The 71448-nt window shown below is 47.4% G+C and overlaps 1 protein-coding gene across 1 annotated transcript; it reads right to left on the bottom strand.

Moving 5' to 3' along the window:
* Positions 1-47227: 47227 nt before the first annotated feature.
* On the bottom strand, positions 47228-58590 carry C17H8orf48 (chromosome 17 C8orf48 homolog). The gene is made up of 7 exons (XM_054388868.1): positions 58371-58590; positions 58262-58272; positions 57903-57910; positions 55204-55271; positions 51463-51695; positions 48870-49022; positions 47228-47326 (listed from the first exon to the last, which is right to left on the bottom strand). The coding sequence occupies exons 1-7, from the start codon at positions 58588-58590 to the stop codon at positions 47228-47230; spliced, it is 792 nt and encodes a 263-aa protein (XP_054244843.1).
* Between the last annotated feature and the right edge of the window lie 12858 nt (positions 58591-71448).

The following is a 71448-nucleotide window of genomic DNA, read 5'->3' as shown; positions in this document are numbered from 1 at the left end:
TTAGGCACAAAGAAATGTTTGCCTGTCCCCACTGTAAACCCAGTGAACTCCTAAGTGGTTCATCTGGCAGTCGTGATGTTGTGTTCCAGCTGATTGCTGAGGAGGGATCTGTGCTCCAGGCCACCCAGCTCCAGAGAGAGCCCTGCAGGCACATTCTGAATGACAGGGCTGGTGGCCCCAGGTCTCCAGAACGCTGAGTGCCTGTTTGCTTTTAATGATGAATAATTTGTTCAGGGAAGGAAGAGAAAGTTGAGAAGCCTCATTCTGGAGGAACTCTCTGCAGCTCTTGGTAGCTGGTGAAACACCTTGGGTTTGGAAAGCAGGCTGCCCCATGCACAGAAGATATCTGTCAGATGTAGTTAGCCCTTTGCAAGATGCTTGATGTGCTCAGGTCCAGGGCTGCTCTCGGCAAGACAGGGAGAATTATGCAGCCTTAAACACAGTGTCTCTTATACTCCAGGTATTTTGTGTCATTTTAGGTCATAAAGAGCTGCTCAGTGAACATAAAGACTCCGCAGGTAGCTAAGATTTGAGATGCTTTTCCCTTGCTCTTACACACCTTAGACATCCAAATGATTTTGCCAGGACTGGGGCTGGTATGTAAGCTGCTGGGGTTTGAAACAAGACTCTTACACGTGAGAAGAAGAGAGGAGAGGGGATCTTGTGTGCCACTACAGAATCACAGAATTGTTTTAATTGGAAAAGACCTCCAAGTCCAACCTTCAACCCAACACCACCATGGCCATTAAACCATGTCCCAAAGTGCCATGGCCACAAATTTCTTGAACACCTCCAGGGATGACTCCACCACCTCCCCGGGCAGCCTGTTCCAATGCCTGACCACTCTTGCAGGAAAGAAATGTTTCCCAATATCCAACCTAACCCTCCCCTGACACAATTTCAGGCCATTTCCTCTCATTATATCACTTGATAAGAGGGAGAAGAGACCGACCCCCATCTCACTCCAGCCTCCTTTCAGGGAGTTGTAGAGAGCCAGAAGGTCTCCCCTCGGCCTCCTTTTCTTCAGACTCAACAATTCCAGTTCTTTCAGCTGCTCTGCTCTCCAGATCCTTCACCTGCATAGGAAGCTGCCTGCTGCCTTGGGCACTTCCATTATTTTCCCTCTCTTCTGCCCCATCCTAGTCTGAGGTAGAGCAGAGCTGATTCTGGTCAGGATGTGATTTCTCAGCTCAGGCTCTGCTCAGTGAGGCACTTTCTGAAGCTCAGGGCATGTTTGCACAGCCAGGGGCTGCTTCTAGCAGGGAGAAGCTGATGGGGAGAGTTCCTGCCAAGGGCTGGGCTGCAGAAAAGCTCTGACTTGGCCTTGACACATGAACAACATCTGATTTCCCAGGGAAAACTAAGTAGGCAACAAATTTCCAGATCATTTCAAGCCTATTAATACAGTTCTGAAGCACACAGCTTTCCCTCAAACCCATAATTGTGATTTGGAAGTCTCTTACTGTGTCTTGCACATCAGTGAGTCACTCTGTGTTTTCCTCCTGCCTAAAAAGCAATCTAACTGTTCAGGACTGTGAAAGGCAAATCAACTTTTGATCTCAGTAGAAAACCACCTGGGTTAAGCACTTTTTTTACACTCACAAGAATAAGTCCTTGAGTGGTCACTGCTGGGGAAGGGGAAAGGTGCCTGGATCCAGGCAGTGAAGACAGTCACACAAACACATCAGGTGGAGCAGTAAATGTGCCCTGCTGCAGCTAAGTTAAACTCTTCCTACATGAGATGAAAGAAATCTGCCCTTGGAGAATAAACACAGAATGGCTGTGAGGTACTGAGGGGAGGGAACAGCAGCTGTACACCAAACACAGGAAATCATTTGAGAAAGGAGATGGAGAAGGCTAAAGCAAGGGTATGGAGAAAGGGCAGGAGTGCTCAGGCAAGCTTGATGCAGCCAGTCTTTGGATGGAGCTCTGCTCATTTTCTTTGCTAAATCTCTTAAATCTCCACATTTCCCCTCCTATCCCCCTGCCATGGGGTCATCACTATGGAAGTTCTGGCTGCAAGGGAAAAGGGATGTCAACAAGATGACAGGAGAAGGACCTGGGATAATATTTAGCACTGTGGCTCTGCATAAAGCTAACAAAGATCTTCTAAAGCCCAGAAGAAAAACAGCCCTGAATGAAATACAGGCTTGGCTGCCTTTCATCCAGTGATCTCAAACCACTTTTCATATATACATCAATACATTCAGCCTCATGAGACCTCTCTAAAGTCAGGCAAGTCAAACTAGGAAGAAAGCAGCAGCCACAAGCCTTGACACTCACCCTGTGCTGTAATCAGCAGGAGTGTCCCTTTCCCCAGCCTCAGGAACACTAATGGAGCATCTGGAAACCTGGAAAGTGGCAATGCATTCCTCTCAGCAGGGAGAACCGCATGTCTGCAGAGAGAGAATCGTGTTCTGTGCTGTTCAGAATCCAAACAGCAGCCAGGCTAAAGCTGGCAGGCAGCAGCTTCCCTTGGAGCTGTAATTAATATTATTTGAGACCCAGGGAGTGCCAGGTGCCTCCTCTCAGCAACCATCTGTGAAGAAGCAGGATACTAGTGCTATTAGGAACCTTTCCCACAAACCAGAAAATAGTGGAGAAGAAACCAGGGAATCTTAAGGAGCACCAGCCTGATGCTAGTGTGTCTGTGTAACAGTCGTCCAACAATCAAATCTGACCTTTTGGCATCTGCCACCATTTGACTTTCTTTCTCAGAGGGCAGAGAACTGCTGTTTGCAAGGCTGAGAGAATGTGGTGAATGTTCTGCTGCCACCACACAAATATCAGCAGAAGATCTCCCATTGGGAATTTGGGGATGCATCATTACTGGCTAAAATTGCCAGTAGGATTTCTCATCAGGCCAAGAGCACTTCCTCTGCTCTTGCAGCTACATAGGAAGCTGCCTGTTGCCTTGGACACTTCCATTGTTTTCCCTCTCTTCTGCCTTGTCCTAGTGTGAGCTAGCCCAGCACTGATTCTGGTCAGGATGGAACTTCCCAGCTCAGGATCTGCTCAGTGAGGCACTTTCTTAAGTTCAGGACAGGTTTACACAGGCAGGGGCTGCTTCTAGCAGGGAGAAGCTGATGAGCAGAGTTCCTGCCAAGGGCTGTGTTCCTGAATCCAGTTCCAGAATCCAGCTCCTGAATCCAGTTCCCATCTGCCACTGAGTCTAGTCTGGGACTTGCCCAGTGCCTGCCTCCAGTATCAGTGGTGCCAATGGTGACATCATTGCCAGCAGGGGTTGGGTTCCATCTTGGTTTGTATCTGTCTCTATTTCATGGGATTATTCTTTTTTCCATCCCAACTGGTTTAGTTTCTTTCCCACCCCATCAGTTTGTCTCCCTTCTTCCCTTTCTCTTCCCTTTAGGAAGGCAGAGGGGTTCATGAAGAGCCTCTGGGACTCGTTCAGTGGCTGGCCCAGCCTCAACCCTTTGCCATGCCTTAAACACATCTGTACATCCTTTCATAGCTGTCCCACTGGGAATCCTATCTCCTGGAAATTACCCAGTCTCTGCTGACAGTTTTACTGTGCTTAGCTGGTTCCAAACCACCTGCTGCAGCCTGAAGTGGTACCTATGTTAAAGAGACCAAACGTGCTTCAGACTGTAGAAGAAAGGGGAGGCTCAGGAGATCTTTTCAGATGGCTCACTAGATCTGCCCTTCTGTGTTGATTCTAAGGTCAGGTACTGCAGAGATCTGCACCCATGGGTGAAGCAGTGGGACTTGGCCACACCAGCAGAAAGCCTCTTTAATGACTGCAAAAGTGCTCTGCAGAGCCTGGCAGAACCAGAGAAGACGACACCTGTCTCGGGTAAAAGGGAACAGGTGAAAATGACACTGTTCTGCTCAGCTCATGCTGCCAAGCTGGGCTCCTGCTTCATGCTGCTTGAGTAAACAAGCTCTGTATGAAAGGCCCATTTTGATCCTACCCTGGTTTCCTCTACAACAAAGTGCTTGAGGAGGAACCAAAAAGCTTTTAACTTGCTTCTTGATGTGTCTGCACTGTTTGTGTCTTGCTGCTGCTAACATCTAAAGCAGTTCAGGGAGAGATTCTCCTGCCTCTGTTGCTTTCAGTTACACTCATTTGCTCTGTGGATACAAAGATGTAATCCTGCTAATGGCCAATTTGCAGCCAGGCTCACTGGAATTATTTACTTTACTTAGGACCTTTGGAACACCTTTCACAAGCTTAAACTTCTCTTCCTCTTCCCTTCCACAGAGGAGTAACTTGTTAATGTACAACTAAGAAAAATGCTTTTTATCTGGGATCAGGCTGAGAGGCTCTGGAGAGCACAGTATTGATCTTGTGAGCTATCAGCATTTGGAATTTCAACCAAGTCCAGTGAGCAGTGCTCAGCTCCTCTGGAGACCAGACCCTGTGATTAATGGGCAACAGCAACAACAAAACTCTGAACAAGAAGAACATTGTGCTCAGCTGTCCTGGGGATGGAAGACACAAGTTCTGCAAATTCCATGACTGGACTTGTCCCTCCCCACTCATTGGCCTTTTACCTTTCCCTTAGGTCTTTTGAGTCACAACTTGTTGAGCTTTGGCCTAAACTCCAAACCATTAAAGCTTCTTCTACTATTTCTCTGTGGTCTAGTAAAGTTCAGATGTAGCAAAATGAAGCAAAATTCCTCTGACTGCTGTGTAAAGAAGAAAAAAAATATTTTAAAAGTGTGTGATTTCCCTTTCTCTGTGAAGAGCTGGTAGTTCAGAGAACCACAGAATTCTTTCAGTTGGAAAAGACCTCTAAGATCATTGTGTCCAACCTGCAAACTAAGACCACCATGGCCATTAACCTTGTCCTGAAGTGCCATGTCCACAGGTTTCTGGAACACCTCCAGGGATGGTGACTCCACCACCTCCCTGGGCAGCCTGTTCCAGTACCTGACCACTCCTGCAGGAAATAAATGTTTCCTAATATCCAACCTAAACCTCCTCTTACACAATTTCAGGCCATTTCTCTTCTCCATCATCGCTCTAGACTCCTCTGGCCCTGTTCCAACAGGTCCATGTCCCTCCTGTGCTGAGGACTCCAGAGCTGACACCATCACTGCAGGTGGGGTCTCAGCAGAGCAGAGCAGAGGGGCAGAATCTTCTCCCTCCACCTGCTGCCCACACTGCAGGGAATCAGCCCAGGACAGGGGTGGGCCTGGGCAGGGAGTGCACAGTGCCAGCTCATGTCCAGCATTTCACCCACCAGCACCTCAAGCCCTCCACAGGGTTGCTCTCCAGCCCTTCATCCCCAGCCTGGATTGACACTGAGGTTTGTCCTGACCCAGCTGTAGGACCTTGCACTTGGTTTTGTTGACCTTTCTGAAGTCATCCTTCAGAGGGATATAGAACAAGTGATGCAACACCCCACCTAGACCACAATCTTTATTCTCCAGGAACACTTGGCCCTGTTGCTCCCAGCTCAATGGAGCAGTGTTTCTGGGTGCTAGACACTTCCTCACACACATTAAAAACTAGAAAACCAACGCTCCAAAATACCACTGTAGAGCATATGGCAGCCACATCCACTCCTGTCTGTCCTCCTGGGGTGTGTTGAAGGTGTTGCTTGGGGATTTTTAGCATTGAAATGGAGCTGCTGCAGGACAGGGGAAGGGTTTCATGCCCTGTAATCCCTGAAGATGAAAGCAGATACTCTGTTAACTCCTTAGGGACTGGATTGCAGGAGTACCCTGAGAGTAAGAGGAGTGGATGTGGTGATCCACAGGGAGACTTGCTTCCTGATTATCTGTGTCAGAAAATGCAGCCCACTCTTCGTGGCCCTGGGTTTTGGGAGTGATTCTGGGGTAAGCTGAAGACCAGAAGGTGCAGGAAAGCTCTTCCCATCACATCATAATGAAACCTCACCACTGGTCCACAGCCCTTTCTACATCCAGGCTCTGGGGAGCTCAGGAAAGAGAGGAGCTGAACACAAGCTGATGTGAATTTCTTCAACGTCAGCTAATGAGTAACAAAAAAATCCAGGGCTTCCTTCTCCTTTCACAAGGATTCTAATACACATCTAAAACAATACACATCCAACAGAATTCCTCTGAATTTACACAGCTAAAATAAGGAGAAAACCAAACTTCTGTCTATTGGGTACATTTATCTGATGTGTAATGACCCCAGGATATTAGTCAAAGGTTGAGGTTGGGCCACCCACTGAGTGCCAGAGGCTCTCCATAAACACCTCTGCCTTCCTAAAGGGAAGAGAAAGGGAAGAAGGGAGAGAAACTGATGGGGAAAGAAACCAAACCATCTGGGATGGAAAGAAGAATAATCCCATGAAATAGAGAAAGAGAGACACAAACCAAGATGGAACCCAACTCCTGCTGGCAATGATGTCACCATTGGCACCACTGATGCTGAGGGCAGGCACTGAGCAAGTCCCAAAGTGGATTCAGCAGCAGATGGCAACCAAAACTATCCCCATCAGCTTCTGCCTTCTAGAAGCAGCCCCTGGCTGTGCAAACCTGCCCTGAACTTCAGAAAGTGCCTCACTGAGCAGAGCCTGAGCTGGGAAGTTCCATCCTGACCAGAATCAGTGCTGGGCTAGCTCACATCAGGACAGTATCTGAGATCATTAGCTGCTCTGGGATTCTGAAGCATGTGTCAATAGCATGACATTGCTGAAGACATCATTCACCTTTTCAATTACACTCTTTCAGCAGGAGAGTGGCTGTGGGATATTTTGGGCCTTTTAGAGGCTATTCTGGAAAAGCACAGCCCAGATTTCAGAGGACAATGTCTGTCCCAGCCCTGATTGTGCAGCCTGCACGAGTTTGCAGTTGAAGCAAAGGAACCATCATTTTGCTGGTAATAGTTGGTGACCTCTCTGCTTCCCAACAGCTGCCTCACAAAAAGAAGCACGTGGTGAAATGGCATCTGCTGAAGCCTGGAATGCCAGCCCTCAGCCAGGAATGCCTCATTATCTGATCAGCAGTAATACATATTTTCCCCTCCCTGCTGCACCCTGGAAGAGCTTGGCTCAAGACGAGGGGCTCCAAGAGTTCAAGGGGAACCATTTTGGTGCTGCCAACAACCTGCCATTATTGGGGAGATGATTGCAGGATCCTGGCGCCAGGAAGCAAGGGCAGCAGAAGTGCTGCTCCTTTTGTTCCACCCAAATGATACCAATCACTGGCCACATTAATGATACCTTCATTAAAACCTGCCAGTGGGAATTCAGTCTTTGTGCAGCCTGCCTGTTCCTGCATCGCTGTTATCGAGGGCACCACAGGGGGGTCACACAAATTGCTGTGCTGCCAGCACAGCTGTCCTGCCTCATTTCTTGTTGTGTAAAGTTAAAATTCATGATTTTAACAAATATCAAAGCAGGGATATCAGGAATGCAGGCTACAGAGCTTCTGGCTCCCTAATAAGACCCATCTGTTATAAACCATTCAGGGTGCAGCATGGCTTGATGGACAGCTTGATGGCTTGGGTGAAGGACGTCTTAGTGAGATCAGCCTGCTCCAACAACTGGCTGAGGGCTTTGTAGCTTGGGCATCTTAGGAGATGCTCATCCACCTCAGAAGAGGAGGGTGTTGGGCAAGGAGTTGAAGTTATCATTGCAGTGTATCCATAGTTGGGCAGAATGGTACTTCTGGGGTGCTGGGGGTGAAAAGCTGGACATGAGCTGGCAATGTGGGTTCACAGCCCAGAGCCAGCCATGTGCTGAGCTGATCCCCAGTGGTGTGGGCAGAAGGTGGAGGGAGGGGATCCTGCCCCTCTGATCTGCTGAGACCCCACCTGCAGTGTTGGGGCCAGCTCTGGAGTCCTCAGCACAGGAGAGACAGACCTGCTGAAGCAGGACCAGAGGAGGCTACAGCAATGATGGGAGGGCTGGAAGCCCTCTGCTGTGAGGCCAGGCTGAGAGAGTTGAGTTTGTTCAGCCTGGAGAAGAGAAGGCTCCAGGGAGACCTTCTGGTGGCATCTCAGGACTTCAAGGGTCCATAAGAAAGCTGTGGACAGACTAATGAGCAGGACCCTGTTGTGACAGGACAAGGAGTGATGGTTTGAACTAACAGAGGGAGATTCAGACTAGAGAGAAGAGAGAAATGTTTGATGCTGAGGGTGATGAGACTCTGCCCCAGGTTGCCCAGAGAGGTGGGAGATGCCCCATCCCTGGAACCATTTCAGGTCAGGTTGTTTGGGGCTCTGAGCAACCTGCTCTAGTTGCAGATGTCCCTGCTGACTGCAGGGGGTTGGACTGGATGAGCCTTAAATGTCCCTTCCCACCCAAACCAGTCTGGTATTCTATGATTCCCTAAACCTGCTGAGCTCAATCTCACTACAACCAGGTCTCCATTGTGTTGGGTCTGACTCCAGACAACCCCATCATGTGTAAGAGAAGGTGAGGAGCTGTGCTGAAGCCTCATGCAGAGAGACAAAAAGACAAAACCCCTGAAACAGATTTCAGGAAGTCACTTGGGGGAAGGGTGAGTGGAGGAAGGTGGCAAGTAGCAGATCTGCAGCTCACTGTAGATTCTGTTCAGCTGTCAGTCACCCACTCACGCATTCCTGGGAAGTGATGGAAGACATTCTTGTCTCTTGGAGTTCACATCCTTCCACGAAATGTGCAAATGGGCATCTGTGGAGGAAACTCTTCCACTTCATGGTTCCTACAAGAGCAGAAGACTCCTTGTCCCCGGTTAACCAGCTCCAGAGCTGCCCAGCATCAGGGAGAAGTTCTCCTCATGGTTATTCATGGGGATGCAGCTCAGGAGACAGATGGCTTCTCAGCTGCAAGTGCACTTTGCTGCCTCATGTCCAGCTTTTCATCCATCTCCCTTTCAGGATACCTAATTTTCAACTAATAAGCAGGACATTGCATGGCTAAGAAAGCTTTTGTAGCTATAGCAGGTCAAAGGCTCAGCACTGAACCCTATCTAGGAGGACAACATCCAGGTGCAATGGGTGCTGTTGCAGTGCTCCCTAAACTTGTGGCTCTAATCCCAAGTGTCACATCCTGCACTGTTCCAGACTTCCCAGCTCCCTCAGTTAAGAAGAAATTGCTAAAGGTTGTACTAGGAATCCCCAAACCATGAACAGAGACTGAATGAAAGGCTTGGAAGTCATCTAAAAGATCCAGGTGTCTTTTTGATAGTCTCATGCTTTTTAGGCTGGGATCCAGGTTTGCCAAAGGCTGGTGCTCATGTGCTGAAGGAGGTGAAGTAAGGCTGAAGAGACACAGCAAAAGACCCTGTGAAGGGTCTAGAATCATGGAATTGTTTTAGTTGGAAAAGAGCTTAAAGATCATAGAGTCCAAGCTTCAACCTAACACCATGGCATTAAACCATGTCCCAGAGTGCCATGTCCACACATTTCTGGAACACCTCCAGGGATGGTTACTCCATCACCTCCCTGGGCAGCCTGTTCCAATGCCTGACCATTCTTGCTGCAAATATTTTCCTAATCTCCAACCTAAACCTCCCCTAGCACAATTCCAGGTCATTTCCTCTCATTCCATCACCTGATACTAGGGAGAAGAGACCAACCTCATTTCACTGCTCCCTCCTTTCAGGGAGCTGTAAGAGCAATGAGGTATGACAAGTAGGATGACATCATTCCCATGTCATGCAAAATGCAAGGGAAATAAATCCAATAGTTTCATCTCCTTGCCTGGAGCAGGAGATCAAGCCAGCACCTAGATGGGAACACTAGAGGGAGCAAAGGCAAGAAATAGCTGAAGAGAGATGAAGGCATGGAAGGAAAAGCCACAGTAGCTTCTGAGACAGCTTTGAGGAGGAGGAGAGAAAGGAAGGTTCTGTGTTTCTTGTGCTTTGAGCATTGTATCAGATTGCTGAGCACAGAAACAAAAGGATGGTCCTTTCTAAACCTGTACAACCAAAGGGACCAGATGTCTTCTATTTTTGTACTCAGTATTAAGGATTCAGGTTCTTCAGGACAAACTGAGTCTTCACTCACAACCAGGTGGTTACTGAGGACAGCTTTGACCTGGTTCAGCTGCTCTTCTGGAAAGGCTGAACTCCAGCTCACTCCTCTGGTGCTGTGCCTTGAGGGCAAGCAGGAATGGAAGAAAGCTGGAACACAGCTGGCTGTCTCTCGGAGCAGACACAAACTCATGTCCAGAAGGATCCATCCTAGCTAGTTCTTCTCTTTCATTTTTGCACTGAGCTTCCTTAAACCACAGAAGCTACTTCAAGGCTTTCTCACAAGAGTCATAGAATCATTAAGCTTGGAAAAGACCTTCAAGATGACTGAGTCCAACCATTAATTGCTCACTGTTAGGTCACCACTAAACCATGTCCCTCAGCACCACATCTACACAACTGTGAAACCCCTCCAGGGACAGAGACTCCATCCCTGACCTGGGCAACATGGTCCAGGCCACTTTTCAGTGAAGAAATTTTTCCTAACATCCAATACAAACCTCGCCTGGGACAACCTGAAGACATTTTCTATTATCACAAAACATTTCCCATCATCAAAACTTGATCCTGGGGAGAAGAGACCAATCCCCACCTGTCTCCAACCTTCTTTCAGGGAGTCTTAGAGAGTCACAAGCTCTCCCCTCAGCTTCCTTTTCTCCAATACCCCCAGTTCCCTCAGCTGCTCCTCACCAGCCCTGTTCTCCAGACCCTTCACCAGCTTTGTTGCCCTTCTGTAGACCCACTCCAGTCCCTCCATGTCCTTCTTGGAGTGAGGCACCCAAAACTGAACCCACTGGCCTCAGCCCATGAATCCAGCCTGGCCAGATCCCTCTGCAGGGTCTCCTACCCTCCAGCAGATCAACAATTCCACCCAGCTTGGTGCTAGGCTTCCTCCACTAGTTTCCTGCAGTCAAAATACAAACAGCTACACATCCCAACCATGCTTCTCTCTAAAAATCAGATGACAGATGATCCTTCCACAGCTTCACTCTCTCCCTTTAAAAGTTATTAGAAGTTATTAGCACTTCAGGAGTCATTTTCCAGTTTTGTGCTTTGATCCTCTGCTTCCACAAGTCAGCTCCCACTGAGCTGCCTCACAACTTGTTTAATAGTTAATTTGTTTGGACATTATTAGAAGTATTAAGGCTCCAGGCAACAAGGACATGCCAATTACTGTGGCAAATGGTTTCATTTTGAGGAGGGCAGTAGGAAGCTGCAGTTTAAACACTTAAAGGCTTGTACCTCTTGCTGATGGTGACATGAAGAGAAAGGACTTGCTCAGAAAGCCTGCTGCTTTGGGTTCAAAGAGGTGTAGGTCTGGCTCATTTATTTTGGGTGCTCAGCAGATGCTGAGGCATGAGCTGTGCATGTGAAACACCAGCTCAAGCAGCTCTGTCATGATGAAGCCTGCCTTAGCTTCTCATGAAACTTCAAGCCACAACAGCAGAAGGTTGGGCAAACAGCCTCCTGAGAAGTGGCATCTTGACAGGAGGTTTTTTAAAGCATTAACTTTTGTTTGCTGGAGCTTTCCTTGCACAGAGCTGGATCTGCATCCTGAAACTCTGCAGGTTTACATCAGATTCCTCAGTGTCATTTCTTATTTCAACAGTGTTATGGGAAACTAGGGATTCAGACAACTACTCTAGGTAGGTTCACCCGAGGTAAAGCTTTTGGAAGGGTTTCACCTCACTCTTAGCTGTAAGTTACATTGATGTGTAAGATCTGTCCTAGTGAGGCCACAGATGGAGAACTGAGTCCAGTTCTGGGCTCCCCAGTTCAAGAGACAGGGAACTACTGGAGAGAGTCCAGTGGAGGCTCCAAAGATGCTGAGGGGCCTGAAGCATCTCTTTGAGGAGGAAGGGCTGAGAGCCCTGGGGATGATGAGCCTGGAGAAGAGCAGCCCCAGAGGGGATCTGATCAATGCTCAGCAAGAGCTAAAAGGTGGGGGTCAAGAGGATGGGGACAGAGCCTTCTCAGTGTTGCCCAATGACAGAACAAGGGGCAATGGGCACACATTTGAACCCAGGAAACTCCATCCTGACATGAGGAGAAATTTCTTTGGTGTGAGTGTGCTGGAGCCCTGGAGCAGGCTGCCCACAGGGGTTGTGGAGTCTCCTTCTCTGGAGAGATTCCAACTTCACCTGGATACTGTCATTCTGGGTAAGCTGCCATGGGTGCCCCTGCTTGAGCAGGGTGATTGTAGTGGATGATCCCCAGAGGTCCCTCCCAATTCCCACCATGCTGAGATTCCCTGAATGATTAACATCAGGAGAAGTAATAACTCACTATAACATAACCTAACATTGTACACATTAACAACTAAATGCACACACTCAGAATCTCCCTGAGGCCACCCCTGTACCAGCAGCACCCTGCTGAGGTGGGGTTGCAGTTTCCATGGCTGGCAAAGAACTCTGACATGAATAAAACAGCAGCAGTGCAGCTGTGCTTTGTAGCAGTATCACAAAACTCTTGCTTGACTGAAAGAGGGTCTGGTGAGACCTTACCTGGAGTACTGTATCCAGCTCTGGAGCTCCCAGTACAGGAAGGATATGGACCAGATGGAGTGGGTCCAGAGGAGGTCACAAAGATGATCCAAGAGCTGGAGCACCTCTCCTGTGGGGACAGGCTGAGAGAGTTGGGACTGTTCAGCCTGGAGAAGGCTCCAGGGAGACCTTAGAGCTGCATTTCAATATCTGAAGGGGACCTACAGGAAGGCTGGGGAGGGACTGTTTAGAAGGGCTTGTGGTGATAGGTTGAGAGGCAATGGTTAGAATCTGGAGCAGCACAGATTTAGGTTGGAAGAGGAAGAGGAAGTTCTTGACAATTAGAGTGGTGAGATACTGGAACAGGTTGCCCAGAAATGTGATTGAGACTCCATCCCTGGAGGTGTTCACAGTCAAACCTGATGTGGCCCTGATCTAGTTGGAGATGTCCCTGCTGACTGCAGGGGCGTTGGACAAGATGATCTTTGAGGGTCCTTTCCAACCCACTGCAGTCTGTGATTCTGTGACATGGGGCCTCTGTCAGTGCACTTCTTTCCTGTTCTTGAGTGACACAATTATCAGAAATCTGCTGACTACCTACACCAATAAAGCCACTCTTTTTTTTCCAGTACAAACACAACTGCATAAGAGTTTCTACTAGCAATAAAAGGAAAAAAAAAAAAAAAACAAAACACTCCACAGAATGGCAGGGTGCACAAACCCTCCTTTCATGTTAGCTGCAGGGAAGAGCTACACAAAAGACACTGACAGGTTTTGAGTGGAGGGTTCAGGCATCCAGAAAATACAGGAGCAGCTGGTGTGTGGGTCAGCAGGAACAAAGCTCTACAAAATAAAACTGGAGGGTGGGGGAAGGGGGGAGGGGGGGGGAGAGAGAAATGCTGGGGTCTGTTAAATGTTACAAGCACAAATGAGCCAAAAAGACTTTTCACAAGTTAACACCACCAGCACAGGTGTGAAATTATTTTTTTTCTCCCCCAGAAGATGAGGAACCAGAATTGTGACTACACAGAGTGAGAGGCAGGCAAACACAGCAAGGCTTCTGCAGGCAGAAGGTACAAAACATCCAGCACTTGGGAATAAAAACCCAGTAAAGCTCCACATCTAAACAGAAGTTTTGGATCAACTGTTGGGGGGAAAAAAAATTAAAAGAAACCCAAACAAACCAGAAATGGATCAAAAACTTGTCACACTGGCTGTGTTTCCCAGGATGGTGGGTACTGCTGTGGAAGGAAATTTGCTGCTGGAACACACCACACATCATGTGGCAACCTGAGGGCAACCAGACAGAAATTCAACTTTGACTGTGTTCATTTGTCACACAGCAGAAAGAGCTGAGAAAGAAAGAGCTAAGAGAGTTGGGGTTGTTCACTATGGAGAATAGAAGGCTTGAGGGAGACCTTCTGGTGGGCTTTAAGGACTTCAGTGGGCCCAAAGAAAGCTGAGGACAGACTTTTGAGCAGGGCCTGCTGTGACAGGACAAGGGCTGATGGTTTGCACTCAAAAAGGGAGCTTCAGACTAGGGAGAAGGGAGAAATGTTTGACACTGAGGGTGGTGAGAGCCTGTCCCAGGTTGCCCAGAGAGGTGGGAGATGTTCCATTCCTGGAACCATTGCAGGTCAGGTTGTTTGGGGCTTTGAGCAAGCTGCTGTAGTTGCAGATGTCCCTGCTGACTGCAGGGGGTTGGACTGCATAAGCCTTAAATGTCATTCCCCACTGAAACCATTCCATGATCCCATGATTCTTTGTAGATTCATAGTACAGGTCAAACTGGAGTGCAGGATTCAGATCTCTCATCAGTCTTACAAATCCCCAGGCTTAATCCAAACATTCTCTGTTTGTAGTCCTGTTTCCTTTGGTGGTTGTCTGCATACCTCCCTTATCTAGAGCTGTCTCACCGACAATACCTTCTAAAGCCATTGGCCAGTTCAAACCCACTTTCAGTTTAGGTAGAGAGTGCTGTCTGTTGTGCCAAACATCCCTCCTGGCTTTTCCTGCTCCTGATCAACCTGTATTTCCACTGCCAGGAACAACCCTGGGGGAGCTCTTTGACCACTGATCACCCAGTATGAAATGGGAGATTCATTAAAAAACCCTAAATCACTAGTCATTGATTTTTATGCTGTACTACAATACTGTATCTACTGGTTTGCTCAAGCAGCTAAACATACTGTGTGGCCAACAGGTCAAGGGAGGTTCTCCTTCCCATCTACTCTGTGCTGGTGAAGCCACTTCTGGAGTATTTGTGTACAGCTCAGGGCTCCCCAACTCCAGCAGGTCAGGGACTTGCTGGAGAGGGTACAGCAAAGGGCTACAAAGACACTGAGGGGACTGGAACATCTCTGTGAGGAGGAAAGACAGAAAATTGGGACTTTTTAGTCTGGAAAAGACAAGGAACAATGGGCTCAAACTAGAACATAGAAGATTTCACCTCAACATGAGGAGAAACTTTTTTACAGTGAGGGTGTCAGAGCACTGGAACAGGCTGCCCAGGGGGGTTGTGGAGTCTCCTTCTGTGGAGACTTTCCAAACCCACCTGGATGCATTCCTGTGCAGACTACCCTAAGTGATCCTGCTCTGGCAGGGGGGTTGGACCTGATGATCTCTTGAGGTCCCTTCCAACCTCTGATATACTGTGATACTGTGAGACTGTGAGAATAAGAGGGGATCTCATCAGTGCTGATCAATATTTAAGGGTGGGTGTCAGGAGGATGAGACCAGTCTTTTTTTGGTAGTGTTCAGTGACAGGATAAGGGGTAATGGGCACAAAGTTGAACATAAGGAGTTCCACCTAAACATGAGGAGAAGCTTCTTTAATTTTAGGGTGATGGAGCCCTGGAGCAGGCTGCCTGGAGAGGTGGTGGAGTCTCTATCTCTGGAGACTTTCAAACTCTTGCTGGATGCATTCTTGTGTGTGACCTTCTCTAGGTGAACGTGCCTTGGCAGGGGGGTTGGACTTGATAATCTCCAGAGGTCTCTTCCAACCCCTACCATTCTGTGATTCTGTGATGTTGCCCTTTCTTTGTGTCAAGATTAAAAGACACTAATCAGTTTTCATTCACACTCTGTGTAGCTGTGAATAAATCAAACTGAATTACTGAAAGATTACAATTCCCTTAATTAGAGATGCCTTAAAATGTCATCTGTTGCAAAGGAAATGAGAACAACCCACAAGTTCTTTACTAGATCTGTAGTCAAACATGCACCTGCTCACTTTAATGATTCTCATCCATTTTGGGCTCTTTTATCTTTATCTGGCATGGTGGAGCCCCTGCAGCTATGGGAGTGGGAGCTGGATTCTGTCCTGGCCCCAAGGCAATGAACAGAGCAGTGAACCAGCTTCTGATCACAGCAGCATTCCTGCTGGTAAGGCTTGAGGCAGCAGAGCTCGGCTTGACTCTCAGATCCCATGCTGAGCTTGCAGCTGGCAATCAGAGAATCATAGAATTGTTTCAGTTGGAAAAGCCTTCTAAGATCATTGAGTCCAGCCATCAACCCAACACCACCACAGCCACTAAACCATGTCCCCAAGTGCCCTGTACACACATTTCTTGAACACCTCCAGGGATGGTGACTCTACCACCTCCCTGGGCAGCCTGTTCCAGTGCCTGACCACTCTTGCAGCAAAGAAATTGTTCCTAATACTCAACCTAAGCCTCCCTTGGCCTCTCATTCTATCATGGATACTAGACAGAAGGCACTAACCCCCACCTGGCTCCAACCTCCTTTCTGGGAGTTCTAGATAGCAACGAGGTCTCCCCTCAGCCTCCTTTTCTCCAGGTTGAACAATCCCAGGTCCCTCAGCTGCTCCTCACCAGCCCTGTTCTCCAGACCCTTCACCAGCTTTGTTGTCCTTCTCTGGACCTGCTCCAGCCCCTCAATGTCTTTCCTGTAGTGAGGGGCCCAAAACTGAACTCAGGAATCAAAGTAGCAGCCTCACCAGTGCCCAGTACAGAGGCACAACCACTTCCCTGCTCCTGCTGGACACACTACTGCTGACCCAGGCCAGGATGCTGTTGGCCTTCTTGGCCACCTGAGCATGAAGAACCCCAACTTTCTATTCATGAAGGGAGAATGTCAGTGAGAGAAACCACTGAGAAACCACAACCATGGAACCCCATCAAGCTCCTGTTAGGATCACTCACAGACAAGAGCCACAAAACACCTCGATGCAAATGTTTACACTTTGCTCCATAAAACAGAGTGGGTAAATCAGTGGGAGGAATCTAGCAGGCCCCAAAAGATGACATTTGTGTAAATATCTGCCTCTAACCACTCAGTTCCTAACCCTGCAGGATTTCAAAGTCCATAACTCCTTTTAGCACACCAGCTGCTTCTCCTTCAGCAATGGTGACAGCAGGCAGTGTGAGGCTGACATGACTTGGAGGCAGACCAGGTTTATTTAAAAACAACATTTATATATTGCCCACAATATTCCAAGTGAAAAGAAGATTAAAACACTGCAGACAAATATTCTAAAGTTAAGAATTTCCAAAATTCAAGCCACCTGTGCAATCCCAACTTGAATTTCTTGTGCCCTGCTGTATCCTGCCACCTGCCAGCACAGACTCATGCTCTGGTTTAGCTGCAAGACCCTCGTCCCAGAGCAGAGCAGAAGGTAGATGATCCTCAGTTAATGAGCAGCTCAGAGGCAAAATCTGATTCTGTGATTGGTTTTCCTTGTGCTGTGTGGTGTGCAGCCATTTCTGATGAATCACAGAATCACAGAATGGTAGGGGTTGGAAGGAACTGCTGGAGATCATTAAGTCCAACCCCCCTGCCTAAGCAGGATCCCCTAGGGCAGGTCACACAGGAATGCACCCAGATGGGTCTTGAAAGTCTCTACAGAAAGAGACTTCACAAGCTCTCTGGGCAGCCTGCTGCAGAGCTCCAGCACCCTCACACCAAAGTTTCTTCCCCTGTTCAGACAGAACCTCCTGGGTTCCAGTTTGTATCCATTGCCCCTTGTCCTATCACAGTACACCACTGAAAAGAGACCAGCACCTTCTTCTCGACACCCACCCTTCAGATATTTATAAACATTGTTAAGATCCCCTCTCTGTCTTGTCTTCTCCAGACTAAACACCCCCAGGTCTCCCAGCCTTTCCTTATCAGACAGATGCTCCACTCTCTTCATCATCCTCATAGCCTCCATTGGACACTCTCTAGTAGATCCTTGTCCCTCTTGAACTGGGGAGCCAGAACTGGACATGATACTCCAGATGTGGTCTCACCAGTGCAGAGCAGGGGTGGGGGGAGAACACACTTCTTCATGCACCCCAAGATACCATTGGCCTTCTTGGCCCACGCACTTGAGCAGCTCTCTGGTGGAATTGCTGAACTACAGAACAAGATCCTTCCACCTTTAGAGGTACTTCCCCCCCCAAACCATTCTAAGATTCTATGATTCTATTTCACCCAACTCAGACTCTGAGCACACACAATTAATTTATTCATGCCTTCTCTCAGCTTCACATCACTAATACAGTTTTATGAACTTATTGTCCCAACACTTCCATTTTATCTAGAGTGGCTGGGGAAAAAAAATGATTATAAAGTTGCTGGAAAAATTATTATAAAGTTGCTGGAAAAATGATTATAAAGTTGTAAAAATACTCATTAATTTGGGATATCTAATTTAGAAGATGAGAGGCTGCTTTCTGTAGAGTGCTTAGCATTATATGGTGCTTTAAATGCTGGGAAGTCAGGTCCAGCTGCAGCTCCAAGTGCACAGAGCTGCTGCAGATCAGATATCTCCTGAAACTGAGAATCCAGAAAATGAGAAATGTTCAGTTAATGAACACTTCAGAAAAGGTTTTGTTTGCAGCAGCTCAGCATAAGAATCACTGCAGCAAAGGAAGAAATTCAATCAAGCTGGCCAGGGCTGCAGTTAGCTGCGTTAACACTGAGACCAAGTGAGGTGGTTATCAGCAGCACCAGCACTGCAGGTGCACCCAGACTGAAAGAGGTGAAAGACTCAAGTGCCAGACCAGAAAGAAAAGTGGAAGAGAGGGAGAAGCACTTTCAGACCTTCAATTACCAGGGTAAGAATCACAGAGTCACAGAATGGTAGGGGTTGGAAAGGACCTCTGGAGATTATCCAGTCCAACCCCACTGCCAAGGAAGGTTAACCTAGAGAAGGTCACAGAGGAACACATCCAGGTAGGTTTAGAATGTCTCCAAAGATGGAGACTCCACCAGCTCTCTAGGAAGCCTGTTCTAGTGCTCCACCACCCTTAAATTAAAGAAGTTCCTCCTCTCTACAATTCCCTGAAAGGAGGCTGGAACCAGGTGAGGGTTGGTCTCTTCTCCCTAGTAACAAGTGACAGGACAAAAGTAAACGGCCTCAAGTTGCCCCAAGGGATGTTCAGCTTGGACAATACAAGACACTTCTTCACTGAAAGGGTTCTTAACCACCAGAGCAGGTTCCCCAGGGAAGTGGCTGAATCCCCATCCCTGGAGGGGTTTAAAAGCCACAGAGACATGGTGCTGAGGGTGATGGTTTAGCCCCAGACTCGGTCGAGTTAGAGAATGGTTGGACTGGGTGATCTTAGAGGTCTTTTCCAACCAAAACGATTCTGTGATTCTCTGCACAACAGCAGTGGAAGAGGCTGATAATTCCCACCAACAAAGCCTGGAAATCTCCAGACTCATCCCCTGGTTTATGATCAATTAAAACCAGTGATACTGATCAATGCAGCAGCACCAAGGTAAAGGCACTTTTCTGTTATATGATGTTAACTGATTCTTTTAAGCAGATTTTATCTCTCCTAATAAAACCAAACCTTCTGGCTAGGATTGAAGAGAAGAAGAACAATACAAGAGCGCTGAAACTTTTTTTTTTTTTTGCATAAAGTGATTTAATTTCATTATGTTTGGCTGTAAATTTTGCTCTTCCCCTGCAGTCAGTATTTCTGAAGTTCCCAAATTAAGTGGAATTTGGTGGCCTGGCTTTGATGAGAAACTTTGCTCTTAATGATGAGTTTCCTTTTGTTAATGTACGCCTGCTGGGTTCTAACAAAGGAAAGCCACATTCCTTCCTTGCCCTGCCAAGGTGAAATGGTGACCTGTTCCCCATAATGGACTTGGTTCTATTTCTACATAATGTGATGGTGAGACACTGGAACAGGTTGCCCAGTGAGGTGGGAGATGCCCTATCCCTGGAACCCTTCCAGGTCAAGTTTTAGAAGAGCAGCTAAGCTGGCGAAGGGCCTTGACCACAAGACTTAGGAGAAATGGCTGTGGGAACTGGGGCTGCTTAGCCTTCAGAAGAGCAGGCTGAGAGGAGACCTCACTTCGCTCTACAACTACCTCAAAGGAGGTTGAAGCCAAGTAGGGATCAGTATCTTCTTGCATGTAACAAATGATAGGACAAAGGGAAATGGCCTCAAGTTGTGCCAAGGGAGGTTCAAGTTGGATATTAGGAAGAATTTCTTCCCAGAAAGGGTTCTCAGGCACTGGAACAGGCTGCCAAGGGAGGTGGTGGAGTCACCATCCCTGGAAGTGTTTAAAAGATGTGTGGATGTGGTGCTGAGGGACATGGTTTAGTGGTAGTGGCTCAGCAGTAGTGGAGGGATTGTGAGCTCTAAGTGAGTGCTTGGACTTGATGATCGCACAGGTCTCTTCCGATCTCAACAGTTCTATCATTCCATGCTTTTAAGTTGGATGAGGCTCTGAGCAACCTTCTCTAGCTGCAGATCCCTGCTGACTGCAGGGGGGTTGGACTGTATGACCTTTAAATGCTCCTTCCAACCAAAACCAGTCTGAGATTCTCTGATTCTACAATGAGAGCAGCACCTTGACAACGGCACAGGCACTGAAGGTAGAAGAGGAGAGAAGAGCATCCTGGGAGTCATCTCCCTCTATCACAAACCTACATCGCAGAGGTATCTGATCTGATTAATTTGTCACTGGCTGCAATTTAAATTTCTAAGAGGAAGGACAATCTGGAAGCATGAAACATTACTAATGGTAACATTTAAGATAGAATCAGCAGTGAAAATGTCAACAACCTGACTGGGACATCAGAGATTTTCACAGTGATGAATAAGGTACCTTTCACTGCAGACTGGCAGAGGAGCTTTGGGCCAGTTTTCAGAGCATGAAGAACTTCTCAAGGAGTTGGGAATGTTGCTTTTTCTTCCAGCCCTTTCCTTATTGTCAGAACATACTATGGTCCTTCCCATAGATCTTATGAACGTTGGATAGCATTCAGTGTCAAGACATCACAAGCATGAAGACACTGTGGTCTAGGTCCTACACAAATCAAGGGGAGTTGGGCATTTGTGGCATCCTGGGATACATTAAGAAGAGTGTGACCAGCAGGTCTAGGGAGGTTCTCCTCCCTCTCTACTCTGCCTAGTCAGGCCACATCTGGAGTGCTGGGTCCAGTTCTGGATTCCCCAGTTCAAGAGAGACAGGGAAATACTGGAGAGAGTCCAGCAGAGGCTACAAAGATGCTGAGGGGCCTGGAGCATCTCTGTGAGGAGCAAAGGCTGAGAGCCCTGGGGCTGTTGAACCTGGAGAAGAGTAGTCTGAGAGAGGACCTGATCAATGCTGAGCAAGAGATAAAGGGTGGGAGCCAAGAGGATAGGGCCTGACTCTTCCCAGTGGTACCCGTGCCAGGACAAGGGACAACTGACACAAACTGGAACCCAGGAGGCTCCGTCTGGACACGAGGAGAAAATTCATTGGTGTGAGGGTGCTGGAGCCCTGGAGCAGGCTGCCCAGAGAGGCTGTGGAGTCTCCTTCTCTGGAGAGCTTCCAAACCCCCTGGCCATTGTGATCCTGGGCAAGCTGCTGTAGGTGGCCCTGCTTTAGCAGAGGGGCTGAACTGGATGATCTCCAGAGGTCCCATCCAACCCCCACCATGCTGGCATTCTGTGAGATAAAACTGAGAGAACAACTACTGTCCCTGGAGGTGTTCAAGAAATGTATAGACATGGCATCTTGAGACATGGTTTAGTGGCCATGGTGGTGTTGGGTTGATGGCTGGCCTCAATGATCTTAGAAGCCCTTTCCAACCAAAAGGATTCTATGAAACACAAACTGGTGGAGATTTGCATTCCCAGGTCCCTGCATATGCACACGTTTGCATCTACATAAATATGGATGTATACAGACACCCTATATATAGCTTTCTCCATTGACATAAGACTGTAGCTGTGCATAAAAAGGAATGTAAAAGGAAACTGCATCAAATGGGTAAGACAGAAAAGTTCACTCAGCAATTAAAAAAAGAACTTGGGGATGAACAAATAAATATAATTAAGGGCTAACCAGAGCTGCAAGAACCTTTCTTAGCCTTGTTATCTTCCAGCCCTAGCTGGACATACAGAGAAATCATTACAAAGTAAAACCAAAGGAAATTTGGTTTATCCAATTTGGTTTATCCAAATTTCCTTTATTTTAAAGGAAATTGGAAATATCTTCAACTAGATGTAGAGAGGAATGGATGGCATCTCTCTCTGTGCATGCTAGGTGGAAAAGGAGCTGGGAGTCCTTGTGGACAACAGGATGAGCATGAGCCAACAATATGCCCTTGTGGCCAAGAAAGCCAACAGCCAAAGCTCTTTATGTGTGCATAAAGAAGAGTGTGGCCAGAAGGTTGAGGGAGGTTCTGCTGCCCCTCTGCTCTACCTGGTGAAGCTACAGCTGGAGTACTGGTCCAGTTATGTGACCCCTAGTTCCAGAAGCACAGGGACTTGCTGGAGAGGACATAGCAAAGGGCTACAAAGATGTTGAGAGACTGGAACACCTCTGTGAGGAGGAAAGACTGAGAGAATTGGGGCTTTTTAGTTTGCAAAAGAGAAGACTGAGGGGGGTATCTCATCACTGCTGACCAGGGTGGGTGTCAGGAGCATGGGACCAGTCTCTTTTCAGTGGTGCCCAGTGACAGGACAAGGGGTACAAACTTGAACATAAAAAGTTCCATCTAAACACCAGGAGGAACTTCCTTAGTTTAAGAGTGATGCAGCACTGGATCAAGCTGCCCAGAGAGGTGGTGGAGTCTCTATATCTGGAGGCATTCAAAACTTCCCTGGATGTATTCCTGTGTGACCTTCTCTAGGTTGCCAAGAATCAACATTTTGACTGTGTCAGCCTTTAAGTGCCAAAGTTGGCTCCTTTCTCTGCTGACTGAAGGGAGCAAGGGCAGTCACTCTGTGGGCAGGTGCAGCTTCTCCAATGGCTACTGGAATTATTTCTGAGTGCATAGCAGCCCAACTCTCCTCTAGTTTTTTACCACATCAGCCTGGTTGTGGCTGACTGGACACATCAGCCTTTGTGGTGGCAATCCATCTGGTTACCCATTTCACCTCATCTAGTATCACATTTTAGGATGTGTATCTGAAGGGGGTTACAGGAGAGCTGGGGAGAGACTTTTTACAATGACTTGTAGTGATAGGACAAGGGCAATGGCTCAGAGATGGAAGAGGAGAGACTGAGACTGGAGATTAGAAAGAAATTCTTTACAGTGAGGGTGGTGAGACACTGAAAGAGGTTGCCCAGGGAGGCTGTGGATGCCCCTCCCTGGAGGTGTTTAAGGCCAGACTGGATAAGGCCTTTAGCAACCTGGTCTAGTGGAAGGTGCCCCTGCTCATGTCAGGGGATTGGAACTAGTTCATCTTTAGTGTCCCTTCCAGCCCAAATCATTCTATGAATCTAACCCTTTCAGCTTCTGCAAACAAGGAAATCCCTATTGGAACAGGCTGCCCAGAGAGGTGGTGGAGTCACCATCCCTGGAGGTGTTCAAGAAACTTGTGTCCATGGCACATGGGGACATGGTTTAATTGCCATAGTGGTTTTAGGTTGATGGTAGGACTGGATGATCTTAGAGGTCCTTTCCAACCAAAACAATTCTGTGATTCCAAGAAGACAGCCTGCTTCTCAAAGCTGATCTCTTTTTAAAAGCGTGGACACGAGGAAGGTGGCAGAGGGTGGGCTGTGACTTAAACGCAGATGGAAATGCAGAAGAACAGTTGCTTAGCACCTACAAAAGTCAGGCCCACTTCTTCACAAGATATGGATGTATTTAGGTACCCACATTTAGGCATCCACATTTGAATTCTGGCCTCTAAATAACCCAAGTGCATCGCAGGTTCGGGGGAATGTGCAGTGGATTCAATAACCAAAGATATTTAAAGCCCTCAGAATCATGCTGTGGTCCTGCAGGGACCAGCTCTCCATGGAGGGGACAGCTCTTCTACTACCTGTGCTCCTGGGGGGGAGCTTTGCCATCTACCCAGGAATGAAAGGCAGAGATGACAAAAAGGAGCTGTAGAAACTTAATCCCACAAGGATTTCTCAGCCAGTGGGACAATAAAGGACCAGCCAGCAGCCTTCCTGCCTTTGTCTGAGCAAGGGATGAAAATTAAAGACTGGAGTCAGAGGGAATTATCCAATCTAGACAACTTTATGTGGGCATGTGTGTGATTGGAAGAGGTCTGTAAGCAGTGTGTGTGGTGTGGAAGGGGTCTGCAGCAGGGTGGGTGCTGTGGAAGGGGTCTGTAGCATGGTGTGTGCTTTGGAAGGGGGCTGCAGCAGGGTGGGTACCATGGCAGGGGGCTGTAGCATGGTGTGTGCTTTGGAAGGGGGCTGCAGCAGGGTGGGTACCATGGCAGGGGGCTGTAGCATGGTGTGTGCTTGGGAAGGGGTCTGCAGCAGGGTGGGTACCATGGCAGGGGGCTGTAGCATGGTGTGTGCTTTGGAAAGGGGCTGTAAGTGGTGTGTGTGCATGGAAGGGGTCTGTAGCAGGGTGGGTACCATGGCAGGGGGCTGTAGCATGGTGTGTGCTTTGGAAGGGGTCTGCAGCAGGGTGGGTGCCATGGCAGAGGTCTGTGGCATGGTGTGTGCTTTGGAAGGGGTCTGCAGCAGGGTGGGTGCTGTGGAAGGGGTCTGTGGCAGGGTGGGTGCCATGGCAGGGGGCTGTAGCATGGTGTGTGCTTTGGAAGGGGTCTGTAGCAGGGTGGGTACCATGGCAGGGGTCTGTAGTATGGTGTGTACTTTGGAAGGGGTCTGTAGCAGGGTGGGTACCATGGCAGGGGGCTGTAGCATGGTGTGTGCTTTGGAAAGGGGTCTGTAGCAGGGTGGGTACCATGGCAGGGGGCTGTAGCATGGTGTGTGCTTTGGAAGGGGTCTGTAGCAGGGTGGGTACCATGGCAGGGGGCTGTAGCATGGTGTGTGCTTTGGAAGGGGTCTGTAGCAGGGTGGGTACCATGGCAGGGGGCTGTAGCATGGTGTGTGCTTTGGAAAGGGGTCTGTAGCAGGGTGGGTACCATGGCAGGGGGCTGTAGCATGGTGTGTGCTTTGGAAGGGGTCTGTAGCAGGGTGGGTACCATGGCAGGGGGCTGTAGCATGGTGTGTGCTTTGGAAAGGGGCTGTAGTGGGGTGTGTGTGTGTGTGGAAGGGGTCTGTGGCAGGGTGGGTGCATGGCAGGGGTCTGTGGCACCTCCTTCTCTGGGGCTGAATCAATAGCATGCGGCAGGACAGCTACTGGCAGCATTTCTGGCATGCAGGGAAAACAAAAAGCCTGTGGCAATGCCAGGCTGTTAGCCAGGAAGAATGTGCTCCAAAGCACCTGCAAGCTGCAAAGATGCCTTTTACATTCTACTCTTACTCCTTCCTGATTTAGGAAAACTCACAGGATCAAAGGAGCAAGAAACCACCCCCCTGTGTAATGCCAGAGCTGAGGGCAGCCGACAGGAGCGCTGGATTCCCACCAGCAGCTCTCCTCTTTGTCTCAGCCTGCTTTTCACGCCTGCCTGGTGCTAACACCACCAATCTTGGTGTCTGTGACTAACTCCCGGCTTTTGCTGTGGGTGACCTGATTCTGCTCCGCCACGCTCCGCCCAGCTGGGTGAAGCTCTCCCATGTGATCTCCATTCTACCCCCCTAAATAAAGTTGACAAATTTGGCTGGGCTCAGTGAGTGCTGCTGAGGGTAGAGCGGGGGTGTGGGGAGCTGTTCCACCCTCCCTGCAGCCGCAGCACCCAGAACCTGCCTCTTCAGCACTATCTGCTCCGGCTCTCAAACACCAAGACGGGACCAGACCGGCCACTTAGCAAGCTCTTGGGCAAGCTCCACGGTCAGGCTTCAGCGCGGGATGCCAGCTTTGCCACCTTCTGATCTCTCCTCCCTTCCGAGCCGAGATGTGGCTGGAGAAGGTGAGTGCTGCATGGCTGGGAGGGATCCTTTGTGCGGAACCGGGGGCTCCTGAGGAAGAGGAGGAGGGAGGGGGGCAGCCCTCGCAGTTTTTGCCATGGGGACAGTCAAACCCCAACCTCTTCTGCCCCGTTACGCCGAGGGCACGCATGCCCCTTTCAGAGGGAACCTCCCCAATGAGGCGATTTCCCAGCCAAGTTCATTGCCTGGCACGGAGAAAGCCCGGGCATGGGGAAGTGCCCGCTGCAGAGGTGCCGTTTGTCCGGCTGGGCAGGCGGTACCTCACCGGGCACAGCTCCGAGACCTGCCCTCCCTGCGTCCCGCTCCAGCCCTCCCCCAGCCTTCCAGCCTGGGGCACGGCATAGTGCAGTCCCCAGGGCACCAGGCTGGCACGGCACCGGGCGTCGCATCAGCTGTGTGCGGGACTGGAGCGGCACGGCCGGCAGTCGGTCTGCAGAGGTAGCATGGCACGGCTCTGCGATACCCGGCGTGCAGAGCCGGCACTCGGAGTGCAGGGTTGGGATGGCACGGCTCTGCGATACCTGGTGTGAAGGGCTGGCACCCGGTGTGCAGGGCTGGCATGGCATGGCACCATGATACCCGGTGTGCAGAGCCGGCACTCAGTGTGCAGGGTTGGGATGGCATAGCATTGCGATAACCCTGTGAGAGGCTGGCACTCAGTGTGCAGGGTTGGGATAGTACAGCACCATAATATCCAGTGTGAGAGGCTGGCACTCAGTGTGCAGGATTGGGATGGCACACCACTGTGATACCCAGTGTGAGAGGCTGGCACTCAGTGTGCAGGGTTGGGATGGCACACCACTGTGATACCCAGTGTGAGAGGCTGGCACTCAGTGTGCAGGGTTGGGATGGCCCAGCACTGCAATAGCCAGTGTATGGATCTGGCACTCAGTATGCAAGGTTGGCACAGCACAGCACTGCACAGCACAGTACCAGCACATAGGCTGGCACAGCACACACCACCCTGGGCATCATGCTACCAGCACACAGGCTGGCAGAGCGCAGCACTGCACAGCACAATACCAGCACGCAGGCTGGCAGAACACACACCACCCTGGGCAGCATGATACCAGCACACAGGATGGCACAGCACAGCACTGCACAGCGTGGTACCAGTGTGTGAGACTGGCACAGCACAATATCAGCACGCAGGCTGGCAGAACACACACCACCCTGGGCATCATGCTACCAGCACACAGGCTGGCAGAGCGCAGCACTGCACAGCACAATACCAGCACGCAGGCTGGCAGAACACACACCACCCTGGGCAGCATGATACCAGCACACAGACTGGCACAGCACAGCACTGCACAGCGTGGTACCAGTGTGTGAGACTGGCACAGCACAGTACCAGCATGCAGGCTGGCAGAGCACACAGTACCCTGGGCAGTGTGGTAGCAGTGTGTGAGACTGGCATGGCACAGCATGGAGCAGAAGAGCACCCACTGCTCACCCACTTCTTACCCCACTGCCTTTCAGACTGGCCCAGGGCCATTCATCGCCCCACTGGGGCTGTCTAGCTGTAGCTGGAGGTGTCACTGTGCCCCCAAGGTACCAGCAGCTCTCCAGGCACACACCCCCCACCCTTCACAGAGACACGCAGCATCCTCCCTCACAGCACAACCCCCAAACACCCTCCTCTTCCTCATGCAACCACCATCATCGTCTGCATCTCCACCAGGGACCCCTCACCCTTTCCCATTCATAGAATCATAGCATTGTTTGGGTTAGAAGAGACCTCTAAGACCATCAAGATTTAGGTTGAAGATTAGGAACAATTCCTTTGCTGCAAGAGTGGTCAGGCACTGGAACAGGCTGCCCAGGGAGGTGGTGGAGTCACCATCCCTGGAGGTGTTCAGGAAATGTGTGGACATGGCACTTTGGGACATGGTTTAATGGCCATGGTGGTGTTAGGTTGATGGTTGTACTCAGTGGTCTCCAACTGAAACAATTCACAATTCTATGATTCAACCTAAGAGCATCATGGCCATTAAACCACATCCCAGAGTCTCCTCACCCACTTCTCCACATGCACCCAAGGCTTCTCCTCAGCTGCCTGTGTCACCTGTCTGCTTTGCTGGTCCACAGGACATTCCCCCCCCTGCTTCTCTTCCTCCATACACCTGCTCAGCCTTGCCACCTCTGCAGGAAGGCTGAAGCCCTCACCTCATGAGGGGAGAAGGTGATGTCTCACTCACCTACTTCCACCAATGGCTGAAGTCAGGAATGGGGACCTCCTGTGCAGCTCACTGCTCTCTGATGCACTCTTGCCCTTTAGAATGTGATGTGGAGCTAAAAGGAAAGCACAGCAAGCATAGAAAGATTAAATGAAATCTTTATTCCCTTCTTTTCCTGTCTTGCCCACTCCTTCAGCCTCAGTGCTTGGTGCACACCAGTTGTGCCACCCCAGACAAGCTCCGTGGGCTTTTAGGACTGGAAGAGGAGGGTAGTGAGGAGCAAGGAAGGAAGGAAAGAAAGAAGGGTGCTTTCTGCTCACCTAGCACTCCTAAATTCCACAACATCATAGAATAATTTTAGTTGGAATAGACCTTTAAGATCATCAAGTCCAATCATCAGAACACATTGAATGATCCTTCTAGAGACTGTCCCCAATCTGTGTTGTGGGACCTGGGAAAAAAAAAGGTGCCAGGGATACCTTAGAGCAGCCTTCCAGTACCTTAAGGGGGCTACAGGAGAGCTGGGGAGGGACTTTTTACAAGGGCTGGGAGTGACAGGATGAAGGGGAATGGCTTTGAACTGGAAGAGGGGAGATTTAGGCTGAAAAGTAGGAAGAAATTCTTCAGAGTGAGGACGGTGAGACACTGGAACAGGTTGTCCAGGGAGGTGTTGGATGCCCCCTCCCTGGAAGTGTTCAAAGCCAGGTTGAATGGAGCCTTGAGCAGCCTGGTCTAGTGGAAGGTGTCCCTGCCCATGATGGGGGGTTGGAACCGGATGATATGAATTGAAACGTGATCTTATTGCAGAACTGTAGACACCAAAAGTAGCTGCATCTCAAGTGACAGTCATCACTCCCCCTCTCAGCCCCTGCTCCCTCCCACCCTTTAACTTCTTTCTCTTCCACAATTTTAAAGGTGAAACTGCATGAGCACTGTGTATTTTGTAATCCTAGGCTGTGCCTATCCATCAGGACCAGCCAGGCTGGCTGGAAGGAGAGTTTTCTTTTGAAATGAGTTGAGAGAATACTTGAATGTTCAAACAATCTTCTGCTCTTTGGCACATGAGAAAAAATAAACCTCCCTGTGGGAGTTTTGATCTTGGTGGATTTTAGATCCCAGAGAAAGCCTGCAAAGCATCCCATCTGTAATTACTTTCCTTGCTAGAAGGAGGGAAGGAGAAGAATGGAGGGGAGAGATTAAAAAAGGGAGGGGTTATGAAAGGAGACCTCCTTTCTTCGTCTCCCTTTCACAAGCAATTAGCCCAGGATCAGAACCCACCTCTATCTGCAAAGAAAATGAGGTGTTAATGACAAGGCCACTGATTGCCTTCAGATCTTCTTTTGTTGAGAAAGATGAAGCAGTGATGTAGGCTGGGGATTGTTTGCACTCCAGAATTTGGGTTTTCACAGAATCATCGAATCCTAGAATTGTTTGGGTTGGAAAGGACCTTAGAGATCATGTAGTTCCAATCCCTCTGCCATGGGCAGGGACACCTTCCACTAGACCAGGTTGCCTTTGAACACTGGCCAGCATTAGAGGCTCCACAGCTTCTCTGGGCAGTCTGTTGCCTCACCACCCTCAAGGTGAAGAATTTCTTCCTTGTGTCTATTCTAACCCCATCTTCTTCCAGTTTGAAGCCACCACCTCTCATCCTGTCACTCCATGCCTTTGTCAGAAGTCCCTCTGCAGCTCTCCTGCAGCCCCTTCATATCCTGGAAGGCTGCCCTAAGGTCTCCCTGGAGCCTTCTCTTCTCCAAGCTGAATAGACCCAATTCTCAAAGCCTAGCCTCAGAGCAGAGGTGCTCCACCCTATAGATCATCTTTGTGTCCTCCTCTGGGAGGACAATAAACTCTATTGAATAAATACAGACTAATGGAAACATTCAGAGGCTGCCACTGTAACGATAGGATGAAACTGCCCCTGATTTTGAAGGGGTGTCAAAAGAACAGCATAGAATGTTGTGCCAAAAAAAGAAACCAAATTGCCCAAAAGTTAACCTTGAAGAATAATTTCAAAGGGGAAAAAATCATAGAATCCTAGAATGGTTTGAGGATGGAAGGAACCTTAAAGATGATCTTGTTCCAACCCCCTGCCATGGGCAGGGACACCTTTTACTAAACCAGGTTGCTCAAATCCTCATCCAACCTGGCTCTGAACACCTCCAGGAAAGGAGCATCCACAACCTCCCTGGGCAACCTGTTCCAGTGTCTCACCACCCTCACTGGGAAGAATTTTTTCCTAATCTCCAGTCTAAATCTCCCCTGTTCCAGCTCAAAGCCATTACCCCCCATTCTAGCACAAAAGAAGCTACATTTTAGAGGACACATTTTTTAGCTGCTGCTTCTAGAAGATTGTTCCTTCGGAAGGTAAAATAAAGAATGGCTTACGAGGAAAATCCACCCTGGTGCAGGGTGTGCTGCTCTGAGAAATACAATCTCAATGTGGCTTTTAAGCTGCAATGAAGCTTATGTTGAAGTGAACACTGTGAAGGAGCAGAATAGTTTAGAGATACAGCAGTTTGCCAAGATTAAAAGGGGAAAAAAAAAATCCAAAGCCTTTCCCAAACACGAGCAGGTGAAAGGCATGAGCCTCCACATCCCCTCCTACCAGGTTTTATTACAGCATGCCTCAGCCCCAGCCTGTGGGGAGCACTTAAGACACAGCTTTACAGCTGCCCTCAAAATGTCATACAAGGATTTCATTGATCAGGGTGATAAACTTCCCTCACACCACCACACAGACAAGAAGGATGAAAGATGTGTAGCACAGGGACATTGTAGGAGCATTGGTTTAAGGAGGGAATTCATCGAGCATTCAGTCTGTAACATCACTTGAAAGTCTGTTCCAGCTAACATGAGGCCTCGAGCAACCTGGTCTAGTGGAAGGTGTCCCTGCCAAGGCCAGGGGGGTTGCAGCTAGATGAGCTCTAAGCTCCCTTCCAACCAAAACCATTCTATGAATCTATGAACCAGCAACTTCCACCAGGATTTGGACTTCATACAGGCAAAAGAGAGCATTTGCCCACTCATGCAGTTACAAGAAGGCTGTAATCACACCTAAAAAGCTGCTGCTCTTCAGCACATCACACTTACAGTGCATTAATACTTAATTACTATTTCCTTATACTAAATCAAAACACTCCCTGTACTGAAATACTGGCTTCAGTTTTGAGCCCCTCACTTGAAGAAGGACATTGAGGGTTGGAGCACATCTAGAGAAGGGCAATGAAGCTGGTGAAGGGTCTGGAGAACAGGGCTGGTGAGGAGCAGCTGAGGGACCTGGGGTTGTTCAGCCTGGAGAAGATGTGGCTGAGGGGAAACCTTCTGGCTCTCTACAACTCCCTGAAAGGAGGTTGGAGCCAGATGAGGGCTGGTCTCTTCTCCCAACAAACAAGCAACAGGAAAAGAGTAGATGGCCTCAAGTTGCCCCAGGGGAAGTTTAGGTTGGACATTAGAAGAAACTTTTTTACTGAAAGGATTCTCAAAGACTGGAACAGGCTGCCCAGGGAGGTGGTTGAATCCCCATCTCTGGAGGTGTTTAAAAGCCACAGAGATGTGGTGCTGAGGGACATGGTTTAGCACCAGACTCGGTAGAATTCGAGAATGGTTGGACTGGGAGATCTTAGAGGTCTTTTCCAACAGAGATGATTCTGTGATTCTGACTCTATGATTCTACACAGTTGTGAGAAGTCATGACTTCAGTGGGATGAACAATCTGTGGGATGAATATCAGTGGGAAAAACATCAGTAATTTCAGTGAGGTGGGATGAATAAAATTGGTGGGATGGAAAAATCCATTTCAGAGGGAGTCTAAATGTAGAACACACCAGGTCTGTTGCTTCAATCACTCCACATTTCAGGGATTACTTAATTAAAATTAAGTAATTTCAACCTTAAAAATCAGAATTAGCTCCTTACGTGTTCTCTATAAGCTCAATGCCCAGAAAAACAGTGTGTTAAGCACAGGCACCTGCCCATCCGAGTTCTTCAGGAACACAAAAGCCATCCCACAGCCTCCAACTTCCACCTGAGTCAACAGAACCTGTTTTGCTCAGCATCCCTCAGTGCAGGGGTAAGATGACATCGGGTTCTGCTCCAAAATAACTTCCTTTGGTCCTACACAGACTGTCCCTCGAAGCTATCCAAACCCTCTGCAGCTTTAAGGAGAATCGGGATCTTGATCCTTTTAGAGGAGCAAGACTGAGCTTTCTGTTGGCTTAGGGATCTGAGCAGTGCTGGAACCAGTTAGAGCTTCCAGCCTTTTTTCTCCTCTTGCATAAGGGAGGAGCAAACCTCAGGTACAGTGAAGACAGAGCTGCTAAAAGCAGAGTTTTCTTGCTCACCAAGATAAAAACAGTTGGAGGCTAGGGCTAGGATTTTATGCACTTAATTAAAAGATTAATTGACTTGCTTATTAAGTTGCCAGTTCTATCACTGGATGTAATTACAAGGGGTTTATGCAAAGTAAGCTTCTAAGGGTGGCTATGTGTGAAAATCAAATACACTTTTTGTTTTGTTTTGACATTAACAGTCTGAAAGACAAAGCCATAAAAAGAGGCTGTTTGATTTTTGAACTCCTGAGATGAATCTATGGTGTGCAACAGCTACAAACCCAGCAACACTGCAATCAGCCTGGTGTTTATTATTTAAGCCCATACCCTGAAGCACACAGAACCTACTGGGAAGAGGAAGCCCAGCTGGTTCTCAGCTGGAAGCTGATCACCGCTTTAGACTTGAAACATTAAGAGATCCAAAGGGATTTTAAGCAGGCAAAGATAAAGCCAGATGTATGTACACAGGTTGTCAAAAGGGCATGGGTGGGATTCTGTGCATATTTAAAACACTCCTCAAACCTGGCCCTTGGTTCTTCCTCATGGGTTTAGAGAAGACCTCATTGCTCTCTACAACTCCCTGAAAGGAGGTTGCAGTGAGCTGGGGGTTGGTCTCTTCTCCCTAGTATGAAGTGATAGAAGGGGAGGAAATGGCCTGGAATTGTGCAAGGGGAGGTTTAGGTCTGACATTAGGAACAATTTCTTTGCTGCAAGAGTGGTCAGACATTGGAACAGGCTGCCCAGGGAGGTGGTGGAGTCACCATCCCTGGAGGTGTTCAAGAAATGTGGATATGGCACTCTGGGACATGGTTTACTGGCCATGGTGGTGTTGGGTTGAAGGTTGGACTCAATGATCTCAGAGACTTTTCCAACCAAAACAATTCTATGATTCTAAGATGCAGTAAAAAATAAATAGCAAGGCTCAAACACCACACTGCTTGCTTTTTAAAGCCTTCCCTGCCTTCTCTCCTTCTCCCATTCCTTCCCCCTTTCCCTCCCTCCCTCTTGTCCCTGATTTGCTTTGCTCTCCCTCCCACCCTGGCTTTCATAGCAGTTTTGTTCAGCAGTGTATCAGTAGATGTCTTGCCACCCTGGCTGGGGAGGAGGAGGAAAGGCTCATTTACATCGCAGGTTTACAACGCCAGGGATGCGTTTCCTACAAATGTTTTTACATCAAAAAGATGCAAATGTGGAGAAAGCAGGCACCTTCCTCCCTAATGCCATAAAAATGGAAGAGACAATTTGAAAGGCAGCAGGGAAATTACAAGCAAGCTGAAGGCAGAAAGCAAGCAAGCAGGCAAGCCTGAAACTGTATTAAAAAGCCAATATCCATTTAAGATGATATAAACACTGGAAGTAATTCAGCACTTGAAAGTGCAGCTTGGGGATGGATGAATGCATCACACACACACACAAGAACAGGAGAAAAAGAGTCTCCTTCTACTGAAATCAAAGAGGATTTTGATATTAGTTCACAAGGAGCAGGCTTATAGTTTCAGGTCAGTCACCTTCCCTTTGGAAAGATGGTTTTGTGCTCCTTGGAGAGCAGTGTCACACATTTCTATCTCTTGCTGTTGGTTTGTGTGTCCTTATCAGGCATTCTGACTTGATTGATACCATCAGGAAGTCAAAGGAAGTTTGAGTCAGCCCAAGGGTCAGCTCTGCACAATCAGCTTCCCTTTAACAGAATGAACCTGCAGCAGCTCACCCATCATTTCTGGCCTTCATTCTTCCCATGAAGCTGAAGAGTTCAGATGTTCACCAAACTCTGTGTTAACTGAAACACAGAATCAGAAACCAGAATTATCCTAGCAATAAAACAACTCCAACCACAACCAATTAAAACATCATACAAGTCTGGTTTCCCACCTGGGATTTTGAATTTTTTATTTACTTTTTTTTTTTAGGGATTCAGTGCAAACCATCATTACTCTTTTCAATAAAATATTTAAATTGAAGATGGTGAGGCTCTGGAACAGGTTGCCCAGGGAGGTTGTGGATGCCCCCTCCCTGGAGGTTGGATGAGACCTTGAACAACCTGGGCTGGTGGGAGGTGTCTCTGCCCATGGCAGGGGGTTTGGAACTGGATGATCTTTAAGGTCCTTTCCAACCCAAACCCTTCTATGACTAAGTCACTTGTAAACAGAGGCAGGTTTTGCCCTTATAAAAAGAGAGGAGTCTCAGTTGAATCAAAAAACTGTTGATCAACATTCTTATCTCTTTTCAGTAATTCAGTATTTGAGAGATTCCAATAACCTGAATTGTTGAGACACTGGGTTTTGTTACTGTAATTTCCTTCATTCCCCTCACAGAAATTACATCCAACCTGCTCATACTTTTGACGCTGCAAAATTACACCAAGCCTCAAAAGGATATTTGTCTCTACATTGCTGGAGAGCTTAAAAGCAAGACAGCCTAGAATGTGGTGGCAGCAGACACTGAGTGGTTTGGTCATAGTCACTTAAGAGCCTCCAGCAGAGCCATGAAGAGAATCATAGAATCATTAAGGTTGGGAAAGACCTCTAAGATCATCAAAGCCAACCATTAACCCACCACTTCCAGGTCACCACTAAACCATGTCCCTCAGCACCACATCCTCAGATATTGTTTTGAAGGGCAGGGATTTATCCATAAAAGCAGCTTCCTTCTCCCAAAACGCAGCTGCAGCACAGCAGTACTTTGCAGACCAAAGCTTTTTAAAAGCATTCCTGAACTGATGGTGACATGGAATCACAAATAACATCCACTCACCTTCTTGGAACAGTCCCAGACAGTCCCAACTGACAATGGTTTGCTTTGCTTTCTGTTCCCCACAGGAATCTGATAGCTGTGGATGCAGATGAGACCAGAGACAGGTTCAGGCAAGTATGATGAGATCTGATTTTCACTAGTACTGAGACATTCCACCCACTCCTGGACTTCAGGTGGTTGGTGGAAACATTGTTATGCCATAAATCAGAAAGGTATTTCACAGGTTTTTAAGTTATTTTATTGCAGTTTCTTTCCTTTGGCTGCTTAAGAAAGGTGTTGAACACAGGCCAAGCAGCACAGAAATACCCTATTGTCATCCTGTTGGCTCAAGAGCAGCCTTCAGGAGAAGGACTTGGGGGTGTCAGTTGATGAAAAACTCCCCATGAGCCAGCCATGGTGGCTGGCAGCCCAGAAGGCAGCTGTGTGCTGGGCTGCATCCAAAGCAGTGAGAGCAGCAGGTCATGAGGGGATTCTGCCCCTCTGCTCTGCTCTGGTGAGACCCCACCTGCAGCAATGCAGCCAGTTCTGGGGCCCCCAGCACCAGAAGGACATGAAAGTGTTGAAGTGGGTCCAGATGATCAGAGGGCTGGAGAACCTCCCACGTGAGGACAGGCTGCAAGAGTTAGGGCTGTTCAGCCTAGAGAAGGCTCTGGGGAGGCCTTAGAGCAGCCTTCTAGTGCCTGAAGTAGGCTACAGGAGAGCTTGGGGGAGCACTTTTTACAAGGGTTTGTAGTGACAGGATGAGGGACAGTGGCTCTGAACTGGAAGAGGGGAGATTTAGACTGGGGATTAGGAAGAAATTTTTACAGTGAGGGTGGTGAGACACTGGAACAGGTTGTCCAGAGATGCCCCTTCCCTGGAGGTGTTCAATGCCAGGCTGGATGAGGCCTTGAGCAACCTGGGCTGGTGGAAGGTGTCCCTGCCCAGGGACAGGGCAGGGCGGTTGGAACTAGATGATCTCTAAGGTCCTTTCTAACCCAAACCATTCTATGGTTCTGTAATTCTAGGATAAGCTCTTGCTCTACAACTTGGCAGCAGTGCAACACATAGGTATCCATCAAAGATGTGCTGCACTTCTCCTCTTGTGTGAAAGGGATTTTTAGTCAGCTTTACAAACACCTCTTTGTTTTGTCCTAAAGCACACTAAAATCTCCCTTTAAAACTTTCTTTAAAACCACATTTATTTTTGACTATGTGAACATACTGTTCCAAACTGGCAAGCACTGCTCATTTACATCTCTGAACATCAACAGAATGCTGATCTATAGTAAACAGCCTTTATTACCACCAAGAACATGCTGCTAATTAGCAAGAGGGACCCTTGGTTCTCTGCTAGCCTGAGTGGGATGAACCACAGATTCCTAGGAAGAGGATGGGTTACAATTGCACCCCATCAAGTGGAGCATCTCCAAACAATTATGCTGCAAGATCTCTGAATCCTATTTCTGATCTCCAAGCAGGGTAGAGGGGATTTAGAGCAATCTGTTACTGGAAATAAATAGCTCTGAAAGGGCTTGCAGCTCCTTGGAGTTAAATATCCTGGGGTCAAATCCAGCTGTCCTGAGTGGAAGTGTATCAGGAAAAGCAGACCAGCCCTGTTCCTCATCAGATTTAACTCTAAAATGAGTTTTGGAACAGGGTAAAGAATGTCACTGTAAGGAATTTCTTCCTAATCTCCAGTCTCAATCTCCCCTCTTCCAAGCTCAAAGCCATTGTCCCTCACCCTGTCACTGCATGCCTTTGTAAAAAGTCCCTCCCCAGTACCTTTGGGTACTGGAAGGCTGCTCTAAGGTCTCCCTGGAGCCTTCTCTTCTCCAGACTGAACAGCCCCAAGTCTCTCAGCCTGTCCCTGTAGGAGACAGGATTTGCCACGTATCGAAGCCAAGTGACTGACTTGAAATTCCACCAGAATTATGAAAGAGTAAGGCAGCTGGCTGCCTTGAGGGGAGCTAACCTCTTAAATAATCCTGTGTTGTTTTTCACCCAGGTCATTTTGCCAGATTCCAGACTTGCAATCAGTGAGGACATCTCCTAAACTCCAACATAAGGAGGACCAAAACCCAGATATCAAAGAAGAGGGGAACATAATCCCCCCTGGCTAATAACAGAAGAGCTCCTGGTTTTTAGCTGATTTTTTCAGTGCCTGTGATGCTAGCAAAACCAATCCTGCCCCTCAGTACAAGAACATGCTTTTGATTTCCTTCTCTTTTAGGAATATCTGAGGGCAGAAAAAAACCACAAACAACTTCTGGATGAAGTAATTCCTAAGCTGTAAACTAAACTCATTGCAGTGCTTGTTTTGCTTTGAAGCCTGACAATAAGCCCTGCCACCAACATGGTACTGGGAAAACTGATTTGATTTTCTTCAATTATCTCTTCAAGAAAACAAAGATTCCCAAACTGGCAGGCAGCTGAGCAGCCTCCCCCCACAGCACACACACCTTCTGACTTCCCACCTTTGGATATCGATGAGCTGTGCTGTCACTGTGGTGAGCCACGGGATTCCTCCTACACTCCCTAGCTTCATAACCCAACCAAGCTGCTGAGCATCACCTGTGCCTGGAGAACCCGAGGAGAGCACTCTCATGAATGAGACAGGCTACAGGGGAATCACAGCTCTTCCTTCTGCAGCACTTCTGAGTGACAACAGCTACTGAATCCCAATGAGGCCCAAGTTCAAGGAACTCCCTGTACCTGCACTTCTGGCCTCAACAGACTATGAGAACTTTGCTACGCTGAACACAACAAGAGACGCTGAAACGAAGCAGCTGGAGGGGTCCCTCTCCTCCACTATCGCCCTGGTAATAGTGCTGGTCATTATTTTCTCTTTGATAATGACATCCCTCCTCACCTACTGCTTTCACAAGTGGAAACTGAGAAGTAAAAAACTGCAGAGAGCACAAGAGGAGTATCAGAAAGATCACGAAAAGAGCATTTTTCAAAGCACTTCTGGACTTGTTTCATAAAAGAACCCAACAGCATCCACCATGAAATGCTCTTGTGTTACCTGAAAATGCTAAGAGAACAGCAACTATGACATTTCCAAGCAAATCTCTCCTTGTTTTATCTCATTTCTAAGAGTTGTTAGCAGTTTGGAGAATTTCCTACAGCTTTATTAGACATATATATAAATATATTTCTATATTTAGTCTCATTTGTGCAAAGTAAATCTGACCCAATCCTGTATTTTTAATCTCTGTTGTGTTACTGAAACAGGGGAGTTAAAGCTGTGCTCATTCAAGAATCCACTGGGCAAGGGAAGAAAAAAAGTCAGATTTTGGTTAATGCAAGAAAAAACAGCTGAGGAGAGTCAGGGAACTACTGGAGAGAATCCAGTGGAAGCTACAAAGATGCTGAGAGGCCTGGAACATCTCTGTGAGGACCAAAGGCTGAGAGCCTTTGGCTGTTGAGCCTGGAGAAGAGAAGCCTGAGAGGGGATCTGATCAATGCTCAGAAAAGATAAAGAGTAGGGGGCAAGAGGATGGGGCCAGACTCCTCTCAGTGGTGCCCAGGACAGGGGCAAGGGGCAGTGGGCACAAAGTGGAACCCAGAAGCTTCCACATGAACACTTCTTTGGTGTGAGGGTACTGGATCCCTGGAGCAGGCTGCCCAGAGAGGCTGTGGAGTCTCCTCCTCTGGAGAGCTTCCAAACCCATCTGGACATTGTGATCCTGGCCAGCCTGCTGTGGGTGCCCCTGCTTTAGCAGTGGGGTTGGACTGGCTGATCTCCAGAGGTCCCTTCCAACTCCCCATGCTGAAGATTGAAAGGGTGATTTTGTGATGAAAACCTATGCATTTGGGTTGTCTTGCACTGAACTCATCATCTGGTTGAAGCTTTTGAAATCCAGCTGGAGTTTTCAGGAAATCAGATCCCCAGATACCCTGCTGTAGAAGCCTGGAGCATCAGACGTCTTTGTGTCATTAGCAACAGCTCCATGCAGAAAGCTCACAGGACCAAGCCCTAAATGTGTGAGCAGGTAGCAAGCCAGTATTCATTGGAGCAAGTCCAGAGGAGGGCCACAAAGATGATCCAAGGGCTAGAGCACCTCTGCTAGGAAGATAGGCTGAGGGAGCTGGGGTTGTTCAGCCTGCAGGAGACTCTGGGGGGACCTTATAGCTGCCTTCCAATACCTGAAGGAATCCTACAGGAAGGCTGGAGAGGGACTTTTCATAAGGGTGTCTAGCAAGGGGACAAGAGGGAATGGTTTTAAGCTGAGGGAGAGCAGGTTTAGACTGGATCTTAGGAGCAGTGAGACTGGAACAGGTTGCCCAGGGGTTGTGGATGCCCACTCTCTGGAGGTGTTCAAGGCCAGGTTGGATGAGGCCTTAACCAAATCTAGTTGAGAGGCATTCAGGGAGGTTGCAGTAGATGATCTCCAAGATCCCTTCCAACCTAAGCCATTTGATGATTCTATTTCCTTCAGGTAGGGCTCAGTGCTGGGAGGTGCTAGCAGCATTCCAAGCAGAAGTGGATTAAGGACACACAGCTTCCCAAGGGAAAGAGCAAGCCCCGACTGCACTTTTTAAGCTGGGCTTTTGATGATTTTTAACCCAGCCTTGCCCTGGTGCATTTCTATTTTCATAGCCTGTAAAATGATGTCAAGGGAACAAGGCAGATCTCTTGTGATTCAGCCTATTAGCAGTAACAGTTGCTAACAGAGTGATGGGTGTGCTCTTCATCTATGTCGTCGTTTGAAAAAAGTAGAGAACAAGCAAAAAAAAAAAAAAAAAACAAACCAAAATCCCTGCTGCCCTATAGAGCTTGCCTGCAATTAACCATTCATGCTGTGATGTATTTTTAAACAAGCTGTAATACTGTGATGATGCTGTAAACTTCACTTCTGTAGGCAAAACAACAATGACAACGATGTTCTGTTTTAAAAATGTCAGGATGAAGGATGTAAATGTTCTGAAAGTGCTATCAGCTTAAAAAAAAAAAAAGAAAGAAAGAAAAATAGATGAATTTGCACAGAACATTCTAGAGGATTCTGTGAACGTGCTCCTGATCGTATTTTATAAAGGGATTTATGGCTCCTACACACTTGTCTATGTGAGAACAAACAGTACTATTTTATTACAAAATAAAGACATGAATAAATAAGCAGTGAATGGTCATGGGCAGACACTGGAAAATGTTTGTTGTTTGTTTTTTTTTTTTAAGGGATCCTGATCAGTTCCTCAGGTGATTGGAAAGAGAGGGGACCTGACACCTAATTGTCCAAAGAAGGGCAATGAAGCTAGTGAAGGGTCTGGAAAACGAGAATGGTCTGGAGAGGGGTCTAGAGAACAAGGAAGGGGAGCTGGGGCACAAGGAAAAGGGTCTGGAGGACTTGTTAGGAGCCGTTTAGGGAATTGGGATTATTCAGCCTGGAGAAAAGGAGGATGAGGGGAGACTTTCAGGCTTTCTACAACTCACTGAAAGAAGGTTGGAGCCAGGTGGGGGTTGGTCTCTTCTCCCAAGGAACAAGTGATAGAAAACAAGGAAACAGCCTCAAGTTGCCCCAGGGGAGGTTTAGATTCAACACGAGGAACAATTTCTTCCCCTTGAGAGTTGTCAAGGCCTGGCCCAGACTGCTCAGACCAGTGGTGGAGTCCCCATCCCTGAAGGGGTTTCAGAGCCATGGAGATGTGGTGCTGAGGGACACAATTTAGTGGTGACCTGTCAGTGCTGGGTTAATGGTTGGACTTGATGATCTTGAAGGTCTTTTCCAGTCTCAAGGATCCTATGATTCTGTACACTCTTCTCCCAACCTTCCCCCATAGAGATCATGCTACACTCAGTGCAGGATAAGATCATGAGAACAGTTGTGGAGGCAAAGGGGAGTTAGCTAGCTGCACAAACACAAGGCAGATGTAGTACTCCTGCTGTTAATAGATGCCTTCACAAAACTACAGCCCATTTTTCATACACAGTGGCATTTAGAATCCCATCTCTATGGCAAGCAGGGACATTTTGGAGGCAGTGTCTAGGCAGGCTCTTAGGCATGGAGATACTAAAAAGCCATTCTCTGAAAATCATCCTCAAGGGTAATAAAATTACAAGGTGAAGAATGCGAGCGTATTCCAAAGGCTTTAAAAACCCAGAGCTGGAAGCACACCAGCTCTTGCTGGAGGATGCTATGGATGACTTGGAATACCAGCACTGAAGGCTACAATTCAGGTTTTTAGTGCTGAGGAATCTGGGCCCTGTGTCAGCTAACAATTTTGCAGTAGAACATGACAGCTTCCAGCAAACCCTTGTCCTCAGCGCCACCAGCTTCCAACTTTTGTCAAGCTCCCTACGTGAATAGATGGGGTCAGCTCCTCTTCTTGGAAGCTGATCAAACTGGCTTTGGTCAAACAAAATAGTAATAAAGTATCTGACTCTTGTCACAAAACCCCAACTGCAGGTGGACTGGTGAAGAGGATGTGGCCCCAAGGGGCCTGCAGCATTTCAGGTTTTAGTAGAGCTTCAGAGAAAAGACTTCTGTTTGATTTAAGGACAAATGGACCAGTAGGACCAGTATGGTTTGACTTCATGATCTTAAAGGTCATTTTCAAATGAAATGGTTCTGTGATTCTATGATTCTGTGACCAGGTTCCACCTGGCTATAGGAGACCTTGCTTGAGCAGGAGGTTGGACATGATGACCTCCAGATGTTCCTTCCAACCTCCACGTTCTGCGATTACAAAATGAGCAATAGTGTGGCCAGCAGGACTAGGGCAGGGATTGTCCCTCTGGACTGGGCACTTGTGAGGCCACACCTTGAATTCTGGGTTCAGTTTTGGGCCCCTCACCCCAAAAATGACTTTGAGGGGCTGGAGCAGGTCCAGAGAAGGGCAATAAAGCTGGTGAAGGGTCTGGAGAACAGGGCTGGTGAGGAGCAGCTGAGGGACCTGGAGTTTTTCAGCCTGGAGAAAAGGAGGCTCAAGGGAGACCTTCTGGCTCTCTACAACTCCCTGAAAGAAGGCTGCAGCCAGGTAGGGGTTGGTCTCTTCTCCCAAGGAACAAGATGGAAATGGCCTCACTTTGCACCAGGGGAGGTTTAGATTGTACATGAGGAATAATTTCTTGCCTTTGAGGGTTGTCAAGGCCTGGCTCAGGCTGCCCAGGGCAGTGGTGGAGTCCCCTTTCCCTAGAGGGCTTTTAAAACTGTGGAGATATGGTGCTGAGGGACATGGTTTAGCAGCAGTCTTGGCAGTGTTGGGTTAAATGTTGGACTTAATGACCTTCAAAATCTTTTCCTGCCTAAGCAATTCTTTGATTCCATGATCTCACAAGGGACTGGAAGCCAGTATCCAAACCTGTTTATCTTTGCTCCCAGTCAGATTCAGGCAAGTTGATCACACTTGAACTTCACTCCCACAGTGCTAGAAGCCTGCTGTGAATAAGATGGAAGTTTGTTTCTCCTCTAGGACACAAAGTCCCATGGCCCAGCAGAGGGTTAGAAAACAGGACTCTGGAATGACAGAGCCTGGAAGCCAGGTTCATTTTATTTATAGAGAAATTTTGGGCAAAGGAAGGTAGAAATGACACTGCTGCTGTCCACAGGATTTTAATGATCATTTGAGAGACAGCATTTTCTCAAAAGGGTCAGTTATGAAGCACAACATCATGGAACAGGTTATCAACACACACCTGAAAAAAACCTTGCATCTACCACAAACTCCTCTGTTGCTGCCCAGGGTTCAGAGCACTAAACTCTACTACAGCACCAATCATTCGGAAGATTAAATATTGCAACCATCTATAGCATGAAAGCTAGAAAAGCAAAAGCTCCAAAGGACTTGAAGAGCCAGATTGATTTGTTCCAGTCCTCCAGCTGCTTACCATATGAATCACCCTTGATCCAACTTGCTCCTTTCATGCCCCAGCGAGCACAAACAAGGCAGCAGATGAATAAATATTTCTTGATCAGAGTTTTAGAGCATTTCTTTGGATCAAAAGAAAAGCTGTTGCTGAGGAAAGTGAAAGGGGGAACGCTTCTGTGAGGGGAAAAAGGAAAAGAAATGATCTACCTTTTTTATCCTTACATCCACTGTGCTCCCCACTTCAAGAGAGACAGGGAAGTACTAGACAATGTCCAACAGAGGCTATGAGGATGGACTGGAACATACCTGAGGAAGAAAGGCTGAGAGACCTGGGGCTGCTGAGCCTGGAGAAGAGCAGCCTGAGAGAGGATCTGATCAATGCTCAGCAAGAGATAAATGGTGGAGGGCAAGAGGATGGGGCCAGGCTCTTCTCAGTGTACCCAGATACCCAGTGACAGGACAAGGGGCAATGGGCACAAAGTGGAACCCAGGAGGTTCCATTTGAACAAGAGTAGAAAATTCTCTGGTGTGAGAGCAGGCTGCCCAGAGAGGTTGTGGAGTCTCCCCCTTTGGAGAGATTCCAAACCCAGCTGGACATTGTGATCCTGGGCAAGCTGCTGTGGGTGCCCCTGCTTGAGCAGGGGGGGTTGGACTTGACAATCTCTGGAGGTCCTTTCCAACCTCCACTATCCCATGATTCTATGATCCTCCACATCAGGTTTTTTGGGTCTCCAGACTCAAGCACTGCAGGACTATAAAATCCATTATTTAGAGACAGAGATTTTTGTCTCATTGTACATCCCTAAGAGTGGCTACAAGAAAGCAGAAGACAAACGCTTAGATCTCAGAGTGATCTCTTTGTATCATTCTTGGTAGAAAAAATGAAAGAGCTGTGGTGAGCAGCAGGAAAACAAGCAACAGACAGCAGCAAAATATGCTTTGATGTTTTCAGAGCAGTGATTGGAACTGTCTTTGTAACATTTATGCAAACAAACACGAACTGCACAGCCACTGAGTGTGAAAAGTGATTTACAGACAAATATTGTCTGATACCAAATCCAAACAGCTCAGAGTTCAATGGATTTACATAAAGGCTTGAGAAGAGTTTGCAACAAGAGTTGCACAGAAATACTTCAGTGTGTCTAGAAAGCACCTCTGTACTGAAAGCACAAAATGTCATCTTCTACTTAGAATAAATCCCTGTTTCAGAAAGCTGGGGGCAGACTTTTGGCCTCTGGTGACAGGATGCGGGCTGATGGCTTGAACTAAAAGAGGGAGATTCAGACTGGAGAGAAGGCAGAAATGTTTGACACTGAGGGTGGGGAGAGCCTGGCTCAGGTTGCCCAGAGAGGTGGGAGATGCCCCATCCCTGGCACCATTGCAGGTCAGGTTGTTTGTGTTTCTGAGCAACCTGCTCTAGTTGCAGATATCCCTGATGACTGCAGGGGGGTTGGACTGGATGACTTCTGAAGATCCCTTCCCACCCAGTGCATTCTATGATTCTGTTTAAAGTCCTGGGACTCACTTTCTGTGTTTTTTCTAAGAGCTGAGAGCTGTGTTCACAGGTAACAACAACAAAATGACAGTTCCAAAGGATTCCATTCCTGATTGTTATTTCTCTCTTGACAGCCCTAATGAGACTTCATATGGAACAAGAGGTGTCCTTTGCCTCATGTCAGATGGATTGGTGGAGACTTCAAAAGACTTCAGAGTGCAGGTCAAAGCAACCAGGGAACAAGGATGGAGCATCAAAAAGACAGTTGTGAGATTGGAAGACTCTAGATTTAAGGGATTGAAGCATTTCACAGGATCAGACTGGTAGGAGTTGGAAGGCACCTCTGAAGATCATTCAGTCCAAACCCCCTGCTCAAACAGGGGCACCCACAGCACCTTACCCAGGATCACAATGGACAGGGGGATTTGGAAACTCTCCAGAGAAGACAACTCCACAACCTCTCTATCCAGCCTGCTCCAGGGCTCCAGCAAAGAATTTTCTCCTCATCTCCAGATGGAGCCTCCTGAGTTCCAGTTTGTGCCCACTGCCCATTGCCTAGTCATTGGGCACCACTGGGAAGAGTCTGACCTCATCCTCTTGCCTCCCACCCTTCATCTCTTGCTCAGCATTGATCAGATCTCCTCCAGGGCTGTTCTTCCCCAGGCTCAACCACTCCTGGTCTCTCAGCCTTTGCTCCTGACAGAGATGCTCCAGGCCCCTCAGCATCTTTGGAGTGTCCACTGGACTCTCTCCAGTAGTTCCCTGTCTCTCTTGAACTGGAGAGCCCAGAACTGGACCCCAGACTCCAGCTGTAGCCTCACTAGAATTTGAAGGCCCATAGATTCATGGGAAGAAAGAAGCAGTAGTTTATTCATTACATAGAGACACAGAATCACAGAATGCCAGGCTGGAGCCCCCATAATCATCTGGTCCAACCTTTAAAGCCTGCAGTGACAATTCCAAAGTTAAAGCCAAGCCCAGGGGAATGTTTTCCATGGACTATTAAAGCTGCTGTATACAAGAATCAGAACAAAGTGCTGATGAAGAAGTGAGGAAAACCAGCTTTGAGCAGCTTGGGGCTGCAATGTGTTCACCTGGGGTTTGACCTACTCAGGATCAGTGAAGACATTCAGGGTCAGTTTTTAAGCACCAAAAGGCAGATATTGGCTAACACTGGTGGGTCTGTCTCCTTCTGCATCCTAACATTTCTTTTCAGATTTTTCCATCAATCTGTGGGAAGTGAAACCAAGAGGCTACACAGCCCTCAGGCACTCTTATAAACAATATATACTGTGCAAAAGAAACTGTACGGGTACGAAATACAAAGCCAACTTCAACAATCCCTTTTCGTTATTGTCCCCCAAAATGGGACAATAAAAAGCAACAGAATTTGTGAATCCTATTTCTTTGTAAGAAAACAGCAGGATGAGTTGAGAGACAGGGATATTTCTTCAAGATTTCCACAGCATTCCAAGATGTAAATGTGCAGAAGTCAGGGAACTGGAGACTGATGAGAGTCAGTAACCTTGTGACTCACGCAAGTCCAGCGGCCACAGGGTCAGCACCAGAGCGACACAATCCGCTCCTGCTGTCAGTAGTCATCACGAAGGTACCTGTGTTGGTGGCCACAGAGCAGCACTCAGCTTTTGAGGCTACACTGAAGATGATTTCACTGTCTAACCCACTGAGATGCCCAGCCTAGAGCCATTTTAGCTGGATGCATACACCTGGATAAGGAATCAGAGAATGGGTGGGAAGGGACCTTTAAAGCTCATCCAGTCCAACCCCCTGCAGTCAGCAGGGACATCTAGAGCAGGTTGCTCAGAGCCACAAACAACCTGATCTGCAATGGTGCCAGGGATGGGGTATTTCCCACCTCTCTGGGCAACCTGGGACAAGCTCTCCCCACCCTCAATGTCAAACATTTCTCCCTTCTCTCCAGTCTGAATCTCCCTCTTTGAGTGCAAACCATCAGCCCTCATCCTGTCACCACAGGCCCTGCTCGAAAGTCTGTCCACAGCTTTCTTATTGGTCCCTTGAAGTTCTGAAAGGCCACCAGAAGGTTTCTCTAGAGCCTTCTCCACATTGAACAACCCCAGCTCTCTCAGCCTGACCTGACAGCAGAGGGCTTCCAGCCCTCCCATCATTACTGTGGCCTCCTCTAGCCCTGCTCCAACAGCTCCATGTCTCTGCTGTGCTGAGGACTCCAGAGCTGGGCCCAGCACTGCAGGTGTGGTCTCAGCAGAGCAGAGGGGCAGAATCCTCTCCCTCCACCTGCTGCCCATGCTGCTGGGGATGCAGCCCAGGACACAGTTGGGTCTGGGCTGTGAAGATCCAGTCTTTGAAAGACAGTCACTTTGCCATCATGAAAAAATCACAAAACTCTACAATTGATTCCAAAATAGATTAAAAACAGGTCAAAAATATTATTTAGCATCTTATTCCAATTTTATTCTATGTTTTTTAATCTTGTTTTTTCTCCTCCTGGACACCTATCCTACACAGGTTCTATAATTAATTTATTATCATTTCATGTCCTGTTGGCATCTGCAGCCTTGCTGATTAATTTCTGTTACAGTCTCATTATTCCAGGTCTATAAATACCCCATTTCATTTTACTCCTTCCTACAGTTACTTTGCAACCTTCTTTTTCTCCTCCACCTGGGGCTCTCACTTTCAATTTAACATGAGACAGTGGGCAAAGATTGAGCTGAAAGCCAGTAATTACACCTCCCTGGCCTGAAAAATGGAATCATTTCCTTATGGATGGAAGCAGCTGTGAGCTGCTCTGAAATCCCAGAAGCCATTCCATGAAAAACAATACTTATTACTTGTCAGATTAATAATAGGAGGTGTTGGCTCCTGTAATTTGACAAAAGTGTGTGGTTCAATTGCAATATTTGCATTTGGGAAGGATGAAGCAGTTGACTCACACCCCAGACACCAGCAGGTTGGGCATATCTGGTTCCACCTGCAAGAGCATTGCACCACCACCCAATTCATCACTGCCAGAGCAGGTTACAGCCACCATGATTGGCATTCAGTACAAGACTCTCCCAGTTCTTTATGTCCTTGAGTTATCTTTACTAATTTCAGGCCTTACATCTTTGGACATTTCAGCCTTTGCCATAAGTCCTTGGGATCCTCTGAAGGTTTGGGAAGGTTTCTGAGTGCTTCTCCTAGAAGTGTAATCACATCCTGAAAGAAAAAGAAATGTGGAAATGAATTGGGTTTGTATTCCCACCATTTCTCATTCCTGTATCACAGGTCTACCATTGGCAGCTACATCCAATCCTTCCCTGTTGAAGCTTGGACTCGATGATATTGAAGGTCTGTGTAAAATCCTTGTTGAAGAGTGTGGCAAGTGATCTGCCCCACAAGGTAGTTTTTTTCCCTAAGGAGGAGAAGGAAAAGGCCTGTGCAGGGAAGCCAGGAGAAAAACATCAGGAAAAGAGTGAAGCCTCACTTTGAAGTTCTCAGATCTGAGGTATGGAATGAATAGGAGTCAAAAAGCAGCAGACTGGTGCATTAGGCAGAAAAGGAGTGTGTGGCACAGCAGCCAAACTCCCACCCTGCTCACGAACACAGGAGGGTAGATCTCAGGGCTTCAGACAGCATGAGTTACTCATTGCTCAGAATCACAGACTGGTTTGGGTTGGAAGAGACTTTTAAAGGTCATCTAGTCCAACCTCCCTGTAATCAGCAGGGACATCTTCAGCTCAGAGTGCTGTCTGGGCTGACCTGGAAGGTTTACAGGAATGGGGTATCTACAACCTACTTTCAGTCTGACTCCCTTGCAAAAGTGAGAAAAGAATTCTTCCTTCAGGAAGATGAGGAAGAGCCACAGGAGACCCAAGGAATTCCCCAAGTTTCAGGTAACATTGGCCACCATATGTTCCAGAGATATTTCCTAACAATAAAGCTTGAATATTTGAATATTTGAATCCAGAGATATTTCCTAACAATAAAGCTTGAATATTTGAATATTTGAATCCAGAGATATTTCCTAACAATAAAGCTTGAATATTTGTGATAGCAAAGAGAAGAGAGTTCTTCCAAGAAATCTCAGTGCATCTGAGAGGGCTTAGCCTCCACAGCATGAGAAAAAGGCCTCAAGTTGCCCCAGGGGATGTTTAGGTTGTACACGAGGAACAATTTCTTCCCCTTGAGGGCTGTCAAGGCCTGGCAGAGGCTGCCCAGGGCAATGGTGGTGTCCCCTTACCTGGAGGGGTTTCAAAGCCACAGAGATGTGGTGCTGAGGGATATGGATTAGTGGAGACCTGGCAGTACTGGGTGAATGGTTGATCTTGGAGGTCTCTTCCAACCAAGACAATTCTGTGATTCTACCTTGCAGTGTTCTATTCTGAGACTCCTACTCAAAGGATGAGTAAGGAAGACAAGTATGGACATGATTACCTACTATCCCATTCTTTTGGGATTTACCATTTGGTCTTGGACAGAAAACAAACTGTGGGGAAATAATCAAGCTGTACCCAAAACAATTCCAGGGCATCCTGGGAAAGACCTTCAGCCTCCATCAATCAAATGACTCAATCAGTGTGTTAGTCCTGGGCATTCTGTTAATGCTATGGAGCCAAACTCTATTTTGACTTGCTCTGCATTCAGGTCAGTCTGATACTGTCACAATTCAGGGGGAAATGTGGCTTATGGATTCTTTAGCTACAGAAAGTATGAGACAAACTACTACTTTTTTTTTTTTTTGTTAACAGTATTTGCTTACTCTGCAGTAAATCTGTTCTTCCAGTTTATCCTGGATTAAAGCACTTTCCATCAGCACCTTCTTTCTTCTGAGAAAGGCAACCTTGGCTAGCTCTGCTTCCTTCTTCTGACAGGCTGGGCACACTGAAGATCGGTGGATTTCAGCTTCTGTCACCTGAAAGATGAGATTTGGATGCAATGAGTAGTGTCTGTCCCAGCAAGATGGGCACTCCATTAGGAACAATCAATAAGAATAGAGAAATACCACCTAAAAACAAAGATTTAATTTTGTAGGCAGTTGTAAATGATTCCATAATCTTGAAGAGCCTGTCTGAATGTTTGCACATTACACATTTGCTTTTCTCCAGGTATTCCCCTTTCAGGACAGGCTGAGAGAGTTGGGCTTGTTCAGCCTGAAGAAGAAAAGGCTCCAGGGAAACCTTCTGGTGTCCTTTTAGGACTTCAAGGAGCTGACCAGGAAGCTGGGGACAGAATTTTGGGCAGTGCCTGATGTGACAGGAAGAAAGGTGATGGTTTAAACTAAAAGAGAGAGATTCAGACTGGAGAGAAGGCAGAAATGTTTGACACTGAGGGTGGCAAGACCCTGTTCCAGGTTGCCTGGAGAGGTGGGAGATGCTCCATGCCTGGAACTATAGCAGGTCAGGTTGTTTGGAGCTCTGAGCAACCTGCTCTAGTTGCAGACGTCCCTGCTGACTGCATATGGTTAGACTAGATGAGCTTTAAAGGTCCCTTCCAACTTTAAGCATTCTGTGATTCTGTGATAACTCAGTTTCATTTAAAATTATCTCCTTGCATCTCAGAACCACGGCACTGATCTGGAATAAACTATTTCTTCTTACGACAGGCAAAGCTTTCCTGATGCTCATATTCACAGCAGTGTTCCTCTGCTGACAGTACACATCAAGCCTTAAATATCAACCACAGAGGTTATGGTTATCTTTGCAAATTCTAAGAGGTAAATAAACTCTGAAGGAATCATCTCAGGTATCTTTATGCATCTCTGAGTCAGAAGGCAAACAAAATTCTACAGTTTTCTTTGTAAGGCAAATAGTGCTACTTATTAGTGCTACCTATTATTTCCTTGTTAGTTCATCCACCACCAAATCTTAAGTGTATTTATTAGCATTATGGACATTCCAAGTATGTGCAGTTATAAAGTATCAATAATTTTCTCTGATTCAATTTACACAGATTCCATCTGGCTACATAAATACAAAAAGCAGTGAAATGAATCCTAGGAAGTCTTGGCTCCAGCCTCTCTTGTTGTCTTCCTCCCCTGGACAAAAATGTTATGAAGTGGAGGCAAAGAGAGAAACAAATGGACACAGGAATGACTTAGTGTTACCAACATAAATAAAGAATCACAAAATCCTTTTGGTTGGAAAAGGCCTGTAAGATCACTGAATTCCAACCATTCCCTAACTCTACACCTCCAGGGCTGGGGATTCAATCACCTCTTAGGGCAGCCTGTTCCAGTCATTGAAAACCATTTCAGTGAAGAAGTTTCTTCTAAATGTCCAACCCTAAATGTCCACTGGGGCAACTTGAGGCCATCTCCTCTCGTCCTATCACTTGTTCCATGGGAGAAGAGACCATCTCCCACCTGGCTCCAATCTTCTTTCATGGAGTTGTAGAGAGCAATGAGGTCTCCCCTCAGTCTCCTTTTCTCAAGACTAAACAGGCCAGTTCCCTCAGCTGCTCTACACCAGACCTGTTCTCCAGACCCTTCTCCAGCTTCATTGCTCTTCTCTGGACACATTCCAAAGGCGCAGTAAATACTAACACAATGAAAAAAATGCAGATTGCTGCAAATTAAAACCATTTTAACAAAGAAGAAGCCTGAAATAATTATGAGGAGTGACTTTCAAAGCCTGAGTCCCTGCTCACCTAGCACAAGCTCTGCAGAGGAATATTCTGTCACTTTTCCAATGCTCTGTGGCAATAAATTAAAGCCAGCAAATGCGATTGAGATAAAGCAAAATAAATGACTCTAATTACTATTCAAAGCTCATTTTTTATCAGAAATCCCTTCCCAGCTGCAGACATTCTGTACTGATCTCCAAGCACAGACACGTAGAATACTGCTATAAATAAGAATCATAGACTCATTAAGGTTGGTAGATCAAGTCCAACCATCAACCCAACACCACCATGGCCACTAAACCATGTTCCACAGTGCCATGCCCACATGTTCCTTGCACACCTCCAGGGATGGGGACTCCACCACCTCCCTGGGCTGCCTGTTCCACTGCCTCAGCGAAGAGGTGCAAATGTAACCAGATGATGAGGCTTTTTACTTCACTTGATGCAGGGTTTATCTTGGCCTGCAGTAACTGACCACCCCAGCCTTGTTCAGTCACACAAATCATTATTTTATCACCAGATTATATTTCACAATCATTTTTTTCACTGGCAGCAGTTCTGCAGTGGTGGCTAACAGAAAAGTGGGAAAAGGAATTTTTGAGCTCTCAAGCCCTAACCTCTTTCAGGCATCAGCAAGACCAGCCTGATTTGATCCTTACAAGAAGCCCTTTTTTCCCAGTGGCTCTCCCAAAAGTGCAGCCCAAATCTACATTTTGTCTTCCCTGGGGTACCTGTTTAACTGTCTCTCGGATATTTTCCAGGTGGATTCTGTTCATCAGCTGATCAGGAACAATGAGATTGGAGCCACTTGTCTGGGGTTTCTTTGCTGTGAGTCCATGCTGCAGCTTCCTCACCTTGCCACTCTCTGCCTGCTCAGAGCTGAGCTGTTGACACATGTTGCTTATCTTCAGGGTGCAAAAAGCCCGGAGAGCATCCAGTTCTCCATCTAACAGCTCAGTCATTTCTGCCAGGCATAAATCAACAACACACAAGCATCAATTATTGCACCAGGGAGAGAGAAAAAGTATTTGTCTTCTGTCTCTGTGACCTTGTATTACCTAATGAAGAAAGAATCCCAGTGTCAAGCCTGGAGGCAACGACAGGAATGCTGTTGCAGCTCAGGATTTAAATACACGTTGGATAATAACTACAGGAGCTTGCACAGTAAATTCATAGATTCATAAAATTGGTTGGGTTGGAAGGGACCTTAAAGATCATCTAGTTCCAACCCTGCCATTAGCAGGGACATCTTCCACAAGGCCACGTTGCTCAAAGCCTCATCCAACCTGGCTTTGAACACTTCCAGGGAGCACTTCCAGTCTCAATCTCCCCTCTTCCAGCTCAAAACCACTGCCCCTCATCCTGACACTACAATCCCTGTAAAAAGTCACCCTCCAGGCACTGCAGTCTCCCTAGAGCCTTCTCCAGGCTAAACAGCCCCAAATCTCTCAGCTTGTCCCTATAGGGGAGGTGCTCCAGCTCTCTGATCATCTTTGTGCCCTCTTCTGGACCTGCTCCAGCAGCTCCATGTTCCTCTTATGCTGAGGACACCATAACTGGTTGCAGTGCTCCAGGTGGGGTCTCACCAGAGCAGAGGGGCAGAATCACCTCCCTTGTCCTGCTGCTCTCACTTCTTTGGATGCAGCTCAGCACACAGCTGCCTTCTGGGCTGCCAGCCACCACTGCTGGCTCATGGGGGGTTTTCCACCAACTGACACCCCAAGTCCTTCTCCTCAAGGCTGCTCTTGAGCCACTCCTTGCTCAGCCTGGATTTGTACTTGGGATTGCCCCTGCCCAGGTGCAGAACCTTGCACTTGGCCTTAGTGAAGTACATGAGGCTGGCTTGGTCCCTCCTCTCAAGCCTGTCCAAGTCCCTCTGGATGCCATCCCTTCCCTCCAGTGTGTCAACTGGGCTACACAACTTGGTGTCATCAGCAGACCTGCTGAGGGTGCCCTCAGTGCCACTAACAAAGACGTTAAAACAGCACTGGTCCCAGTACTGACCCCTGAGGGACACTACTTGTCACTGGTCTCTATTATGAACAGTCTCCAAACCACAAAGAATTAAGACTAGTCAATGACAGAGCACAAGTAGATTAGAAGAGCAACTACTTAAATGCTGTGATACTAAATAAACTGAGTTTCAGTGACAGATTTAGTTTCTTCCTACCTGTAACTGTAGCTTGCTGAAACAGAATTAATATTTGAAGGGACCTGCTCATCTAGCAACTTGAAGGAGCAATTCCTAAGGCACTGAGAAATTAGAGGCTGTGGCTATTTCTAACTTTAGAAAACATCTCAAATACCATAAAAAAAAAACAGATGGGTTTGGGTTGGAAAGAACCTTACAGGCCATCTAGTTCCAACCCTCTTTTCTTCTTCCTTTTCTTTTTCTCCTCCCACCCAGAAGAGAAACTGGTGACCTCACTGGTTTTGGAGACTGCTCAGTGTAGCAGTGCTCAGTGCCTTTAAGAATACCAAGACCAAACAAATCATAGAATGGGTTGGGTTGGAAGGCACCTTCAAGATCATCTAGTTTGAACCATACAACATGGGCAGGGACATCTCCTATCAGACCGGGTTACTCAAGGCCTCATCCAATCTGTCTTTGAACAATTGCAGGCTTGAAGACTCCACAATTTCTCTGGACAGCCTCTTCCAGTGCCTCACCACTCTCATGGCGAAGAATTTCCTCCTAATGTCTAATGTAAATCCATCTTCTTCCAGTTTGAAGCCATCACATCTTGCCCATTCACTCCATGACTTTGTAACAAGTCCCTCCCGAGCTCTCCTGCAAGCTCCCTTCAAACACTGGAAGGTTGCTCTAAGGTCTCCCTGGAGCCTTCTCTTCTCCAGGCTGAACAACCTCAACTCTGTCAGCCTGGCCTCACAGCAGAGGGATTCCACTCCTCCCATCATTGCTGTGGCCTCCTCTGGACCTACTCTAACAGTTCCGTGTCCTTCCTGTGCTGAGGACTCCAGAGCTGGACACATACTCCAGGTGGAGACTCCACAGACATTCTACAGCCTACAGGCAGGCATTACATTTTTTGAGGCAATGCAATTACATTAGAGAATCCTTTCCCCTAAAAGCTTCGTTGATCATTTCCTTAATTCTTTCTATGACTTTGTTCAAACAGTCTCTTTCCCTTTTCATCTGCTCTTATCCTTCCCAGCGGCATGGAAGAATAAATTAGAGCTGGGAGACGGGCAGGTATGGATGGATTTACAACTTCATTCAATGCTTAGTGGGAGATTTTCCACAGGCTTAAACACAGCCAATCAATACAGTATTTCATGAGCATCACCACCTAATGACACCATGTAGCACTGTATGGCCTCAAGAGATGTCGTTCTACTCCATCAACAATCTGGATGAAGGGACAGTGTACCCTCAGTCAGTTTGCTGATTGCACCAAACTAGGAGGACTGGTTGACATATCATAAGGCTGTGCCACCATTCAGACAGACCTAGACACATGGTTGGATGGTCCTTGGGGTCCTGTCCAACCTGGCATTCTGTGACAGGATGGAGAGTTGGGGGAGAGGAACCTCAAGAACTTCAACCATGGCAAGTGTAGAGTTCTGCACCTAGGAAGGAATAACCCCCTGCACGAGTACAGATCAGGGGCTGACCTGCTGGAAAGCAGCTTTGTGGAGAAAGACCTGGGAAAGCTGGTGGACAACAGCATCAATTTAATATTATTCATATTGATATTAATTTTAATATTAATTCATGTTTAATAGTAACTAATTCATGTTTAGCACTAACTAATTCATGTTTAACGGGGATGAGGAGGAGTGTGGTGTCCAGTGACAGGACAAGGGGTAACAGGCACAAACCCAAACATCAGAAGTTCCACCTAAATATGAGGAGAAACTTCTTTAATTTAAGGGCTGCAAAACACTGGAGCAGGCTGCCCTGAGAGGTAGTGGAGTGTCTCATCTCTGGAGAGATTCCAAACCCACCTGGATGTGTTCCTCTGTATCCTTCTCTAGGTGAACCTGCTTTGGCAGGGGGATTGGACTCAATGATCTCCAGAGGTCCCTTTCAACCCCTACCATCCTGTGATTCTGTAACAGTAACCAAGCTCAGAAAGAATCAAAATAATCAAAATTATCAAGGATAAAGGACTATGATTTTACTGAAACAAGGACAAAATTGATGAGAACAGTCAGCAGAGAGTTAAATCCTGAGAAGGGAGTCTTGGAACCATACAATGATTCTTTAGACACTCAGATTTTCTTCCAGTTACACAAGATCCTCCTGTCCTTCAGCAGAAAGAAGAGACTGATACAAGGGGAGCTGTGCACTTGCTGTGGTGCTTGGCTTTCTTGCTCATGTCTTTCATGTATTCCCTCCTTTCTGTCTTTGAAGCAGACATGCTCCAATGCTCCATCTCCATTTGTGGTGGCAGACTGAAATGTCACTGCACGTCTGTCCACAGAGGATCCCTGCCAGCCCCAATTACTGTTCCAGAGTACATTTTGCTGACGCTTGGCTGCCCAGACTCCTCCATCCATCCCCACGTCCTCCTGCCTGCAGAGCAATGAGGCAGGGACAGGTGACAGCAGCAGCAAAACCAGACACCACCAGCACGGACATCAAGTCAGAGGGATGCACCGTACAGCAGTAAGGTCACAGAACATGGGAGTATTTAGAAAGCAAAGCACAACAAAGTGGCCTAAGAAGCTGCTGTGATAACAGAGGCACTCAGTGTGTAGCAAAGGAGATAAGCTAAGCTTCATGTCTACATTCTAAACCCCGCTGGGTGGGTTATAACTAAAGTGACCTACATAGACTTGGCTTTCTGTATGCAGCTACAGCTTGAAGCCTGACATTTGAATCTCTGTGAGTGCAGGGAGCAAAATAAAAATCATCTTTACTGAGTTTCCCTTTCCTTTGATGTCTAACTTTGACTTAATAGGAAAATAGCAGGCATTTTGCTGTTGTTATGCTCTACTCACACTCTATGTTAAGAAGATAAAATGGCTAAAGGAGAGGTAATTCTGAAAGGCAGTAACTGATAACTCCTCTTCAGAAAGACTGTGACCATGCATCTCAAGATAACACTTTCCTCATTATCTAAATTGCATTTGTATAATTGAGCACAGCAGTTTGGGGTAACCTGCTGACAGCCCAGGCAGCAAATGGTGTTTGAGAGATGTGTGCAGATTATACAGGACTGATACAAACTGACTGTAATATCAGCCTGTTCATTACAGATGGGAATGCAAAGTAAGTGAAGGTCCTCCAGCATGGTGAAGGATACCCTCAGTTTTACAGGAAGTTGTTTAGGTTGGAAAAGAAATTCCAGGCCATCAAGTCTAATTGTTAACCCAGCACCAAACCATATATCACCACTAAACCATATATCTCAGCACCACAGCTTTGAAAACCCTCCAGGAATGAGGACTCCACTGCTGCCCTGGGCAACCTGGGCCAGTGTTTCAGAACCCTTTCAGTGAACAAGTTTCTTAATAACGCCTAACCTAAACCTTGGTACAACTTGAAACTGTTTCCTCTTCTCCTATCACTTGTTGCCTGGGAGAAGAGACCAACACCCATCTGGATCCAATCTCCTTTCAGGGAGTCATAGAGCAATGAGGTCTTCCCTCAGCCTCCTTTTCTCCAGGCTGAACAGCCACAGTTCCCTCAGCTGCTCCTCACCAGAGCTGTTCTCCAGACCCTTCACCAGCTTTTTTGCCCTTCTGTGGACCTACTCCAGCCCCTCAATGTTATTCTTGGAGTGAGGGGCCCACAGCTGAACCCAAGATTTGAAATGTGGCCTCACCAGTGGTAGAATCCCCATCCCTGGAAGCGTTCAACAAACATGCAGATGTGGTGCTGAGGGACCTGGCAGTGCTGGGTTAAAAGTTGGACTCAATGACCTTAGAGGTCTTTTCCAGCTTTAATGATTCCATGATGCTAATGAATTTGGGGATAACCTGTCAGCCACATGACTGTGTACTGCGCTTGCATGAAAGAAGCTTAAGCATGAGCCTCATTTTGTGCTCTTCTTATTGACAGTGGTCAGAAGCACCATAGCAATCTACCTGGAAAGTGCTTTGCTGATGAGAGGACAAGCAATAGGACAGGCAGAGAGAAGACAATGCATCACAATGCACATCAACACAAGCTATGGAAATAGAACTTGCTACTCAAGGCTGAGTGACCACTCTGGCTGTGCTCTCCTTGCCCACCAAAGGACACAAACAAAATGCAGAATGTTGCCTGAAATTAAGAGGATAAAATCTTCCTAAGTGTGACCTTCAAGGGAAAGCTCTGTGGAGATGAAAAGCTTCCTCAGTGTTAAACTGTAGCTTATCATTCCCTCAATGAACTTGAACTCCTCAGCTCCTTTTCAACTTCTCTATGAATCACATGGTCACAAGATTCTGAAGTATTTTAAGAGGACTGTCTCTACTATAGCTGAGATGATCTACATTAAGTGTCTTCTCACTTGACTACATGGCAGCCTTGGAAAACCAGTCATAGAAAGATAAATGCTGAAGATGAGTCAGAACTCCTAATGTTGACTCACCAGCACTGTGAATGGGCTACACAACTAAGAGCAGCCTGAGAATGATCTCAGGTCTTCCTACCCTACAATACATGGACAGTCTGAGGATGCAACCATGCAAATGCAATGCCATGATGTATCTGAGCAGGAGGATCTCCCTTGCTAACCAATCTTCCAGGTGACCTACAAAACTTCTGAGTGTGTTCCCTTCTCGTGTACATACAGACTGAGGAAGATTCCCCTTCTGCTTCCATTATTTTTTGCTCAACTACAGCTTTCTTGCTCTTTTCTTCAATTAAAAATAGTATCTCTGACCCAGTTTCTAGAAAGACTTAAGCAGGACTTGCATCCCACCATCTGCTCACACAGTTGCTTGCATAACCACTACATGCAAACACCATCCTTCCTGCCTCTCTTCCCTCCTCCTCCTCCTCCAGACACTACAGCCTTGTGTTGGTTAAAGCTGCTCCATTGTTCTTGCCAAAATCAGTGCCCTGCTGCCTCCCTCAGCTTGGGAAAGGAACTAAACCACAGCAAACATCTAATTCAAGAATTAACACAACCAATTAACAGGGGAACAACTTTCCACAAAATGAATTCTGAAGTTGTGTTGGTTTTGAAAGGGAGAAAATCCACACTCCTAGTACCTGTACAGCTGCAGAGAAAGAGAAAAACACTAAACAGACTAGTAAAATATGGTCAGTTGTGTTAGGTCCTCCACTTGGGTCACAACAACCCCATGAATGCTCCAGGCTTGGGTCAGAGTGGCTGAAAACTGCCCAGAACCTAGGGGTGTCGGAAAACAGTGGCTGGAGATAACCAGTGTGTGCCCAGGTGGCTATGAGGGCTACTGGCATCCTGTTGCTTGAACCACCAACAGTGTGGCCAGCAGGACCAAAGTACAGATTTTCCCCCTGTATTTGGGGCTGCTGAAGCTACAATCAAACACTGGGTTCAAATTTGTCCCTCACTCCAAGAAAGACACTGAGGTGACTTCAGCAGCTTCACTGTCTTTCTCTGGACCCACTCCAGCACCTCAGTGTCTGAGTACTGAGCCACTTTTGCTGATTTAAAGCTGTGAAAGTCAGGTCTCAAGCCTGGCAAGCTCTACATACCTGCATGATTTTGTCCTTCCAACATATCTGACACAGCAGACCCCTCTAAATCCTCTGTGGAACATGATTCAGATGGTTTGCTCTCTTCCTGCCAGCAGCCTTCTTCCTCTTCACTGAAGGACTCAAATGTATCTTCTGAGTAGTCCAAACCAGAGCTACTCTGGCTCAAATCCACGTGCCACTTTTCACTGCTACCAGAGCTATCTGCTGAGACTGGCATCATGGCTCAGCACTGCAAATGGAAACAGAAGAAGAGAACAGGTTCTACTGCATGGGAAGAACAACTGAATTACCTATAATGATAAAAGACCTACTTTCTTCTCCCAAGCAACAAGTGAGGAAATGGCCTCAAGTTGTGCCAGTGGAGGTTTAGGTTGGACATAAGGAATAATTTCTTCCCCAAAAAGGTTGTCAAGGCCTGGCCTAGGCTGCCCAGGGCAGGGGTGAAGTTCCCATCCATGGAGGGGTTTCAGAGCCATGGAGATGTGGTGCTCAGGGACATGGTTTAGTGGTGACCTGGCAGTGCTGTGTTAAGGATTGGACTCAACAATCTTAGAAGTCTTTTCAACCAAAAGATTCTGTCATTCTATTCTGTAATTCTATGAAACAAGCACTGACACCCTACAAAGCACTGATGCTGAACAAAGTGGAGCACCTCAAGATCTGCTGGGTAAGCAGTCAGTAACAATTACCACTTAGCAATGAATTCTGAACAGCGTTCCTTTCAAACCTGTAGTGAATTACAGGAGCACTTGGATAAAATCATAGTAATTTAGAAAATGGTAAGGTTTTTTGCCTTCAGACTAAGCCTCTCACCCACTCACAAATGCGAAACCTCCTTGTTCTGTTTAGATTTGGTCTACCAAATCAAGAATAAAATGTAACAAATACCAGGCAGCCCATGCTCTCAACTGAGTCATGCTCCCAATGTGAGAGGAAAAAAAAAGTTCTCCAACATCAGCAGATAAATAAATTAAAACCCATAAATAAATAGCAAATATAACATGTTTACAGAGAACTTTAAAGTTGCATCTGCTGTCACACAGCTTTTATATACCCCACAAGGCTGAGGTAGTATCTACCAGGGCAGAAAGCAAGCTTAGTGCTTCTCTGAAGGTTCTGAAAAAGGGAAGCCACAGAATCATCCAAGCTGCTTTTCAATGAATCATTTGGTCTTATAGACACGGTGACAAAGCCTTCAATCACCACTTGCAAGAGGTTGCTGTGACATAATGTCACTGCAAATGGGAAGCATGTTCATAGAACCACAGAATCACAGGTTGGAAGGGACCTCAAGGATCATCTGGTCCAACCTTTCTTGTCAGAAGCATGGTCAAGACGAGCTGGCCCAGCACCATGTCGAGATGAATCTTCAAAGTGTCCAACCCTGGGGACTCCACCACTTCCCTGGGAAGATTATTTAATTACTCCCATAGCTGATTGTCCTTGTTCTGAAAAACTCTTGTGTGCAAGCGGAATCCTCACAGGAGTAACTTTTCCCCATCATACCTTCTCTTTCCACATAACTCCATGTAAAAAGGGAGTGTCCATTTTGTATCCATCCCTTAAGGACTGGAACATAGTGACAAGGTGTTTCTCAAGGCTAAACAAACCCATGTTAGAAGAAAACCTGCAGGAAAGAAGCTCCATTTTCTCAGTAGGCAATATTAATACTGCTAGCCCTGCACACTCCTGCAGGACCTCCATTTCCACCCAGTAACAGGTGATCAAGAAACTTCTCCACACACTAATTATAACCCAAAGGCAGCAGAGCTGGGGTGTTGGTTCGTTTGTAGTTTGTTGGGGGTTGTTGTTGTTTTTTTCATTTCAGAATCATAGAATTGCTTTGGTTGGAGAAGACCTTTAAGATCAAGTCAAACCTTCAACCTAACACCACTATGGCCACTAAGCCATGTCCTGAAGTGCCATGTCCACACATTTCTGGAACACCTTGTGATGGTTTGAAACTGTCTTTTTAATTTTTTCCTTGCAAAGTTCAAAACAGAGAAAGAGTGTAAATAAGTCACTATTGGGTGTAAGAAAGCAAAATACTGATTGTTCTAAACACTTCCATTGGATAGATAGAAATGTTTAAGAACTATTACCCAAAACAAAGTAGGCATTCTGCACATTCTGCGTTCTGCAGTGGGGGCAGTTGCTGGACTGTCTGGCTGCTGTTTCTTCTTCTCTTCTGGCTGAAGATAACACGTACTGACCTTGGCAGCTAAGTTAACAACTTTCTGCTTAACTAACTCTGCTTCTCTGTCCAGGGGGGTCTGGGAGGGAAGCTCCTGGGAGAGAAAGTCCCCTTTGGGGGAAGCAAAGGGAGATTGGTTGTGCTTTTCTGTTGATTGTATATATTTGTAAATGTTGTGAATTTTGTATATTTGTACATATTCATTGCATTTCATCGTAGATCGTAGACTCTGCTTGTAAATACAGCCTTCATTTGCTTCCAGACTGGGCTAGCCTGGTTATTGTTGGTGGGGGGGAATTTCAGCTCACACCGACACACACCTCAAGGAATGGTGACTCCACCACCTCCCTGAGCAGCCTGTTCCAATGCCTGACCACTCCTACAGCAAAGAAATTGTTCCTAATCTCCAACCTAAACCTCCTCTGGCACAGTTTCAGGCCATGTCCTCTCATTCTATTACCTGATACTGGAGAGAAGAGACCAACCCCCACCTCCCTCCAGCAATCTTTCAGAGAGTTGTAGAGAGCAGTGAGGTCTTCCCTCAGCCTCCTCTTCTGCAGACTAACCACCACCAGTTCACTCCGCTGCTCCTGCATTTCCAGGATGACACCAGGAACTTTTTCAAACTATTTAACTCAATTTCATAGCCAAATTTCCCTTTAGAAAACCGTCCCATGAATCAGACACTCAGGACCAAGCCCAGGCGCTTCCTGCCCCCTCAGAAGCCTGATGCCCATCCACGCGTGGCCTTCTCAGCTGCGCCTCGGAGTTTTGTTCCAAGGACAGGTAAATTGCAACAGAGAAAGGCCCCAATCCCCTGCCTGGCCTCCTTCAGCTCCCCGCTCCCCGCGGCCCCGCTGAAACTCGGCACCCTGCCCTCCAGCTGAGCTCTCCTCACAGCACCGCCGGACACGGGGGCTCCTTACCGGGCCCAGCAGCACACCGAGAAACGGCCGCCGGCCACACCGGCCCCGCTCAGGCGCGGAGGGAGCCGTTCTGCCGGCACCGGCGCAGAGCCCGCAGCCCAGGCCTGGCGCTGTCCCGCCGAGCTGGACCGGGCCGGGGCGGGGCGGGGAGAGAAGGCAAGGCCGCGCTCGCGGCTCCGCCCCGGGAGGCGGCAGCTGCCGAGGGGCGGTGAGAGCCGGGCGAGGGATGGCGGGGCGAGGGATGGCGGGGCGAGGGATGGCGGGGCGAGGGATGGCGGGGCGAGGGATGGCGGGGCGAGGGATGGCGGGGCCCGGGCTGGGGGCGGCACTTACGGCACTGGCTCTGCCGCCGTCGGCTCTCCCGTCATATCCCCTCAGGGCACTGGCTCTCCTGCTATCGGCTCTGCTGTCACATTCCCTCACGGCCTCCCCGCCCCAGGCCGGGCCCTGCCGCCATCTACATTGCGTCCCTGGGCTGGGCTCTCTGCCTGTTAGGCAGCCAACGGGTTAGCAAATCTTTGCTTTAATTAGTTCTTGCTTTTAGAGAGCTGTGCCCTTTGTACTGCAAGCGCGGCCTCCAGGTGCCAGCTGAGGCAGGCTGCAGGATGTCACAGAGTGGGTGGGAGAGAGAGACCTTTAAAGGTCATCCAGTCCAACACTCTGCAGTCAGCAGGGACATCCACAGCTAGAGCAGGTTGCTCAGAGCCACAAACAACCTGACCTGCAATGGTTCCAGGGATGGGACATCTCCCACCTCTCTGGGCAGCCTGGGCCAGGCTCTCTCCACCCCAAGGGTCAAACATTTCTTCCTTCTCTCTGGTCTAAATCGCCCTTTTCTAGTTTAAACCATCACCCCTCGTCCTGTCACAACAGGCCCTGCTCAAAAGTCTGTCCCCAGCTTTCTATTCATACCCTTTAAGTCCTGAAGAGCCACCAGAAGGTCTCCCTGGAGCCTTCCCCAGGTTGAACAACTCCAACTCTCTCAGCCTGGCCACACCGTGGAGGGTTTCCAGCCCTCACAGCCTTGCTGTGGCCTCCTCTGCCCCTGCTCCAACAGCTCCGTGTCTCTGCTGTGCTGAGGACTCCAGAGCTGACCCCAGCACTGCAGGTGGGGTCTCAGCAGAGAGGAACAGAGGGGCAGGATCCCCTCCCTCCAGCTGCTGCCCACACTGCTGGGGATCAGCCCAGAACACAGCTGGCTCTGGGCTGAGAGCACATGGTGTTGGCTGATGTCCACCTTTTCATCCCCCAGCATCCCCAAGTCCATCTCCACAGAGCTGCTCCCCAGCCCTTCACTCCCAGCATGGATCTATGCTGAGCGTCATGAGCTAGAGTGGGTAATGTCAAGACCAGGCTATTGGCTTGGCATACCAGGGTCTTCGTGGGCAGCCTGGTTCTTACCTGTTCCTGCTGATTTTAGTGTAGCTACAGCCTTTGATGGCACACTGTCATGGAAATAAGGTGCAAGAAGTTTGTATTTCAGGAGATTAAATCAACCAGGAGCTTGAGGTCCAGTTTCAATAGGTACATCTTGATAAAACTAGCTTGTCTGTGTCAATGGGTTCTTAGGTTAATATTATTCTTTTGGGTTAGCTAATACCACTTTTTGTTTCAGGAAAGCCATTGTATTTATCCTGAAAAGCTTATTCTTCCGTTCTGGGATGCATAGTGTGTTGTCTGTCGCACTAAAGTATTTAATTTTTGTAAGCACCTTATGCTGTATTTGGACTGACCTGCCAAGGTCTTGTCCTGGTTGAGATCTTTAGGACAGAGATCTTGTCTTCTCTCATGTTTGATTAAGTGCAGCTCATGAAGTTAGCAGCTCAAGTGATCTTGTTTCTTTTGGAAGAGAGAACTCTGTGTGCTGCAACTACACCTATAATATAAAGAGAGTTTGGGCAGGATAATGAAATAGATCCAGTGTTGCAGGGGAGTAAATAAATGCATTGATGCACTAGAGTGTGAAGCAAAGTGGAGTAAACAGGTCTCCCTACATATTGTTCAGATGTTTCGAGATGCAGATGTTCACTGCCTTCTGCAGAGTGGACTGCGTGGTGCTGGCCCTTTTAATTTTCATCTAGCTTGCTACAAGAAATTAAAACAATCTACACCTGAAAAAACATTGCTTTTACATTCTCCATGCTTATAAGTGATAGTAGTGATCAGAAAGGTGTGCAATTTCAAATGGAAGGGGCAATTGTCTGTACTGCAGGAAGCAGGAATCAGCTGAATACTGATGAGACTCAGTCTGTCAGCACTATGGTGGGAGACAGATGTAATTAAGAGAGCAGATACCATTTAGATCAGCAAAACCTGCATTGTGCACTAAGCCTCTCCAGCCCAAGGATTCACCTTTCATTGATTGCTCCATGTCATATTTCCCTTCTCAGGAAAGTAACGTTGCAAACAAACTGGCAAGCACCCAAGCTGAGTAAGATCCGTGTCTGGAAGAATCTAAAGAGGTAAGCTGACAGTTTTCCTGCTCTGGGTTATAAACAGTAGTGGAATAGTGTTGGGAGAAACATTATCTTTAACATTTCTCATCCAGATGCACAGAGAATAATTAAGAATAACACACATCCTCACAGTTCCCACTAAATACCTTCCTGGCAGCTTGATACTTCATTATTTATCATGGTCCATTTTTTCATGCTAACAGTTGACACTGGACTGTTACTGACCTGGTTGGTATTTGAATTTATTGCTTAGAGGTTAAAAACTTTGTAGTTTCATGTTCTCAGTCCTTTTTAAAATTCATCATTTTAGAGCATGGAAAATATATTGCTCTATCAAGTTTACTCCTCTGACATTTATTCAGTGAAGAGTGTGATCCTAATATTAAAGGCTTTTCATCTGAAGCCCAGGATAAAGATATTCTGGGAGGAGTGGCTGACACGCCAGAAGGCTGTGCTGCCATCCAGCATGACCTGGACAGGCTAGAGAGCTAGGCAGGGAGAAATCCAATGAAATTCAACAAGGGCAAGTGTGAAGTCCTGCATCTGGGGAAGAGCAACCCCACAGATCAGTACAGGGTGAGGGCTGATCTGTTGGAGAGCAGCTCTGGGGAAAAGGACCTGGGAGTCCCAGTGGAGAGCAGGATGACCATGAGCTCTTGTGGCCAAGAAAAGCCAGTGGTGGTCTGTGGTGCATTAAAAGACTGTGGCCAGCATGTTGAAGGAGGTTCTTCTGCACCCCTACTCTGTCCTGGTGAAGCCACATCTGGAGTACTGGTCCAGTTCTGGGCTTCCCAGTTCAAGAAGGACAGGGACTTGCTGGAGAAGGTACAGCAAAGGGCTACAAAGATAGTGAGGGGACTGGAACATCTCTCTGATGAGGAAAGACTGAGAGAATTGGGGCTTTTTAGTCTGGAAAGGAGAAGACTGAGGGGAGATCTGAGCAATACTTCAAGTGTGGGTGTCAGGAAGATAGGACCAGGCTTTATTCAGTGGTGCCCAGTGACAGGACAAAGGGTAACAGGACAAACTTGAACATAAGAAGGTCCATCTAAACGTGAGGAGGAACTTCTTTAGTTTAAGGGTGATGGAGCCCTGGAGCAGGCTGCCCAGAGAGGTTGTGGAGTCTCCTCCTTGGGAGAGATTCCAGACCCAGCTGGGCATTGTGATCCCGGGCAAGCTGCTGTGGGTGCACTGCTTGAGCAGGGGGGCTGAACTCAATCTCCAGAGGTCACTTCCAAACCCTACCATTTTGTGATTCACTGGTCTTCCTTAAACCAGGTCATTTGATCACTGTTGAAGGGCATCATTATGTGAGGCATTATTTGTTTTTGAAGGATTTGTGGGTGATAATAGATGGCTCAACCCAGTTGTGTCAGAAGGCATTAAAATTTCTGTCTGCTAAAGCCACGGAGGTGGTCCTATATATGGAGCCATAAATAATAATGTGTGAGCAGCAGTGACAGGCTTGTGCTGCAGCTCGTCTCTTCATCATATGTTAGATTAAATTTAAACACAGTTGTTGAATTCCTTTGTGTGGCTAAATGCTTTTTGATGTCTCCTTCTATTAATGTTGTAATATCCCCTTTTAACCAGAGGGCTGCATAAAATTCAGGCTTGCTCACTGTGTTTCTCCAATAATGATCATCTCATTAATGTTGCCAGCAGAACTAATTGGGCTGTCACAACAAGGTTAGGTACCCAGTCAGAGAATTATGGTGTGAGGCCAGTGGAATTAAGCTTGTTCTGGAGGTGGAGAAAGTTAGTATGGCTCATTTGGTGTTTGTACCCCTCTACTCAGCACTGGTGAGGCCACACCTCAAATCCTGGGTTCAGTTTCAGACCCCTCACTCCAAGAAGGACATTGAGGGGCTGGAGCGTGTGCAAAGTAGGGCAATGAAGCTGGTAAAGGGTCTGGAGAACAGGTCTGGTGAGGAGCAGCTGAGGGAACTGGGGTTGTTCAGCCTGGAGAAGATGTGGCTGAGGGGAGACCTTCTAGCTCTCTACAGCTCCCTGAAAGGAGGTGAGAGTTGGTCTCTTCTCCCAAGGAACAGGTGATAGGGCAAGAGGGGGTTCCAGGGGAGGTTTAGATTGGACATAAGGATGTGAGGAATGTTTTCTTTCCCTTGAGAGTTGTCAAAGCCTGGTCCGGGATACCCAGGGCAGTGGTGGAGTCCTCATCCCTGGAGGAGTTTCAAAGCCAGGCAGATATGATGCTGAGGAATGTGGTCTTGTGGTAATCTGGCAGTGCTAGTTAATGGTTGTACTCCATGATCTGAAAGGTCTCTTCCACCCCAAACACTTCTCTGATTCTCTGATTAACCAGATGCTCGTCAGCATTATTCTGTATGAAGAGGCAGGTAGTTTGAAGTTGTTTTCTGTAAGCTCTGGAAATATGAAGGACAAATGCAAGAACTCTTATGAAATTTCTAAGCATTTGGTGAAAGCTCAAGGTACAATAAAGGTTTTCTTTATCACCACAGGCGTTGAAAGTCCTGTCAAACAGCACCTAGACACCATAAATCATTGATGAGAGTGTAGAGTTTCAAAACATGACAAAGGAAACGCTCTAGGGCATGCAACACCTCAGGAAGTCATTGTTCTGGGCCTGCCCTATTTAAAATGGTCATTTCAGTGTCCATTAATTCCCATCTCTAATTAGGAAATGGATTGATCTTTTGCTTAAAGTGGCTGGCTGGTGTCCATGGAAGAGCAGAAGTGTGCATACAAATGACATGGTAGAAGTGGCTGCTGAGTTTCAGACAGAAAAAAGCACAGGTCTGTATTTGTAGTCAGCTGCCATTCATTGTGTTTTGGCTGGTAGTAGGAAACCACATTTAGCTGCATTTTCACTGGGCTTCAAGATGGAGAAAAAAGGGCTAAAAACCTCTTGTGAAAAAATGATAAACTGCTCTTTCCTGTCTTGTCCTTGGTCAGAGTGGCATCTCTGCAGGCAGGTGTAATTTCATCTTGGAGAGAAACATATTTCATCTTGGGGAGAAACATTCAGTAAAGAGCCTGGTTGGGAAGAGCAGGGCAAGTGTCTTTTGTATGCAGACTGCACACTGACATTGCAGATTTCCTTGTGAGTCCTTTCTCCTTACAACAGTGAGAAATTGCTATAACCTTATGGGAAAACATCTGAACAGGCAACAAGGTTCCACTGATATTAGATTAAAATATCTACTCATGTATGTCCAAACGTGTATTTCCATTGGAGCATCCAAACTCCTCAGCAGAGACAGAAAGGCCTGTTGGAGAAGTGATGTAGCTGTGGGAAGAGAAGAGAGGAGACCGAGCAGGTGTTTGACAGGAGTTTCTTACAGAGGAAGTAAAACTTAGAGTGGAGTGGAGTTAGATCCATGCTATACTTCCCAAAGTACCTCACTGGAACCTAAAAACCTAGGATCATACAGACTGAAGTTCTAAATAAAGTCTTTTGCACTACTCTTGGTCTTTTGTGTCTGAATAGGTTCGCTGCAACTTAGTGTAAGAAAGTTCTAATACATAGAATCATAGTATCACTCTGGTTGGAAAAGATCTTCAGGATCATCCAATCCAACCATTCTCTAACTCAAGTCTGGTGCTAAACCATGTCCCTCAGCATCACATCTCTGCATCTTTTAAACACCTCCAGGGAGGGGGATTCAACCACCTCCCTGGGGAGCCTGTTCCAGTGTTTGAGAACCCTTTCAGTGAAGAGGTTTCTTCCAACAGCTAACCTAAACCTCCCCTGGTGCAACTTGAGGCAGTTTCCTCTTGTTTTAGCACTTGTTTCTTGGGAGAAGAAGCCACCTCCCCCACCTGGTTCCAACCTCCTGTGAGGGAGTTGTAGTGAGCCAGAAGGTCTTCCCTCAGCCTCCTTTTCTCCAGGCTGAACAGCCCCAGTTCACTCAGCTGCTCCTCACCAGACTTTTTCTCCAGACCCTTCACCAGCTTCATTGCCCTTCTCTTGACTTGCTTCAGCACAAGAGCTCCACGATCCTCTTGCTTTCAGAGACGCACAAGGATGTTGGCTTTTAACCTTGTAGACATCATTTTCATTTTTCCCCAGGCAGAATTAGTGTAGGTGCCTTCAAGGAGGTGCTGTGAATCTCAGGAATAATGTCCCTTAGATGGACAGGTTGTTGTTTAGGGTTTTGGTTTTTTTGCTGAGCGTGACATTAAGAGGAGAACTGAGAAACCCACAGAGAAAACTTTTGAGATTTGCTTAATTTTCTTCTCTCCTTTCATTATTTTTGCTTAATGATTTCCCCATGGGCCATCCCCATGAATTCCCAGCATGTTGCTGTGGGGAGAGCTTGCCGAGGGAAAGGCAAAGTCATCACAGGCTTTCCATGGATCAATACTAGACTTACTAATCAGTTTTCTGCAGGAATAGGTTGACTCTTTTGGGGAATCTTTCAGGATTTACATCAGACTGATGAGTTGTTTTGACACTTCAGAAAGCATTGTTAATTTACAAGTTGCAGCTTCTCATACTGTCAGCCTGTTTAACCCATCCTGTTTCCATCTGCTGTGCAAACACAGCGTTTATCCCTTCTTCTCCTAGCTTTTGAGATCTTGCTTGTCGTGGTATTGAGGTGTGCTGCACACGCTGTAAGTCATAGTAGCAAAACTCTTTCTGCTATTCTTCTTATAATTCTTTATTGATGGATGTCAAGGGTTGAGGCTGGACCAGCCACTAAACAAGTGCCAGAAGCTCTCCATGAACCCTCTGCTTCCCAAAGGGAGGAGAAAGGGAAGGAAGGAGAGAAACTGATCAGGTAGGAGAGAAACTGACCAGGTAGGAAAGAAACTAAACCAGCTGGGATGGAAAGAAGACCAGTCCCATGAAATAGAGACAAAAAGACACAAACCAACATGGAACCCAACCCCTGATGGCAATGATGTCTCCACTGACACCACTGCTGCTGGAGGCAGGCACTGGGCACGTCCCAGACTGGATTCAGCAGCAGATGGGAAGCAGATTCAGGAGCTGGATTCTGGAACTGGATTCAGGAACCCAGGGATCATAAGGAAGAAGGGGCAGAGTCCTCCTGGGCCACCAGCCAGGCAGACCTGCCATCAGGCTTGACCCTGATGAATCCTCAGCTGTCTTCTGAAGATGCCATCTCCTGAAGATGCCATGGAATCCCTTTTTGGGCAGCAGAGGGTCACCTGTCCTGTCCACTCCTCCCCATAGGTGCTGCCTCTGCCTTCCTGGCCCCCAAGGTGGGGGACAAGATGTGGCAGTGCCCTTGGTGTGCCCAGGATCAAAGCCAAGGCAGAGCCTTTCTGCAGCCCAGACATTGGCAGAAACTCTCCCCATCAGCTTCTCCCTGCTAGAAGCAGCCCCTGGCTGTGCAAACCTGCCCTGAACTTCAGAAAGTGCCTCACTGAGCAGAGCCTGAGCTGGGAAGTCCTTTCCTGAACAGAATCAGTGCTGGGCTAGCTCAGGTCAGGACAGTGGAATATTGTTTCTGCTGGAGAAGTTGAAATGATTTTGTAGGTTGTCCAGAGGACACTGTTTCAAGACCTTTACAATCCCTTCTGAAGCCAGGCAGTGCTGGCAGAAGGAACATCAGTGCTGCTCTGAGCATTTCCTGCCTGCTAAGGAGATGAGGTTTTTCTCAATGGTTGTATTTTTTGAGATAGAATGTCTCTCTGAATTTTCTGAGGCACTCTGAGAACTGAGTAATGGATACTAAGCTGAAGTCTGGCAAGCAGTTTGGGCCACAAACCTGTGTGAATATGTGTGGATATATTTGAGAACTTTAGGGTCATCATCTCAATCATCTAAATTACATCTGCTTATCTTAAATAGGCTCTCTGGTCTCTTACAGTGATTTTCACTGTACTACTTAAGCTACAGTATTTAGACTTTGTATTAAGCTATTGTATTAAGCTTAGTTGAAACACAACTGATGATTCCAGCTCCTGTGGGATCTGTAGCTGGAGATGATCAGACAAACCACTCAGTGCTCTGTGGAATGTCCTGCTAGGATGTGCTAAGTAATGCTGCTGCTATTAAATAAATTTATCATTCTCTCCCATGTGTTCTGGTGATAAAAACCCTACACCCTTAAACTTATTAACTCTGAAATCCCATAAATCAAATGGGACTCACAGAATCCCAGCATAATGAGGGTTGGAAGAGGCCTCTGGAGATCATCCAATCCAACCCTCCTGCTAAAGCAGGGGCAGCCACAGCAGCTTGCCTAGGATCACAATGTCCAGGTGGGTTTGGAAGCTCTCCAAAGAAGGAGAGTCCATGACCATTCTGAGCAGCCTGCTCCAGGGCTCCAGCACACTCACAACAAAGTTTCTCCTCATCTCCAGATGGAACCTCCTGGGTTCCAGTTGGTGCCTGTTGTCCCTTGTCCTGTCACTGGGCACCACTGAGAAGAGTCTGTCCCCATCCTCTTGCCCCCCACCCTTTAGCTGAGCATTGATCAGATCCCCTCTGGGGCTGCTCTTCTCCAGGCTCAACAGCCCCAGGGCTCTCAGCCTTTGCTCCTGACAGAGATGCTCCAGGGCCCTCAGCACCTTTGGAGCCTCCACTGGACTCTCTGCAGTAGTTCCCTGTCTCTCTTGACCTCAGATGTACATTTTGGTGGGCTTTGATCTCCAATTATTACAGGCTGCCAGGACAGTCTAGACATACAAGCATGCATGTGCCTGGAATGTCATAAAACCCCACTGAAGGATAGATATGGGCACACATTTTGCACTGGTTCATCATGCAGCTCTGAAGAACATTCCAGACATTAACTGCTCTCAGCAGACATGTGAAACAAGGATTGATGCTGCCACATGATGTGGGGGGAATCAAAGGCATAAAGACTAAATGACTCCTTTAAGGTTAGACAACATGACAGCTGAGATTCCTGGATTCTAATCATGGCACTTCCTGCTGTGACAAGATGAATCCTCTTGCTCATTATCTATTTCCTTATTATCCTTTGATAATGCAAAGTTGACTAATTGGTGATGTTATCACTTGGAGTGAATCACCATATTACAGCATTCTCAAATATGCATCAGATCAGAACTTTATATGCTTTTTTCCCCAATTTAAGAAGCCCACTGATGGATATTTATGAGATTCTGATGCTCTTTTTGAGTTGCTGAACCACCTACAGAGAGAGCAGACAGACAGCAGGAAGCTGACATTGACTTTGGCAGACAGGTTAAATGGTGATGTGCAGAGGGGATCTCCAGTGCCTGTGCATGGAAGAGGATTTTCAGCCTAAGGAATATCTCACAATGTTGTCAACTGCAGTTAATATTTCCTGATGTGAGCTGGAGAGATTTATTCTGCCTCTGTTAGAAGCATGAGCACAGGCAGACCAGACTGATCTCTGCTGTCAGGGTTTGGGGATGGAGGACTAACGAAAAAGGAATGGAAAAAACTTTGGTTTTGATGCAGTCACTTGAGGGCTCCATATGGATTCTGGAGGAAGATCAGAGTCTAATTCCTTTTGACTCCACACATAGCCATGAGCCAGATGTCCAGACCT

This window comes from Indicator indicator, chromosome 17 (assembly GCF_027791375.1).
Source record: "Indicator indicator isolate 239-I01 chromosome 17, UM_Iind_1.1, whole genome shotgun sequence".
NCBI classification, from domain to species: Eukaryota; Metazoa; Chordata; class Aves; order Piciformes; family Indicatoridae; genus Indicator; species Indicator indicator.
The sequence above is the reverse complement of the archived record's forward strand: the minus strand, read 5'-3'. Positions and strand labels throughout refer to the sequence as shown.

Bases quoted from the DNA above. Each gene is read 5' to 3' on its own strand.
- C17H8orf48 (XM_054388868.1), bottom strand. From the start codon at position 58,590: ATGCCAGTCTCAGCAGATAGCTCTGGTAGCAGTGAAAAGTGGCACGTG. The intron at 51,696-55,203 runs GTAATTGGGGCT...TATGCCTGGCAG, and splicing joins GCAAAATGTACTCTGGAACA to AAATGACTGAGCTGTTAGAT. The intron at 49,023-51,462 runs GTACCCCAGGGA...CTCATCTTTCAG, and splicing joins TCCGAGAGACAGTTAAACAG to GTGACAGAAGCTGAAATCCA.